Consider the following 72,089-nt stretch of genomic DNA (forward strand, 5'->3'; position numbering starts at 1 on the left):
TACCTGGGGACCCGTGTCTATGGCCCTCTGAGTCTCGTGTCCTTTGGTACACCAGTATGGACATCCGCTATTTGCAATTCATATCAACCATGTGGTCTAGAGGGAGCGTCTTTGATTAGTAATCAAACGTCTTCCATCTCAGTTCGAATCCCGCCAATGTTTAACCTTTGAATATAAATCAGCAGTAATAGCCGCCGAAGATTCCCGCGTAGGATGTCGCCCTCATTCTGCCAACGGCCTGGTCAAAGAGGGCGCAGTCGCGGACTGAGGTTAAGGGCACTCTCTTGCCCTTGGGATGGAAAGCTGCCCCTAAAAGGTGGAAGAAATGGCAATGGTCAACAGCATCAGGACGCAGAAGGCAATGGAAACCACTGAATTAAAGACACACAATGTGTATCCACAGTACATATGGCCTGTAATCGAGAAAGTGTCGTGATGATCTCTCTATTGGCAAAAGATTCTGGACTAGACCCCAATTCATGTCTCCGAGAAGGAACTGCCAATGGGGACGTGACCATGAGAAAGATATTGAATAACCTACGAAAGGATAATGTTTTACGAGTCGGGGGGGTGGATTGTCAGACGTTTGAACACGCTAGGCAAGCTAGAAAATCTGAAGAGGGAAACGCTAAAGCTCAATCTATCTTATGGGCGTCAGTGAAGAGCAGTTAAAAGCAGACAAGAATTTTCGGTCAGACGAGTATAGCGCAATGTAAACAGCAGCAGAAATACAGCTGGAGTGGGATTCGTTATGAACAGGAAGGTAGGACAGACGTTGAGCTCTGTGAACGGTTCGGTGATTGGGTTGGTCTCATCAGAATCGACAGAAAACCAAAACCATCAACAACAGATCAGTTATACGAGTCGACATCGCAAGCCGAAGATGAAAAAAAAAGTATGAAGCTATTGAACAGTTAATTCAGTACGTAAATTTTTTCAGGGGCTGTGAGCAACGTCAATATACTCGGAGACATGCATGATACACACTGTGCTGTCTTACAGTACAATTATTCACTACCGGTTTCGATCACGGATCATCTTCACAGTGGAAAAATATCTATTGTGACTGCTTCCATGTCATACATGTAACTTAATCAGAAAAGTATTCGCCATTGCTGACTTGGAAATTAATAAAATAATACTTAACGCCAAAACACAGCCTTAAGCAGGCAGAAAACATCATTGAAAAATGAAAACATGTAACAGCAATAAGCGCACAGCAGTATTATTCATTGCCTGAGCAATGGGGCTGTGCACTCACTGCTCTTACAGGTTTTCATGTTTCCAAAGTTGTTTTCTGCTTGCTTAACCCTGTATTATGGCGGTAAGTATTATTTTCGTATGCTTTCAAGTCAGCAATAAAGTGAATAAATGTATTAAAAGACAGCACAGTGTATATTATATATTTCTCTCACTACTTAAAAGGAAATAAAAATCTAATAGTCATGGCGGATTTGAATGCGGTTGCAGGGGAGGGAGTAGAAGTAACGCTTACATGCAATCATGGGCTTGGTAGTAGGAAAGAGAGAGGAGAAAGACTGACTGAATTCTGCATTAAATTTCAGGTGTTAATACTCAGTTCAAGACTCACAAGAGGTGAAGGTATACTTGGAAAAGGCCGGGAGATATGGCAAGATTTCAGTCACATTACATCATAGTCAGGCAGAGATTCTGACTTCAGATATTGGATTGTAAGGCGTACCCAGGAGCGATATAGACTCAGATCACAAATTGGTAATGATTCAGAGTAAGCTGAAGTTTACGAGACTAGTCAGGAAGAATCAGTGGCAAAGAAGTGGGATAAGATAGTATTATGGAATGAAGAGAGACGTTTGAATTCTCTGAAATTATAGATACTGCGATAATTAACAGCTCAGTAGACAGTTCAGTTGAAGAGGAATGGACATTTCTAAAAAGGGTAACCACAGAAGCTGAAGAAAAATCATAGGTACAACAAAGCTATCTGCAAGGAAACCGTGGGTAACAAAAGAAATACTTCAGTTGATCGACCAAAGAAGGAAGTACAGACATGTTCATTGAAATTTAGGAACGCAGATACACAAGCGACACAGGAGTGAAATAAATAGGAAGTGCAGGGAAACTAAGGCGAAATGGCTACATGAAAAATGTGAAGAAATCGAAAAAGAAGTGATTATCGGAAGGACTGACTCGGCATATACAAGGTGTTCGGAAATTCCCATTACAGACTTCTAGGACTTGTAAAGGGAATGAGTACATAGTATTTTAAATTGGAATCGATGTCCGAAAACGTACCGTTTCCGTGCTACTATCATCTGAGACATGTTGGTAGATTGACTACTTTTACAAGTAATTGATTATTTGTGACCCAATACATCTCTTGTTTTACATTTCCCTTCATGAACAGCCACAGAAGTTGCTCGTGTACTCGTGTACTCTTCAACCTGATGCTGAAGTCCGAAAACGTACCGTTTCCGTGCTACTATCATCTTAGACATGTTGGTAGATTGACTACTTTTACAAGTAATTGATTATTTGTGACCCAATACATCTCTTGTTTTACATTTCCCTTCATGAACAGCCACAGAAGTTGCTCGTGTACTCGTGTACTCTTCAACCTGATGCAGTACAGCCTCTTCCAGTTCAGGTGCACGGCGTCTCCTTGGAGCACCTGCCGACGGTCAAGGTGCCGTTTCTCAAAGCCGTTGCGTAATTGTGACGAAAGGGGTGTGCGATGGAGTCAGGCGTAGTGGAGAAGGATCTCGATAAAAGCGACGAGCAGCTCTTACATAACTGTGACCTTCGCCTTTCACAAGGATCACGTCGGAGTATTCTCAAACGTGTACTCAACCACGTTGACAGATGAATGAAACTCGAACCAGGGCTGAGAGGTAGAATGGACGTCAAATGACATCAACCGATCCGACGTAACCACCTCATCATGACTAACCTTTTGCATGCCTACCTAGCAAACATGTTTCCAGACTACCGTTTCCGGTACTCTTTCCCCTCTCCAAGTCCTATAAATCAGTAATGGGAATTTCCAAACACTTTTTAGAAATGTCCGAAGAGCTTTCGGTGAAATTAAAAGCAAGGGCGGCAACATTAAGAGTGCAACGGCAATTCCAATATCGAATGCACAGGAGAGAGCTATTAGGTGGAAAGGGTACAATGAGAGCCTCTGTGAGGAGGAGGACCTATCTGATAACATGATAGAAGAACAAACAGGAGTCGATACGAAAGAGATAGGGGATCCATTATTAGAATCATAGATTAGAAGAGCTTATGACGACTTAAAATCAAATAAAGCAAATTGGGGGAAGTGGCAATAAAACGATTTATTCGCGCTGGTGTATAGAAAGTATGGGACTTTCGGAAAAAAAACATCATACACACAGTTCCCAAGTTTGCAAGACTCGACAAGTTCGAGAATTATCGTAGACTCAGCTTAACAGCTCATGCATCCAAGTTGCTGACAAGAATAATATACAGAAGAATGAAAAAGAAAATTGAGGAACTGTTAGATGACGATCAGTTTGGTTTAAGAAAAAGTAAAGGCACCATAGAGGCAATTCTGACGTTGCGGTTGATAATGGAAGCAAGACTAAACAAAAATGAAGACACTTTCATAGGCTTTGTCGACCTGGAAAAAGCGTTCGACAATGTCAAATGGTGCAAAATGTTCGAAATTCTGAGGAAATAGGGATAAGCTATAGGGAGAGACGAGTAATATACAACATGTACAAGAGACAAGAAGTAATAATAAGGGTAAAAGACCAAGAACTAAACGCACAGATTAAAAAGACTGTAAAAGAGGGATGTAGTCTTTCGTTCCTACTGTTCAATCTATACTTCGAAGAAGCAATGACGGAAGTAAAAGAAAGGTTCAACAGCGGGATTAAAATTCAAGGTGAAAGGATATCAACGATAAGATTCGCTGATGACATTGGTATCCTGAGTGAAAGTGAAGTAGAATTTCAGGGTATGTTGAATGGAATGAACAGTCTAATGAGTACAAAATATGGATTGAGAATAAATAAAAGAAAGACGAAGTAATGAGAAGCAACAGAAACGAGAACAGCTAGAAACTTAACATCAGGATTGATGGTCACGAAGTAGATGAAGTTAAGGAATTTCACTACCTAGGCACCAAAATAACAGATGGCGGACGGTGCAAGAGGGACATCAAAAGCAGGCTGGCACTGCCAGAGAGGGAATTCCTGGTCAAGAGAAGCCTACTAGCATCAAGCATCTGTCTTAATTTGTAGAAGAAATTTCTGAAGATATACGTTTTAAGCACATTGCAATACACGGAGTTAACCGATGTTAAATGAACGGTTCGCTCACGATGATTTGTTGATCACCGAATAACATTGTTGCACCACCGAGACATTTTAAGCCCGGTCTATTTTTAACTGTGACCACGAGACCTTGATTGCCTTGCTTTTTGACCTAGCTTGGTGCAATCGGCCAACAGTGACGTATATAGTGGACGAAATATCAGGTAGATATTTCGTTTTCGTGGGTCCTACATCACAGACCTTACAAACATGACACAATAAAACCAAATACATCATAAAAGCTATGGTACTGAATGCGCTCATTGTAACTTTAAGCACGATTCTTCAAACAGTATTAAGAAAGTTATTAATTTGGAATAATACATCGAACTATAGAAATCAGTAACATTTAAATCATTGGAGCGGTCACATCGTGAAGTATCAAATGAAAGTTAACAACATCTGTAAACATCAAACTAGATTACATTCCAAATCCCGCATATGTATATAAAGGTTATAGACGATTTTATAAAATACAGATATGCAAATGTGCCACAGTCATAACCCACATAGGCTACACGTAGTATGAAGACGGCATGATTTGCCGAGTTCCTCATCTAATCCCAAGTACTGACTACATATGGTCAACTATTAGATATCCTTTAAATAATTATGTATGTTAGCAGCCATTAATAAAAGTTAAGTTAAATTGTTGTGGAAGTGAAAATAATGTAAAGTATGGAAATGTGATTAACATAAAGTAAAACATTTACATATAAAAACTTGTATCTACAAGCCACACGGACGCACTTTCTTCAACCTAGTCATACTTATTTTAAAATTATATCAGAGCTATTCATAGGGTAAAATCAGAGGAAAGCATGTTTAGGAATTTTGCTAGTCTCAAAAGCTTCATAATAATTGCAGGTTCATTCTAATAATATTTACGTATGTAGAAATAGATTTAATGTTGTTTGGTGGTCATTGTTTAAATATTTAACGTGGATTCAGTAGAGAGGGAAAGTATTTAAGGGCGGGCAGCGGCGCAAACACGTTCTTTCGCTTTTGGTCTTTTCTCTATAGTCTGTCGTCGTTGGAGATATTCGTCTCTTGACGGTGGTTTCTTGTGACTGAGTTTGAAGGCCCATACGAATTTTAACCTCACTGTTGATACCTGAGGCAACTGAGAACTTTAATTATTAGTCCACTGCGGTTAATATTGAGACTCGTATGTTATGGACTTGTTCGCTGGTTCTCGCAATGGCTATTTATGGAAATAAACTTTATTTTGATATCGCGGTCAACAGTGAGAAATTGTTCTGTCAGACTATGAGTGTGTGCTAATGAATTTCGTGATTAATGGGCTGTTAAACGAACTTTGTACGCACGTGTTCCGTTTTACATGCTCTGCTTCACTACACTAATTATTATTAATTTGGTTTTCATTTGAATACAGAATTGTGTAAGCCACCATTCACAAATGCGTGGATTATTTGCAATAAACATTTATTGGATTTAAAAGATAATCATTTTGTTTCGACAACATTATTAATCATATGGGATTAATCCCTGCAGTTTATTAGTTTAGTTGGTAAGAAACCTGTCGTTGTCAGGGTATTAATGTATACTACTGGCCATTAAAATTGCTACACCACGAAGATGACGTGCTGCAGACGCGAAATTTAACCGACAGGATGAAGACGCTGTGATATGCAAATGATTAGCTTTTCAGAGCATTCACTGAAGGTTGGCGCCGGTGGCGACACCTACAACGTGCTGACACGAGGAAAGTTTCCTACCGATTTCTCATACACAAACAGCAGCTGATCGGCGTTGCCTGGTGAAGCGTTGTTGTGATACCTCGTGTAAGGAGGAGAAATGCGTACCATCACGTTTCCGACTTTGATAAAGGTCGGATTGTAGCCTATCGCGATCGCGGTTTATCGTATCGCGACATTGCTGCTCGCGTTGGTCGAGATCCAATGACTGTTAGCAGAATATGGAATCGGTGGGTTCAGGAGGGTAATACGGAACGCCGTGCTGGGTCCCAACGGCCTCGTATCACTAGCAATCGAGATGACAGGCATCTTATCCGCATGGCTGTAACGGATCGTGCAAACACGTCTCGATTCCTGGGTCAAAAGATGGCGACTTTTGCAAGACAACAACCATCTGCACGAACAGTTCGACGACGTTTGCAGTAGCATGGACTATAAGCTCGGAGACCATGGCTGCGGTTACCCTTGACGCTGCATCACAGACAGGAGCGCCTGCGATGGTGTACTCAACGACGAACCTGGGTGCACAAATGGCGAAACGTCATTTTTTTGGGATGAATCCAGGTTCTCTTTACAGCATCATGATGGTCGCGTCCGTGTTTGGCGACATCGCGGTGAACGCACATTGGAAACGTGTATTCGTCATAGCCACACTGGCGTATCACCCAGCGTGATGGTATGGGGTGCCATTGGTTACACGTCTCCGTCACCTCTTGTTCGCATTGACGGCACTTGGAACAGTGGACGTTGCATTTCAGATGTGTTACGAGCCGTGGCTCTACCCTTCATTCGATCCCTGCGAAACCCTACATTTCAGCAGGATAATGCACGACCGCATGTTGCAGGTCCTGTACGGGCCTTTCTGGATACAAAAAATGTTCGACTGCTGCCCTGGCCAGCACATTTTCCAGATCTCTCACCAATTGAAAACGTCTGGTCAATGTTAGCCGAGCAACTGGCCCGTCACAACACGCCAGTCACTTCTCTTGATGAACTGTGGTATCGTGTTGAAGCTGCATGGGCAGCTGTACCTGTACACGCCATCCAAGCTCTGTTTGGCTCAATGCGCACGCGTATCAACGCCGTTATTACGGCCAGAGGTGTTGTTCTGGGTACTGATTTCTCAGGATCTATGCACCCAAATTGGGTGAAAATGTAATCACATGTCAGTTCTAGTATAATATATTTGTTCAATGAATACCCATTTATCATCTGCATTTCTTCTTGGTGTAGCAATTTTAATGGCCAGTAGTGTATATTGTTCATAAGTGATACTTCCGTTACAGTTGTACCGTTATTTTTATTACTGAAGTTTTACCTCGGGTTCAGGGTCTCAGCCCCATCTTCAAGTGTAACTGTAAATAAAAAATTAAACCGTAGTCTGCAAAGTAATTCCCATGAAAAAGCTGCCAGTGGTGCAAAAACAAATAAGGCCAAAAAATATAGATAACAGAAACACACTTAAAATCAGTTCAAAGTGTACACGTCCAAGGGAAGTTAAAAGGCAGACATCTGCCATGCTCGGCCCATCAGAGGGAATACGAAAAAACGACTACGCTAAAACCGCCATTCAAACGAGCCTGATGTAAGCCAACTATTATGTTTCCAGCATCGGCGAGGGCCTTGAGTGTCAATAAGCCCAAATAGAGCCGGATGAAGAGACTGTAAGAAAGGCTGGGAGCTATAAATAAGACTACAACTGAGCCATTATTAGCTATACTTATGTTACGGATGGCCAACCTCTGCCAGGTTTGCACAGTGCTAACGATTGGTTGCTGAACCGCTAAAGTGAAGCTAAAGACAGACACGAACGCAAATTTCTCAAACTGAGAAATAAAACACCTAAATTCAGTGCTTCCGCAATACTAGTGACCAATAATTGTAAACATAGTTCTTTTAAAAAGTTATAAATAAAACTTCTATAAGTTTCTCACATCACGAAAATGCTATTGTGACACCTCTGCCCATCCTCCTTCACCGACTCGCACCGCTAGCAGCTCAAGAGAAAGCTGGCTGGACCACATGCGGCGAGTGCCCGAGAAGTGGGCACTGGAACCGTTCTGCAGCCACACAGTGGATAGCCGGGCAGACGTTGAACTGCTACCCCCGAAGAAACGTTATTACCGGCCAGTGTTCAACAGAAGATCCCAAAGAGGATGGCAATAGAGTACAACATCAATTCTGAGGAAAACAGCACACCACTTCTGAGCTGTGGTTGCCTGACTGACGTATCTGAAGATTCCGGTGAAGATATCAAGAGAAGATACTGACAGGGTATAACACCATAAATTGACGACACTACCCGACTAGCGTATCAAACAGATTTTCAAATAATAGTGTCAATAGGCAATTACAACACAGTACAATCTACCTTCTTAGCTGTGGAATCAGTAGAAACGACAAGCGCTGTTGAAATATATTGATGTTGAAACGCGTACGTTTCATAGGCAGCGATGGCGAGCCATGACAATCTCTGACCAGAGAGCATGTAGTCAGTTCAGTTGCGAAAGAGTAATAGCGCGCGAGAGTACAGTGCTGTTGCATGTAGGGAGTCGGCAGTTACAGTTGCGAGTTAGCTGTTGTGTGTGAGGAGTCGGCGGGCGTCGACATGGCTTTATGGTCGAGATTCAGGACATGGTATATTGTTAAATAAGGTAATGAAGCAGCTTTGCGCACATCTGATAATGTAATGTAAATTAACTGTAACTAATTTGTTCAAGAATCGCCCCAATAATAATTTTGTTTTCAAACCAAGCATTTTAACAAAACAAACATTTTATTGAAAGAAAATTTCCCATGCATTTCCCTAAAGAAAAAATTTACTTAAGTTCAAAGAATTTTTGCGATGCATTTCCTCCAAGCTATTGCGAAAAAATAAGAGCAGATGCAATTTTACTGAGGTAAAAACAGGGCCTAAGATCGACATTTCGGTTATTTACGTTTTCATTGTCAATGAGATTTCATTTCTTATTAAGTTGACTTTCATTTTTTTGTGGGGAGCTTACACATGGCCCAGATTGCTAGTTCTAACATTTAAATATTGACTTTCAAAATTCTCCGGGGAGGTTACAATGTACAGTTGTGATCTCTCAAGATCAATATCGTAAATCAATCCACAATATATAAGAAAACTTCTGAGTACACTACAGAGAATCTTTAGAGATGGATTCTCTAAACTAATGTATGTTCGTTGGGCCTATACTTTGGTAACAACTACTTCCTTCAGTAATGTAACACCACAGTTTTATTTAGGCCGTTAGTGTTGAAAAGAGTAGGCAACCTGTACGCGTACGTTATATGCAACAAAATTAATCTGACACCGACACATTGGATAAATAGGTTTTTTTTCTTTTCAGAAGATGTCCAGCTCAACCTCAATTCAATACCCAAATAAAAACTCACAAAGTTGTAATTCCAAGTCGACAAATCACAAATTCACAAATTACTGCCCTACTTATAACTTCCGCCCAAATAAATGCCAATATAGATACTAGTGGGACACTCAGTGCATAGACGCACAAAATATTACGTACCCGAGTATTGCAATCTGTAAGTCATGTTTGCTTACGATAAAACAATCTTATGTCTGTGCCCTGTATTTGAAGAGGATTAATATAAAAAGGTATTTCTTTAGATAATAAAAGAAATCGTTATTTCCATCAGATTGTTAAATCAACGTTAAAGAAAATTAACGACACAAAAACGTCTATTTGCGATCAGCTGATCTGATACACAAATAACTACTGTTTGTGTATTGTTTCGATGTGATAAAATATATCTTTTCTACCAGAAGCAGTTAACCTCTCTGACAGCTTAAGCTTTATATCGTAACTGTCAAAATTCAATCTTACGCTTTTCTTTTCACTTTAGAGAAAAACGTTACTAAATATTTCTCGTCAGAAGTATTTGTATTATTATTTCTGCATTTAAAATTGTCAGAGACATTGACACAAGAATATTAGTAGTATTAAGTAACTACACAATAAGTTCGGACACCAGGGGAACTTTGATTTTAATTTAACGATGAACGTTAATTTATTGTCCTTGAGGAACGTTGTACAATATTTCAGTCTTTTATGTTTCATCAATTTCAGTTGTTCTTTAATCTTTTGCTGGAAAAGATTTTAAAAAACCCCTATTTTCGGTATCGAATAATAAATCAAAAATAAATAAAAACAAATCACTAAGCTCCACCGCCACTTTTGTCGCTGTATGAAATAATGTACAAGACTCAACCTCTTCAGGCGTTGGACATTCGCGGTTACTAGCCCTTTTTAAAATATATTTTTCCAGCAATGTAGAATAAGAACTTTTTTTTAGTATGTCCGGTAATTATTCACTTTACTTACTATCCAATAGTAGTGTCATCACCGTAAGTGCTCACAGTTATTGAACTCGCAATTGCTTATTTCAGTATGAAATGGGAAGAACAACTATTACAATAGTATAAATTCTTTAGGTGAAATGACTAGGATTTAGTCACACAATTGTTTACACTCTTCACAGGGGTTAGTAGCCACAACCACCAACAAATATACCATACATATACCGACACCTTTCATCAAAGGAAATCAATATACGACAGAGGCTTCACTTACGCTTGTCGTCACTTTCTCATCAAGTGAAAGGTTCGCGTATTTTACAATATAGAACTGCTACCCCGAAGACAACGAAAATTCAACCAAAATTACCTGCGTCACTTTTCAACCCAAACAAAATTTATTCTGAAATTAACTTCAGATACTACACTGAACCTCTGTACAACTTTCTAGGACAGGTCAGTTCTTACTTTATAAACCATATGGAGGCATCTAGCTTCAAAACTTCCCATTTCAGTCAACATAAGAACAATCTCCGACAGAGAATTATTCCCTTTTCTACAACGAACTTTATATGCTTGTTCACTCACCTTAAGTGAAAACAGACTTATCTTCTTCAGAACTAAACGAAAACATGAGCCTTACGTAAGTGATGACAAATTTCAAACTTTCCAATCAGGATAGAATCCAATATTATCTTGCTAATTTTCCTTTCTTTACGTATCGATGTAAATGCGTAAGTCAGATCATAAATTCTCCTACTGCAAGATATAATATTAATTAAGCGTCAAACGACGAACTAGTGTCCTAACCATGAACAAACGACGAACTCTGTGTCTACTTGAGACCTACCTCGGACATACTACTAAAATTCTTATTCTTTTACATCATTGTTGTTTTAAATGATTAACTCTTCTTTGGCCTTCTGTATTCTTTTTTCTTTAGACGTCAGGTCGCTGTCGTGCCGCGATCGGCAGCCAAGCCCACCACTTTGTCGTGCGCTCTATAACATTAACAGAATTCCTTTTAACAAATAAAATTTATATATTTATTATCCAACCACTTCGCGTATTTTGAGGCTACGTACATGTTGTGCTGATAAAATATGAGCGAATTTTTTACTCAGGGGCAGCACAACGTCCTCGCCTCGCTTAAGAGTGGACACATTGCGAAGAGCCTGGCAGACAACGAGAAGTGTGCCGAAAACTGATGAACCCCTCCAGCCATTAGGATGGAACGTCAAGACTGCATTCGCGAAGGCATCTGAATTCTTTTGGTCTGGCAACAGTTGTTTTACCTGCTTTAGAAAGCAAGAACGTGTCGGCTATTCTAGCACCCCACTGTCACTGGAAGGAGCGTACACAGCTCTTAGAATTCGCACAGGCAAGTGTATGAAGTCAGCCGTCTTTTAGAAGATTTTTTTCTGGCCAGTAAGAACGTTCCTTATGAATCACGGACGCCAGCAGACTCTGAGACGAAGCACAAACGTGTGTCTGTCCAGGCGTCACGCAGAGAGAGCGGTTACAAAGAACCGTTGTGTGGCTGCTCTCACGACAACTTCGGAATGCAGGAAAACATCGGAAGAATGTGCCAGCCACGCTGGTGAAATCGTGAGAAAGGCGCCAGTTCCCGAGTGACACACCAGCCCAAGCAAGAAGGGATTAATTTAATTCAGTTTGTGGCCAGATCTTATGGGACTAAACTGCTTAGGTCATCGGTCCCTAACCTTACACACTACTTAATGTAACTTAAACTAACTTACGCTGTGGACAACACACACACCCACGCCCGAGGGAGGACTCGAACCTCCGACAAGGGGAGCCGCGCGGACCGTGACAAGACGCCAAGACGGCTATCCCGCGCGGCGGCAAGAAGGGAAATTCCCACGCTGCACGGAGATGCGTAGTCACAAAACGGCGATCAATCATTAGGCGGCATTCCAAATTGAATCCGCCAATGACAACTCCGAGAGAGGAGAAAATTTCGAGCAACCGCTGAGCGAAGAAAGGGATTAGGAGGGAAACGACAGTCTGTGAGGCAGCTCAGAAGCAAGAGGACATGGGAGCTCTTAGATCCATCGCCAATATCCGCCTTCCGACACAGTGTTAACGCTGATTTGGCTACGGGACCACAAGACGGGTAGTTACCGAGGAGACCGTACCTAGACCTCGCCGTACAGACGCGGTGCGTCGAGGAGAGCGGCCGTACCGACGCAGCGCCTGCCGCCGACGTCACCACACGGCAAATGATCACGAGTAATGGTGAGATGATTCGTCCCTCCCTCTATCCAATTAACTGCTGAGCTGCTGCCACGTCTTTCACTTCTGCCCTGTGATTTGTAATTTTGCTTTGGTTTGTATAAACGGTATTGAAATAAACACATTTCTTCCATGTTTTAATCATCTGAGAAAGCTGTTCCATTCACACATCAACCCCTTAATCTTATAACCTTTTGCGTTTCATTTCATTTAGTTACTGATATCACTTAATTGATGGCTCCCAGCGTGGCGCGATCTCATTGGAAATTTTCGTACTATATGATATTAAAAAGGAGAATTTCTCGTGTTAACTACATCATATTAGTTAAATGATTTAATTACAAGATATATGTATGGCCACCTCGGTTGCAACCGAGATGGCTATACATACATCCTCTAATTAAATAACGTACGGTTGCTGGATCTCAGCCAGTAAAAATGTTTAAAATTTATAAATGATTTAAATATAAAACTTCCTGGCAGATTAAAACTGTGTGCCGGACCGAGACTCGAACTCTGGACCTTTGCCTTTCGCGGACAAGTGCTCTACCATCTGAGCTACCCAAGCACGACTCACGCCCCATCCTCACACCTTTACTTCAGCCAGTATCTCGTCTCCTACCTTCCAAACTTTATTGTTTTAATCTGCCAGAAAGTTTCATATCAGCGCACACTCCGCTACAGAGTGAAAATCTCATTCAGATTTAAATATAATTTTGTATCTAAGCTAAATAACTCTAAGGTGGGAGATAATTATATAGTTAACGTTCAAATTTGTCTTGAGGCTACTAAAATAGAGATATCTCAACAGATCAGAATCGCTCGTGAATGAAGAGTAATTTTAAAAAAGAGATAAAGTTAGCCAAAACAAGCATTTGCAACAAAAAGAAAGAAGTACTATTTCTAGCGTAAATAGCCTATTAATGTTAATGGTACTTGTGTTTCTTCTTTGTTATGATGTAGCATATATTTCTAAAAGTTTGACGTTCGCAGTTTCTTCATATATGTTGTACTCTTATTTGAGAGTTATACACGTTTTCCATCTTGTCCCTCCCCCCCTTCCCCCTCCTCCCAACCATCGCCACCAGCATCACTGTCCATCCCCCCTCTCTTTCCTTCGCTCTAACTCTATTCCTCCCCCCTTTCATCCTCTTCCCCCCCTACCCTACCCTTCCTTTTCCTATTGGTCCTATTTGCACTATTCATAGTTCTATGTAACTTTTTATCATGTTATATTTTTTAAATGGTAGATTTTATTTGTTGCCATTTCCTTAATTTTAAATGTGTACACAGCTAAATGTGATCTGGGTTTCAGCGTCTCATTTTAATTTTAACCTTTGAAGCAAGTTTAGCATGATAAAGTTTCATTCACCATCGGGCCCCGTCCTTGCGCATGCTACTGATGGCCTCTCTTGGCAGAAGCTTTGCTTAGCACAAGCGTTGCGTCCGTAGCACTCGTGCACTAGCTGTACTTTGGTGAGGAAATACTATGCGACAATGACCATGTTGTGCGTGTGTTAATTTATTATGGAGCTGAAATTTTATAACTGACTGGCGCCTTTCGGCTGTTTTTTAACGTAACTCTCCAAAATGGAATCCAGTAAGTCGGAATAAGTTTTTGTGTTCGTAACAGTTAAGTTGCTAAGGTTATCTGTATTTCCTTCTGAATAAGACGTTTCTACAAACGGTGACACTATGGTAAAGGGATTTCAATAAAACTTCTACTTTGCAACTGACTGGCCGTTTACTGTCTCTATAAGAATGAATTATGCGAATAACTCTTTCGCCACAGAAAAGTTGTCATTATTACGCGAATAAGAGGTAGTAGTTACCTGAGATCGCCCGCCCGGTTAGCCGTTCGGTCTAACGCACGGCTTTCCAGATTGGGAAGGAGCGCCTGGTCTCCGGCGGTCTTGTGTCGAGGACTGGTGAGCCGGCCAGTCTGTGAATGGTTTTTAGGCGGTTTTCCATCTGCCTTGGCGAATGCGGGCTGGTTCCCCTTATTGCGCCTCAGCTACACTATGTCAGCGATTGCTGCGCAAACAAGTTCTCCGCGTACGCGTACACCACAATTACTCTACCACGCAAACATAGGGGTTACACCGTGTGTTGTGGGACGTTCCCTGGGGGGGGGGGGGGGGGGGGGGGTCCACTGGGGGCCGAACCGCATAATAACCGTGAAAGAGTGGTTCGGTGTGGGCGGCGGAGGGGTGAAGTGGACTGCGGTAGTCGTCGTGGGGCTGTGGACCACTGTGGCTGCGGCAGGGACGGAGACTCTCCGTCGTTTCTAGGCCCCCGGTTAACATACAGTACAATACAGTACCTGAGATCTGTTCGATAATACTCTCGACCGTTAGGTTCCAAATAAATTGTTTAGTTCATATTTATGTTGTGGTCCAAATCAAGAACTTGATTTTTTGCAGAGTTACGTAGCAAAGTAGCAAGTTTTATGTCAAATCGTGCAGTTATAACTACCGCTAGTTGAATGACGGATGTAGCATAAAGCAGAAATAAATAAAATAGGCTGCCTTCTTCATATTTTGAGCGGCATCATCGTAACCAAACGCTTTTGCCATATATATTGCACCTTCTTTCAAGAGTATGGCATCACCGAAGCATTTAGGATCTTTTGCTAATTTACGCATAACACATGACACAATTAAATACTTTCCTTTAATACTTGATTGTTCAGGTAGCTCTTTCATATCTTTTTTTACTTGTGCATTAAAGGGCGTAGTTGGTCATGAGAGTAACGCTCGTGTGTTGATTCACGGAGTGAAGAGAAATGTCGAGCAAAATTACTACCTTTGTTTCAACTTACACATTTCTTACGTATTAAACACTGACGTCTTTCATCGGAATTGTGTACAATAGATTACTTAATTTCCCACGCCTCGCTGAAAACATGGTTTTCAGTGTTCTTTCCTTTCAAAGTTCCTAAGAAACATAACAGAAAAATAATCACAGTGATAAGCAGAAACGACACCAGAAGCAAGAGAGTTCCACTGTGTTTAAGTTACAAATCTACATAATTTTTAAAAGGTCATTACTATTATCATTATTGCATAAGACTGTAATATTACATGAGCTGCCGCTAAGTGTTACACACGTGTGGTGTCTGTTCTTTTGGACCTCTATGAAAGAACAGACACCATTTTTTGTTTCAGCGGCCGTATATATATATGACAGACACTGAAATAAATCCAATGGCAACAACTGAAAATTTGTGCTGGACCGGCACTCGAACCTGGATTTGCCGGGACGACGTCACCTTAACTGCTTGGACTACCTGAGCTTACTTTCTATGCAACCCAAACACTCAACTCGTCGCACACTACGGATATAGTATCCACTGTCCATTTTCCTCACTGCTTGTAGCTTCACCTAATCCTAGAAATCAAAAGGCCCTGTGTCTGGTTTATAACCCGGTATCTGCCTGAAGTTTGAATAAAAATAATCAGTAATATTAACCGAAGACTTCTGGCATAATAATTCACGGCCTTGTCACAGAGGGCGAAGATGCGGACAGAGTTTCAGGGTACTGTCCTGTCCTTGAGGTGGAGAACTGCCCCTAAAATGCGGAAGAATCAGCAATCATCACCGGATGGGGGACGCACAAGCCAATGAAAACCATTATATTAAAGACACTTAATATGTATCCACATGATATGTGGCATGTAACTCAGGTCTCTTCAGTGGCAAAAGATTCAGGATTAGTACCCCATTTGCATCTCTGGGAGGGGGCTGCCAAGTGGAGGTGAACACGAGAAAATAATGGAATGACTAACTACAGAATAACATTCTACGTGTCGGAGCTTGCAATATTAGAAAGCTGAACGTAGCAGGAAAGCTAAAAGATTTGAAAATGAAAATGCAAAGGCTAAATGTAGATATAGTGGGGACAGTGAAGTAAAATGGATAGAAGAATTTCTGGCCAGACGAATACAGGGTAACATCAACAGCAGCAGAAAATTCTGTAACGGGAGTAGGATTCGAGGTGAATAGGAAAGTAAGGCAGAGAGTCAGCTACTGTGAACTGTTCAAATGGTTCAAATGGTTCTGAGCACTATGCGACGTAACTTCTGAGGTCATCAGTCACCTAGAACTAAAGCTAACTAACCTAAGGACATCACACACATCCATGCCCGAGGCAGGATTCGAACCTGCGACCGTAGCGGTCGCCCGGCTCCATACTGTAACGCCTAGAGCCGCACGGCCACTCCGGCCGGCCGTGAACTGTTCAATGATAGTGTTATTCTCATAAGATTCGTCAGCTACCCAATGCCAGTAATGATAGTTCAGATATACATGCCAACGTCGGAAACAGAAGATGAAGAGATAAAGAAAATATAACATGACATGTAACGGGTAATTGAGTGTGTACAGGGAGACGGAAATCCAACAGTCGTGCGGGACTGGAATGCGGTTGTACGGTAATGGCTAGCGGAAAGTCTTAAGGGAGAATATGGGTTTGGCAACAGGAATAAGAGAGGAGACAGACTAATTGAGTTCTGCAATAAATTTCGGATGATAATAGCGACTATTTTGTTCAAGAACCACAAGAGGAGGAGGTATTCTTGGAAAAGACCCGGAGGTATGGGAAGATCCCAGTTGGATTACATCATGGTCAGACAGATTCCGAAATCAGATATTGGATTCTATTAGATTTTGTGGCGTATAGGATTGGACATCTCTCAAAAGATCAGTCACAGATGTTGCAGAGATCAATATAGGTGCAAGAACAGAAACAGCGAAGAAACCTTGATCAACTGAAAAAATACTTCCATTGATAGGCGAAAGAAGGAAGTAGATAAATGTTCAGGGAAAGACAGTAAAACGGCAACAAAAATCCCTCAGGAATGAAGTAAAGAGAAAGAGCAGCGCAACCAAGGCGAAATGGCTGCAGGGAAGATGTGAAGAAATCGAAAAAGAAATGATCACTGGGCGAAATGACTCTACATATAGAAAAGTCAAAGAAACCTTCAGTTAATTTGAAGGAAGGGTGGTAACATTAAGTGTGCAATGAGTATTCCACTGTTAAACGCAGAGGAGAGAGCAGGTAGGTGAAAAGAGTACATTGAAATATACAGAGGGAGGACTTGCCTGATCAGGTAATAAAAAAAGGAATTGGAGTCTACAAAGGAGACATAGAGAGTCCATTTTTAAGAATCACAAATTGAAACATGACTTGAAGACTTTATCTACATCTGCACCCAGATAACTTCTCTGCAAGTGCCTGGAAAAGTGTTCTTCGAACCACCTTTGGAATATTTCATACCGTTCCACTCTCTAAGAGTGCATAGGAAATGAAATGAAATGATCGTGTGGCATTGTTGGCCAAGAGCCCGCATCCGGGGATGTTCGGCCGTCGGGTTGCAAGTCTTATTTCAAGTGCCGTCGCATTGGGCGACTTGCGCGTCGGTTGCTCGTCGCTGATGTTGAGATCATGATGAGGACAACACAACAGCCTGTCCACGAGAGGAGAAAATCTCCAACCCGGCCGAGAAACGAATTGCATGGTAGGCAAACAGCTAAGCAGACGGACTGTGCATAGGAAAAAATGAATTCTTAATTCTTTCTGTACGAGCACAGATGATTTCCCTTATTTTATTATGACGGTTATTCCCCCCCCCCCCCCCCCCCTATGTAGGATGGCGACAATATAATTTTTTCACATTTGCAGGAGGAGTTGGTGATTGCAGTTCGATAAAAAAAAGATCTTGCTGCAACGAGAAATGCCTTTGTTTTAATTATTGCTGTCTCAATTCGCTTATCATATCCCTGACACTCTTTTCCCTACTTTGCGGTAATACAAAACGAGCTGCCTTTCTCTGAACTTTTTCGGTATCCTCTGTCAAACCTATCTGGTAAGGATCCTACACAGTACAGCAATACTCTAGCAGAGATCGAACAAGCGTAGAGCAGGCAGTCACTAAAGTAGACCTGTTGCATCTTCGAAGTGTTCCGGAAATAAAACGTAGTTTTTGGTTTGCCTTCCTCACAATATTATCTCTATAATCATTCCAACTTACGTTGCTCGTAATAGTAATTCCTAGAATTCCTAGGTATTCAGTCGTTTTTACAGCCTTTAGGTTTGTTTGATTTATCATGTAATCGATATTTACAGATTTCTTTTTGTACTCAAGTGGACGACCCTCACATGTTTCCTTATTGACAGCCAACTGATGCTTTTCGCACCATTCAGATATCTTGTCTAAGTCATTTTGCAATTAGCTTTGATCTTCTGATGGCTTTACTAGCGGTAAATGAAAGGTCATCTGCAAACAATCTAAGGGGGCTGCTCATTTTCTCTCCTGGATCGTTCATGTAGATTAAGAACAACAGAGAGTCTGTAACACTTCCTTGGCGAACGTTGGACATCACTTCTGTTTTACTCGGTGATTTTCCGTCTATCGTGACGTATCGTAACTTCTCTGAGAGGAACTCACGAATTCAGTAGCATAACTAAAGCGATACTCCGTAGTCACTTAAGATCAAATAAGACAGAATTTCTGAAATCAGTGGGGGAAGTGGCAACGAAACGACAGTTCAAGATCTTGTGTAGAATCTATGAGGCTGGCAACGCACCATCAGCTTTTCGGATAAATATCATCCACACAATTCCGAAGAAAGCAAGGGCAGACAGGTGCGAGATCTATCGCACAGTCAGCTTTACAGCTCATGCGTCCAAATTTCTGACAAGATAAATGTAAAGAAGAATGGAAAAGTGAACTGAGGATCTGTTCGATGACGATCAGTTTGGCCTTAGGAAAGGTAATGACACCATAGAGTCAGTAAAGACGTTGCACTTGATAATGGAATTAAGATTGTAGGAAAATCAAGAGGCGCTTATAGCATATGTTGTCCTAAAAAGAGTGTTCGACATTTTAACATTGTGTTAGAAGTTAGAAATTCTGAGAAAAGTAGGAGAAAGCTATAAGGAAAGTTGGGTGGTAAACTATATGTGCAGGAATCAAGAGGGAACAATAACAATCGAAGCCCTTGAGTGATGTGATCGATTAAAAAGTGTATGTAAGACAGGGATACAGTCTTTCACTCCTACTGTTCAATCTATAGCTCAAGGTTCAAAATGGATCAAATGGCTCTGAGCACTATGGGACTGAACATCTATTGTCATCAGTCCCCTAGAACTTAGAACTACTTAAACCTAACTAATCTAAGGACATCACACAACACCCAGTCATCACGAGGCAGAGAAAATCCCTGACCCCGCCGGGAATCGAACCCGGGGTATAGCTCAAGGAAGAACTGACGAAAATAGAAGAGAGTTCAAGTGTTTTTAAAAACCACTTTCTAAATGCAGCAGCAAAAATAGGATTAAAGGGTTAAGTTGAAGAATCAGGAGAATATATTTAAAATGTCATTCCACAAAACTTAATGCAACTAGAAGTAGCACAAACATCCTCCACTGAAATTAATAGAATTCTAAAAATTTTAAAAAACTAAAGGTCGTGTGGTGTTGATGGAAGCCGGCCGTTGTGGCCGAGCGGTTCTAGGCGCCTCAGTCCGGAATCGCGCTGCTGTTACGGTCGCAGGTTCGAATCCTGCCTCGGCATGGATGTGTGTGATGTCCTTAGGTTAATTAGGTTTAAGTAGTTGTAAGTCTAGGGGACTGATGACCTCCGATGTTAAGTCCCATATTGCTCAGAGCCATTTGTCGATGGAATCTCAAACAGAATTCTAAAAAGTTGTTCCAGATTAATGAGTGATGCCCTTACCGATATATGTAATGCGTCTCTGGCACAGGGAATTTTTCCAGCTGGGTTAAAATAGGCAGCTGTTAAATCTTTTCATAGCAAAGATGAGAAGATAAAGTTAAATAATTATCGTCGGATGTCCTTACAGACATATTTTTCCAAAATATTCCAAAAATTGATTTGCTGAATAGTACTCTCACAATTTAGTAAGAAAAATACTCAGCAAATCACAGTTTGGAGTCCAGAAGGGTTACTCGACTGAGAATGCTATTTATACATTGTCATTAAATAGTACAAGCCTTAAGTAATAAAATATCACCAGTTGATATTTTTTGTGATTTTTCCACGGCGTTTGATTGAGTAGGTTATGTTACTCTCTCAAAAAATTCGAGATTTGCGGAACTGATGGTTTTATGAACAGCTGGTTTGAATCATACTTAAGAAATAGAGTATAAACGTTGTGCTGAATACTTCAGACAACGTTGAAAGGGAAGAAAATTTTAGAGAGTGGGGAGAAATCACGAAGAGACTCCCACAGGGTTCAATTTTAGGGTCCACTCCTATTCCTTGCAGAATGACCTTTCACTTAACATTTAGCAAGCTGAATTTGAACTTTTTACAGGAGACACTAGTGTTATAATAAATTCCATTACAGAGAAAGAAACAAACGAGATTTTAATGACATGTTCCAAAGATTTATAAAGTGGTTTGCAGAAAACGGACCTTCCATAAATTTGGAAAAAAGCGCTCTATATTCAGTCCTGTACAAGAAATAGACTCATATTAACAATTAATGTAACACATGAGCAAGAGTCATTACACAGGGTAGAATGCTCCAAATTATTGGGTATACATGTTGATGAAATCTCGAAGAAATATATTACTGAGCTTCTCAAACAATTAGATTTCGCAAATTTTGATCTTCATGTAATAGCTAATAAACGAGCTAATATCCTGACATATGTTTCTGATAGCAGCTGCTTCCGCCTCTGACAGCCGAAACTAATCCATCTCTGTTCAATTCAGTAGCGAATGGAGATGTTTATTGTTGATTTGGAACCACGGAACAATCCTGCGTCCTTTACTTGGCGTTACTAGAAGTGAAGACAGTATATTTGTGGTACAAGATGCATTGACTTCCGCTTCAGCTGTTTTTGTGAATAACCCACTCGTGGTCTAGTAGCCAACGTCATGCAGTGCAAACCCAAGGCCGTGACATCAAACCCGTCCTTTCCCTTTCTTTTTATAAGCCGTTCTGCATCTTTCGGCTAAGAGCGTCAGACTAACGGAAGGTCAGGGACAGTTTCGTTCATTTTCTAGCAAGCCAGTAATAGAAAAATCTTGCAGAAACATGTTTGTGAAATGGATCGTGGGTGTCTGTAATGGTAAGACCAATTTCAGCGCCATCAGCCAGTGGCCGTTTGATACAGGCCGACATCTGCCAAAGTCATTGCGGTGCACTGGGCATAGAGCCTATGACCTCCAGCACGTATAACATTATGTAACATTGCGTATGATACAATACTATGCTTCAGAATGCTCTGTGGCGGTTTTGAGTGGCATGCTGCTATAACTATGGTTTCATTTTGTTCAAGTTTGTGGTACAGCTCGTGCCGTGACAACTTGATTATTTCTCATTTTTGACGTTACGAGGAGCGTCGTTTATGCATTATACATTGGAGTAAAGTCTGAAATTTGTGACATTGTGTTCTGTTTGCGTTTAATAAAAGGGTGAAAGCAGTGGAAGCAATTCGAAACATCTATGTCTTTTATGGAATGAGTGCTATCGAGAAAGTCAAATTGTATTGTTTCAAGTACGTTCGTTTTGAGATAAATTAATCACCACATTCAGGAAGACGAAGAGGCATTGATGAAGGACGTTTCTACTATTTACTACTATGGTCAATGACAGAGTATCCGATAACTGGCAAATGGGACGAACAAATAATCTTCATGCAACCCTTGCCTCCAGCAGTCATATGTGAGGTTAAAAAACTGAAAGGAGGATTAGGTACAATGTCTCCTGGAGAACAAGATTACACACAAAGCATAATCTCTAACTGGGAAGGATGGGGAAGGAAGTCGTCTGAGCACTTTCAAAGGACTCATCCTGGCATTTGGTGTAATAGATTTAAGGAGATCACCATAAACCTAAGTCAGTGAGCCTGATCGCGATGGAAGTACCGTATGGTAACTTCATAAGGAGAAAATAGTGAGTAAGCCATAACAAATATTATCTCTAAGGTCTGTATTTGTCTACAAAATACATTGTTATTGATATACACTCCTGGAAATTGAAATAAGAACACCGTGAATTCATTGTCCCAGGAAGGGGAAACTTTATTGACACATTCCTGGGGTCAGATACATCACATGATCACACTGACAGAACCACAGGCACATAGACACAGGCAACAGAGCATGCACAATGTCGGCACTAGTACAGTGTATATCCACCTTTCGCAGCAATGCAGGCTGCTATTCTCCCATGGAGACGATCGTAGAGATGCTGGATGTAGTCCTGTGGAACGGCTTGCCATGCCATTTCCACCTGGCGCCTCAGTTGGACCAGCGTTCGTGCAGGACGTGCAGACCGCGTGAGACGACGCTTCATCCAGTCCCAAACATGCTCAATGGGGGACAGATCCGGAGATCTTGCTGGCCAGGGTAGTTGACTTACACCTTCTAGAGCACGTTGGGTGGCACGGGATACATGCGGACGTGCATTGTCCTGTTGGAACAACAAGTTCCCTTGCCGGTCTAGGAATGGTAGAACGATGGGTTCGATGACGGTTTGGATGTACCGTGCACTATTCAGTGTCCCCTCGACGATCACCAGTGGTGTACGGCCAGTGTAGGAGATCGCTCCCCACACCATGATGCCGGGTGTTGGCCCTGAGTGCCTCGGTCGTATGCAGTCCTGATTGTGGCGCTCACCTGCACGGCGCCAAACACGCATACGACCATCATTGGCACCAAGGCAGAAGCGACTCTCATCGCTGAAGACGACACGTCTCCATTCGTCCCTCCATTCACGCCTGTCGCGACACCACTGGAGGCGGGCTGCACGATGTTGGGGCGTGAGCGGAAGACGGCCTAACGGTGTGCGGGACCGTAGCCCAGCTTCATGGAGACGGTTGCGAATGGTCCTCGCCGACACCCCAGGAGCAACAGTGTCCCTAATTTGCTGGGAAGTGGCGGTGCGGTCCCCTACGGCACTGCGTAGGATCCTACGGTCTTGGCGCGCATCCGTGCGTCGCTGCGGTCCGGTCCCAGGTCGACGGGCACGTGCACCTTCCGCCGACCACTGGCGACAACATCGATGTACTGTGGAGACCTCACGCCCCACGTGTTGAGCAATACGGCGGTACGTCCACCCGGCCTCCCGCATGCCCACTATACGCCCTCGCTCAAAGTCCGTCAACTGCACATACGGTTCACGTCCACGCTGTCGCGGCATGCTACCAGTGTTAAAGACTGCGATGGAGCTCCGTATGCCACGGCAAACTGGCTGACACTGACGGCGGCGGTGCACAAATGCTGCGCAGCTAGCGCCATTCGACGGCCAACACCGCGGTTCCTGGTGTGTCCGCTGTGCCGTGCGTGTGATCATTGCTTGTACAGCCCTCTCGCAGTGTCCGGAGCAAGTATGGTGGGTCTGACACACCGGTGTCAATGTGTTCTTTTTTCCATTTCCAGGAGTGTACATCTGGTGGCACAAATAAAATGATTTGTGTTGCGAACTGCATCAAGGGGACGTGTGCATGAGACGGCTTGCAGTTGCAGAGTAATAAATGCGACCTGGAAGACAGCACCAAGCAACTTGGTTGGAAAACGCACCTACCGCACATCTTCGAATCTGCCAACCACATGTGTTTATCTTTCTCACCCGTTATCGATCAACTACCAACAAAGTTATTTTTTGTTTTGGTTTGTTTGTTTTTGTTTGTCTTGTTTTGGTGACTGTACTTTAAACGTGGGTTAATTCAGAATCAGCAAGTCGCTACATGCGTGGTATCAAAAAATTACCTGCGCATCATCATACGGTTTTCTATAACAAGGTGAAATATATAGTTGATAATTTCTGTGATATCTGTGCCTATTTTGTTCAATAACCTAACGGGAAACGCTATTAATATGCACTACACTAACAGAACTGGTTTCTCGTCATAATACCATACTCTGAATGGCTACCTTAATGAAATATGAAGTGTTTTGTCATACTCAAGTAGCTCTACCGAACTACAACGTAAATATACCAATGTGGCTGTGATAGTAGATTCTGACTGAAACGCAGTTACAAAGTGTTCAGTGCTACGATTTCATTAACAGATTTCTGAATTTTCGGTAGCAGTTCCATAGTATTTTATGTTTCTCAGCTCTTGATCCTACTGGTTACTGAACGTATCGAGACGTCTTCTGATGACAAAATTTCTATAGAAGTCGTTCTGACTTCGTTATAGCTGTTTGTATCTCTGTGACAGACGAGTTAAAATGTTACTCTCGTGGCAGTTTGGAGCTGGGAGCTCCTGCCTCTTACTCCTTACAGTGCTTAGATATTTTCAAGGAACAAGCGACCAGCTGCAGCGTTCACCGCCTCCACATTGCCATTGTGATGTCTAATACAGATAATTTGCAATGTAGACAACGAGACTGTTTGTAGTTGCTGCTTGAAAGTAATCTGCACTATCTTTTAACGTATATTTGATAAGTCGATTACACACCAAAGTGGAGTTCATTCAGAATCTTTGATAGGTATATCAGCAATGTATCATGGAAACGTTGCAAGATAATTTTCTTTCATTCCTGGAAGTAACAAAACTATCACATCGCCACCAGACATGTTCCACTAGTTGTCATGACCCTATCATCGTCGTAGCAGAACGGTTGTGTTTCTACATATAACATCTTTCTTGAGTGGGCTAACAATTTAGTAGTGCATCTTGTGCATGAACGATGCAATGGCTTCATCACTTTTCCTGTGGCGTCATGAGGAGTATTCTAGTATTTATGGAGAGGGAGAAGAATGGAAATTTGCATAGACCACCGCAATACATACGAAAGAAAATAAGCGTAATCCATTGACTAACAGATACATTTCATTAACATCGACATATAGCAGGACGTGTGAACAAGTACTTTTTTCCAACGTTATGAAATACCACGAAATATATTACTTATTGATATCGATTCAGCATGGATTTGGAAAGCATCATTCTTGTGAGACACAGATGGCACATTATTCACACGACATACTGCATACAAGGGCTCTCACGTTCATTTCATATTTATAGAGTTCCAAAACCGCTTTTGATATCATTCCTTGCAAGCGACTTCCAGCCACATTGCTTTCCTATGGACTATCATCTCAGCTGCGCGACTGGATTCGTGATTTCCTGTGTGAAAGATCACAGTTCGCAGTAACTGAATAGACGTCACCTAATGAAATGGGTGTGATGAGTGTGATTCCGCAAGTAAAGTGATGTAAGCCTTCTGTTATTTCAAATATACATTAACTATTTAGCAGATAATCAGTGTTGTGACTTGGCAAGACAGCCAAGCCACTATGATTGGTAGCCGAAAGGCACGCGTTTAAACTCACGCAGGCTGGCGTGAGGTCTGGAACAGTTAAGGGAATTTATAGTATCAAAAATAATACGTAGCTGCTGGAATACTTAACTTTAATCCATAATTGGTGAACATCGGTCTGACGGTACACACATCACAAGATAAATAGCAAATGATAATGGCGCCTTGCTAGGTCGTAGCAAATGACGTAGCTGAAGGCTATGCTAACTATCGTCTCGGCAAATGAGAGCGTAATTTGTCAGTGAACCATCTCTAGCAAAGTCGGCTGTACAACTGGGGCGAGTGCTAGGAAGTGTCTCTAGACCTGCCGTGTGGCGGCGCTCGGTCTGCAATCATTGACAGTGGTGACAAGCGGGTCCGTCGTATACTGGCGGACCGCGGCCGATTTAAAGGCTACCACCTAGCAAGTGTGGTGTCTGGCGGTGATACCACAATCAGGACATTTCTATAGATTTGTTTCAGATAATGCTGCTGTCTAATAAATTTCTCAGAAGAACAAAGCGAATTGCAAAATGATATTGAAAATACATCTTCACGGAGGAAAACGTGACAGTTGACCCCAAACAATAAAATGTGTGAGATTCGCCATATGAATACCAACACGATAGATCACGCACATTTAAAGGTTGTCGATTCAAATAAATATCTAGGAACTACGATCACAAAGAACTTAAATTAGAGCCGTCACGTGGAAAATATTGTGTGGGATAAAACTCAAAGACGTCGTCTTGTTGGTACAATACGTAGAAGATGGAATAAAACAGTCAAAGCGACCGCCTACAACACACTTTTCCGTCCTCTTCGTGAGTATTCATGCGCAGAATTGGATCCCTACGAGATGGAACTGACGGAAAACACCGAAAAGGTTCAAATAAGGGCAGCTCGTTTTGTATTATCACGAAACAGGGGACATTGTGTCACTGATATGGTAAATGATTTAGGATAGAAATTATTGAAACATAGGTGTTCTACATTGCGGCGTTTTACATTCACTAAATTCCAGTTGTCAACCTCTTCCGCTGAATGTCACGATATTTCATTTACCCTGACATACCTAGGAGACATGACCCCCTTGACCCCCTGTCAAGCACATAGTGTGAATTGCAGAGTATTCATGTAGGTGCGAATGCAGCTGTCAAGGGAAGGATAGCAGGAAGAAGGAAGAATTTAGAAATTGATGGGAGTCCAGAAAATAATGAATATTATGCCCTGCCTGATACCGACTATGTCAGCTACTAGCGTACAATGGGCTTTTACAGACAATTTAGTTAAATGATATAATTTTCTGCTGTTTAATGTTTCTTTTTTTATCGGAACACCAGTACAGGACATAGAAAATAAAGTCTTCGTGTAAACACAGAATTCAGTACGTATATCTCTCAAACTTATTGGCAATACATTAGTTTTCGTTGGCAACATATTGACCCACTGTTCAAAGTCGTCCACATGCACACAGCTTGTACTTAGATACTCTGCAATGTCCCTATACACAGCTTTCACACAAGGCAGACATCTGTTCAGTCTTTCCAACAAATGGATAGCACCATCTGTAGACTGAGCAAGTTTGTAACAGTGTAGTGCTGTAGGATGTGTCACCCAATTTCACACAGAGTGCAGACTCATTGTAACTGTTGTAAGGGATAAAGTTAGAGCAGCACAGTAAATGTCTGAGGACGACTCGGACGATGCTTGGTAGTCAACTGCTGCTTGATGTAAGCTCTTGCACCTCACAGTTCTTCCCGTTCCACCTCTATAAACCACAATTTCACTTTGAGCTGCATTCTTGACCTCTATCGCAACACGGCAGTCTCTATCTGTGGTTGCACCTCTACTAACGTCTAAACGCTTCGAACCACTAGTGGTTAAATTATATACTGAAGTGAACAGTAGTGGTGCACAGGGCATCCATGGGACAAAGAAATTCCCAGCAAAATTAGAAATTCTTGCCAACATTCGAAATTCCCGTCAGAATTCGAAATTCCCGACAATAAGGTAGGTGGGTCAGGAGAAGGGGGAGGGTTGGGGAGGGGGAGAGTTGGGGAGGGGGAGTGGGTGCTGACCCATATGCAGGCTGAGGAAAACACATAACATCATCCATGGTGGGGGTGAATATTGGGGTGGGGTAATTAATTTGGGGGGTAATTAATTTGCATATCGATTTGATGCAGTAAATGAAGCAGGCAAAAAGGAATACAAACGTCTCAAAAATAAGATCGACAGGAAGTGTAAAATGGCTAAGCAGGGATGCCTAGAGAACAATTGTAAGGATGTAGAGGCGTATATCACTAGGGGTAAGGTAGATACTGCCTACAGGAAAATTAAAGAGACCTTTGGAGAAAAGAGAACCACTTGTATGAATATCAAGAGCTCAGATAGAAACCCAGTTCTAAGCAAAGAAGGGAAAGCAGAAAGGTGGAAGTAGTATATAGAGGGTCTATACAAGGGCGATGTTCTTGAGGACAATATTATGGAAATGGAAGATGATGTAGATGAAAATGAAATGGAAGATATGATACTGCGTGAAAAGTTTGACAGGGCACTGAAAGACCTAAGTCGAAACAAGGCCCCGGGAGTAGACAACATTCCATTAGAACTACTAATAGCCTTCGGAGAGCCAGCCCTGAGAAAACTCTACCATCTGGTGAGCAGGATATATGAGACAGGCGAAATACCCTCAGACTTCAAGAAGAATATAATAATTCCAATCCCAAAGAAAGCAGGCGTTGACAGATGTGAAAATTACCCAACTATCAGTTTAAAAATTTTCGGCTGCAAAATACTAACACGAATTCTTTACAGACGAATGGAAAAAAATGGTAGAAGCCGATCTCGGGGTAGATCAGTTTGGATTCCGTAGAAATGTTGAAACATATGAGGCAATACTGACCCTATGACTTATCTTAGAAGATAGATTAAGGAAAGGAAAACCTACGTTTCTAGCATTTGTAGACTTTTGACAATGTTGACTGGAATACTCTCTTTCAAATTCTGAAGGTGGCAGGGGTAAAATACAGAGAGCGAAAGGCTATTTACAATTTGTATAGAAACCAGATGGCACTTATAAGAATCGAAGAGCATGAAAGGAAAGCAGTGATTGATAAGGGAGTGATACTGGGTTTTAGACTATCCCTGATGTTATTCAATCTGTATATTGAGCAAGCAGTAAAGGAAACAAAAGAAAAATACGGAGTAGGAATTAACATCCATGGAGAAGAAATACAAACTTTGAGGTTCGCCGATGACATTGTAATTCTGTCAGAGACAGCAAAGGACCTGGAAGAGAAGGTGAACGAAATGTACAGCGTCTTGAAAGGAGGATATAAGATGAACATCAACAAAAGCAAAACGAGGATAGTGCAATGTAGTCGATTTAAATCGGGTGATGCTGAGGGAATTAGATTAGGAAATGAGACGCTTAAAGTAAAAGGAGTTTTGCTATTTGGGGAGCAAAATAACTGATGATGTCGAAGTAGAGAGGATATAAAATGTAGACTGGCAATGGCAAGGAAAGCGTTTCTGAAGAAGAGAAATTTGTTAACATCGAGTATAGATTTAAGCGTCAGGAAGTCGTTTTTGAAAGTATTTGTATGGAGTGCCACCATATATGGACGTGAAACGTGGACGATAAATAGTTTAGACAAGAAGAGAATAGAAGCTTTCTAAATGTGGTGCTACAGAAGAATACTGAAGATTAGATGGGTAGATCACATAACTAATGAGGAGATATTGAATAGAATTGGGGAGAAGATAAATTTGTGGCACATCTTGACTAGAAGAAGGGATCGCTTGGTAGGACATATTCTGAGGCATCAAGGGATCACCAATTTAGTACTGGAGGGCAGCGTAGAGGGTAAAAATCGGAGAGGGGCACCAAGAGATGAATACACTAAACAGATTCAGAAGGATGTAGGCTGCAGTAGATAATGGGAGATGAAGAAGCTTGCATAGGACAGAGTAGCATGAAGAGCTGCATCAAACCAGTCTCTGGACTGAAGACCACAACAACAACAACATCGATTTGATGTCAAAAGTTGGCAGCATCCCTGTCTCCCTATTTCTCATGTAGATGAACATAACACTTTTCAGTTAATGATCGGTTCTTTTGGACCAGATGACCCAGTCGATTACAAGTAAACACAGCCCACACCATTAAGTAGCCACCACCAGTTTCCACAGTGGCTTGTTGACAACTTGGGTCCATGACTTCGTGGGGTCTGCTCCACTCTCGAACCCTACTATCAGCTCTTACCACCTCAGATCGAGACTCGTCTGACCAGGCCACAGTTTTCCAGTAGTCTAGGGCCCAACCTTCATGATTTTGAGCCTAGGAGAGATGCTGCAAGGCGATGGCACGCTGTTAGCAAAGGCATTCCAGTCGCTTGTCTGCTTACATAGCCCCTTAACGTCAAATTTCTTCGCACTGTCCTTATGGATACGTTCGTCGTACGTTCCACATTGATTCCTGAGTTTACTTCAAGCACTGCTGCTTGTCTGTTAGCACCGACAACTCTAAGCATATGCCGCTGCTTTTGATTATGAAGCGAAGGCCGTAGGCCACTGCGCTGTCCATGGTGAGAGGTAATACCTGAGATTTGGTGTTCTCATCACACTCCAGGCACCGTGGATCTCGGAATATTGAATTCCCTAAGGACTTCCGAAATTCAATGTCCCATGCGTCTAGCTGCAAGTACCATTTCGCATTCGAAGTTTGTTACTCCCCATCGTGTGGTCATAATCACTTCCGAAACCTGAGTACAAATGACAGCTGCGCCAGTGGACTGCCCTTTTATATCTTTTGTACGCAATAACCGCCATACGTATACATGCATATACTATCCCATGGCTTTCGTCACCTCAGCACACAAGGGGATTTGATACGAACAGGAAATCATTCCAGAAACGACACGGGCCGCATACATGGAAATGGGGAAAGAGGGAAACTGGAAAATGAGACATGTTGAAAATGAAGTCGAGGTGGAAGGAGATGGTAGGGGAGACAGAGTATTACTTTTGAATGATGCACGAACTCAGAGGAAACAAATGTCCAGGTATTAATGAAGTGCCAGAGGGCTTCTCACAGTCATCGGATAAAAGGCAAAGAATGTTACTATCAAACTTCTGAAGAAAGCCAGAGGAGATTTATGTGAAAATTACTGCACAGTAAGTCTAGTAACACAGGCTCAAAAATGAGAGAGAAATTTATCGAAATGAAAGGTAAAATTGAAAGAAAATTATGATAAGACCAGTAAATGTGGGCGTCCGCGGCCACTGTCACAGTCAATAAAATTCTTCTGGGTTTGAGGCCCCGTTGTCAACTATTCGTTTCGGTGATTGTTGCCTTCCTCAAGGTGTACTGCTACTTGAGGAAGGGGTCTTGCAATAGTCGCCGAAACGTCGGAACTTTATAGTTGGTAGTGCGGCATTAAGCCCAGGAGAATTTTATTGACTATGATAAGACCTGTGTAGTACAAAAAGAAGAAGAGGCACTTGTGAAGCAATTTTAACTTCGCAACATATAGGCCTAATAGAGGACCGAGATAGCAAAACTAAGGACAGACACATTACAGTCACTAGACTTTTAATGATGAGGAAAGGAATACTTTTATTTTTAGACAATTAGGTATAAGCTAGAGGACGGTAATCCATTCTCTTTATTTTATGAGACAAGAGACCCAAATCAGGAGAGGCGCGAAGTAGAGCTACATACTGTAATCGGTGGTACTTTATTTCTATACTGAAGAAGCAATAAGGGAATTAAAGCACTATGTGAATGTGGGAGTAGTTTGTTGTGGACAAAGAAATCAATAACATACAGTTTGCTGATGACGTAGCAGTAATCGCCTAAAGTAAATAGAAACTGAGTTGGATATTCAGTGAATGGAGCGAGTGCTAGTTAATGTACATAAACAAAAAATAAAACTAAGGTGATGATGCGTGCAGCAGGAGGATATGCTCGATGGGTAAGTGATAAACTTGGACGGGAGAGTGCTGAAGACATGGACACTATTTTGCTACGTAGGAAGCAGAATAGATAAATAATGAAGATTCAAGAAAGACATTGTTGCTAGGGTGCATAGCGCAAAACTACTTTCTATGAAAAGAAATAGCTGCTAATACCCAAAATACATAAACCCTATGACCAGAAGAAATATTCTTCAATGAGACTGGGTCTGGAGCTACCACGAACTGTTTAACTGTTCATTTTTTTCTGTTGTCTATATAAGACTGCAATTTATTGTACTTTAGATGCCCAACTGGTAAATTATATACCTTGGCTCTTGTTTCAACTTTGCCTATATTAATCACTTAAATTCAGATGAAGGAAAACACTAGTGTGCATCACCTGCATGCTTCGAGTACATCGTCTTTGTATGTCTGTACTTCACATGTCTATGCTTCAGCATAAGATATTTACAACAGCAACTCCATAGTACCATGCTCACATTAAACCTGATGTGTACATTGAGTGCGATGAGTGCTATAGTACATGAAATGTACATAATTTTAAAAATGGTGATGAGCACTCATGCAAACAGTGCTAGTAATCTGAATATTTGTGACAACTATGACACCCACACTCATGATCACAATGATAGTGACCACTTGTTAAATATATGCATGTGCAGGGACTTGTATGCCGCATCCTAAATTATAACAACTTTCCTGGATCTCTGCCTCCGCTAAATTCGACAACTCTCTTCAAATCCTGGAACGACATGCACTCTGCCTCACCCACATTAGTCTGTCTTCCCCAACTCGCATCGTCTACCAACTTATCCTCTTCCCATAACTTTCTCTCTTCCTAGAGTACCTTCAGCTCCAATATAAAAGGGCATGAAACGGTGGAAAGTAATGCCTCCGACTTTTTTTATTGTGTTCCCATTATCGTTTGAGGTATTAATTGTCACGCGTATTACTCAGCCGACTTTCCTGCTTCGCTGTCTCAAGTTGAAATCTGCCGCTGGACAGATCTGAATTTTAGAGTGTAATATGGCGCTGTGTGTGTGTGTGTGTGTGTGTGTGTGTGTGTGACGTAACTTGGAGCTTTATGCTAACACATCGAAAAGTGACGTCATGATCATGCGACCAGTTTACAAGCTTTTAATAGGTAATGTGTTAAGTCTGCTTGAAACATTGACTCCTTTACGTATTTATATGTTTGCCACCAAGAGAGTGAGGTATCTGGAGATGTATATCTATTCTTTGAAGTCCCATGGTTCCTATCATGGATACAATGATTCTTACTAGATTTGCTCTTTATTCTTAACACTACCAAAGAAGGCGGCTGGGAAAGTCGTGCATTTGCCAGCAATAGTAACCGCAAATTGCCATCCGTTGGAGTGCTGGTCGAAAATGTTGCAATCAAGACCATTTAATGTATTAAAAGAAACAAAGAAATCTATTTAAAAAGCTTCATTCACTTCTGGATCAGCTTAAAATAAGATAGTTATATTGTTTTTAAATGTGGCGGATTACATGTTGTCTATCTAGTCTTATGCAAAGAAGTAGCACTTTAGCAGACGAGGTGCCTGCTAGTTTACAGCAAAATAGAATCTTACAACTGGAAGCAAAATAGATCATGTATTTGACTCTGTGAAAACTGAAAATACCAACAAACAGTATTTACAACGTGCTCCACTGTACTCTGTGCCCTTCACTTCCATGTAGCGTCAACTTACAGAATGGTTGCTGTGTGCTGTTTAATAGTATTCTGCAGTTTGTCTAACGGAGTAAGAAGCGCCAAAGCATATTTAATGTTTTATGTATATGGAAAAGAAAACATGAAATGGAGTACGACACAATCAAGGAACGAAAGACTGCAGTATATGGCTCATGCAACTGCTATACAGAAAGAATACATACTGCGATTCGAAAAAGAAGAGGCTATTGTAAATGCACAAGCAAGGTTTACATATTGCCTTAAACACAGAGTATGGCGAAGTCTCCTAAAACTGGAGAATACGTGATATTATCCTTTATTGCAAATAGCTGTTGTAATTGTGGTGTCACCGCAAGGCACCACACTTGCTAGGTTGTAGGCTTCAAATCGGCCGCGGTCCGTCAGTACACACCGGACCCGTGAGTCGCCACTGTCGACGCTAGCAGACCGAGCGCCGCCACTCGGCTGGTCTTACGAGACAAGCTAGCGCACTGTTCAGTTCTACAGCCGACTTTAATAGGAATGTTCACTTGTTATAGCTTCAGAAATCTCATTTCCAGAGACGCTAGTAAGCATAGCCTTCAGCTAAGTCAGTAGCTTCGACCTAGCCAGGCGCCACATACAGTTTATGCATTGTCAATTGATCTATATGTGTGAAGCAATCAGAATTGTATAGAAGTATTCGCAGTTCAGTCTATAACTGCACTTGTAAATATTATTGTATAAAGTCAAGATCGACGTTCACCGCTGATGCTGAATTAAAGCTAAGTATTTAATTGTATTCCTGTCTACTAACTTTCTAATCACCTAAGATGTTCCAGATACATCCCGTCAAGTATAGTGCATTGATCCTCACGTCAGCTTACCTAATGGCCACACCTTGTAATCAGAGTAAGAGTCAAACTGAGTGACTCAGCCGGTGACCCCTTTTCCCATGAGGCCCATAGTTCCGCCTCACACATAACAGTAATTAGCTGTACACTGAAGTAGTGGTCGAAAATGGTAGAATCGAGACAGCATTAAATGACACGAAAAATTGGTTTAAAGCTACATCTACATCTTGATCTGCATAAAAGAAAAATATTCTTACAGTGCAACTAAATGTAATGGACTAGACGTTGTACACATTGCCATTTGCAGAATTTAAAAGCTTTGGAATAACTTTTAACGGTCATTTATTGGCAAAGATTATTAACTTAAAGGACTACATGGCTATATGACGTTAGAAGTGGAAGCAGTCCACAGCTGCCTGCTGAAATACTCCAGTGGGGACCCTCTCTGTATATGGTGAAATGCCGATCACTTAATTGGAATTGTACACTTTTTCCTAGCGTCCATGCCTTGCACTAGCAGGTCCAAACACATGTAACGTGTTTAGTACAATACCAATGGCTTTCGTCCAATACCACATATGCTGCATCTCTCAATAGTGCAAATGCTGTGACATAATTCCAGTTCCCAACATTATGCATATGCACTAAGACTGTACAATGGTATTTCACGGTATGGAAACAGCCAGACAACCAGCAGTGATCTTACTGCATTCGCAGACAGTGCATATGTGTTCTCACAGGGTTCGCAGTATTGTACAGAATTGGGCCTGGGCATAATTGGCCATTAGCATTCATGCTAACCACATCACACGCACTAGGGCCTGACAGTGTAGAGCATGGAGGCTAGGAAAGAGAGTGCACTTTCAAGGTGAGGTGTGTACATCAAATATTGGCGTTTTTCTGTCTATGGAGAGGAGGCCCCATTGGAGTACAGCAGCAGGCTGTCAAGGACCACTTCCATTTCCACCCTCGTACAGCCATGTAGACCTTCGCGTACAATTCTTGCAAACAAATTACCGATAAAAGTTGTTATCCCACCAGTTATAAACTCTGCAAATGGTTGCTAGGTATTGCAACACCTAGGCCGCCACACATAAACGCAACTTAACCATTCTTTTTAAGCAGATCCAGATGTGAATGGAGCTTTGTAAGCAGATATTTTTTTTTGACGCATTATTTAATGCCGTCCAGATTCCGACATTTTCGACCAGTACTCGAACGTATGCATACTTAAAACTGTTACTTTTCAGTAACTGCTAATATCTTATATTCCCCAGTTGTACTTTCTCCATATCCTACGTTCAAAGCAATATGTAAACCTTGCTTGCACATTTGCAGTTGCTTCTTGGAATTCCAGTTTCTGTATATATCCTTCCTTTATGGCAGTTGCCTAAGCCAAATACTCTAGTTTTTCATTTCTTGATTTTGATGCCTTACATCTCCAATTTTCTTTTTCATATACATAAAACGTTAACCATGCTTAGGGTCTTATTTCCCCAGAAGATAAACTGTTGAACACTGTTAAAAAACCACAGACATTGGCCCTTCACTTTACAGGGAGAGCCCCGCATTTTAAATGTGGCAGCAGCCTGCCATGGACTGCATCCGCTTCTAACAACATATAGCGTTATAGACCATTAAGTTACCAATTTCTACAAACGAATTACCGCTAAAAGCCGTTTCTCCATCAATTTTAAACTCTGCAAACAGTTTTGATGTTGCTTGGTGTACAACATCTAGTCCACCACATTCAGATGCAATTTACCCTTTCTTTTTAAGCAGTTCCAGATGTGAATGAAGCTTTATTAACAGACTTTTTGTGTATCCCTTAATGCAGTAAATTGTCTCGAGTCTGATATTTTCGACCAGTACTCCAACGTATGGCTGTTTGCAGTTACATGGCTGGCAAATGCTCCACCTTCCCAGAGGTTTGCGTGATTTCACTAAATCGCTTCAGGCAGGGCATGGCCGACTTCCTTCCCCATCCTTCCCTTATTTTATTTATTTATTTAGCGTATGGCTCATAACATCACAGTAAAAATTACAGAAACAACACGATTAAAAAAAAAATCACATATGTATAAACAGAGCAATAAATAACAGTTTGTATATAAGGACACCGCCAATTGTAAAGTTACACTCACAGAAGACCAGTCACAAGCAGACGTCCAGCTTAGATAGTAAATAGTCGATTGCCTCTTGGGTCGCCATTAGGAAATCTTGTGGGTCACCCTCGTATGCCCTTAGCGGGCATTCCTGCACGATGTGTTTGACCGTCTGTCTCTCAGCGCCACAGTCGCAAGCGGCCGAAGGAAGTTTACCCCATCTGTGTAAGGAGTCGGCACATCTCCCACAGTTGGTTCTGATGCGATTAAGAGTTGACCAAACTTTGCGAGGGCAATCAAATCCTTTTGGTTTACTAAAGATGCATGGCATACTGTGGCAGTTTACTACTGTTCTGCTCTCCCATTCCTCTTTCCATCGGTCATTTATTTTGAAGTTGGTTTGGTGCAGAGCCTGTGCGGTCTTTAGTGGAGGATTCCTAGACCGGAGTCGGTTTCCTTGGATGTCGTGAGTATCTTCATGGATTTGTAATTGAGGGTTGGTCATGATTTTTTGAAATTCTCTAACCAGAGCGTGTTCACGGCGCAGGTTAGGAGGGGCTATGTTACTGAGAACGGGCAGCCACACTGTAGGAGTTGGCCTGATTGTGCCTGATATAATACGCATTGTTGCATTAAGTTGGCTATCTACCATGTGTGTGTGTTTGCTGTTGAGCCACACTGGGGCACAGTATTCTGCCACTGGATACACCAAGCCAAGTGCGGATGTTCTTAAGGTAGATGCTGTGGAGCCCCAAGTGGTGCCACAGAGCTTCTGCAATATGTTGTTGCGTGTTTTAAGTTTCGCTGCAGTTTTCGTCAGGTGTTCTTTGAATGTTAGTGTCCTATCTAGGGTAACCCCAAGGTACTTTGGGTGTTTGTTGTGATTTAGTAATTTCCCATCTAGATAGACTTGTAGTTCTCTGTTGGCCATTTTGTTGTTCAAATGGAAGGCAGATACTTCCGTCTTTGTAGCACTAGGTTGTAGCCTCCATTTTTTAAAGTACTCGCTGAGAATCCCTAGGTCACTCGTAAGGATATCTTCGGCAGTTTCTATATTTCTGTGGGCTGTTGCTAGAGCCCAGTCATCAGCATAACCAAATTTGCGCGATCTGGTTGCAGGCATGTCAGCGATGTAAAGGCTGAAAAGAAGGGGTGCAAGGACAGAGCCTTGTGGGAGTCCATTATTGAGTTTCATCTGTTTACTTCTCTCATTCCCCATTATTACTTGGAAGGTTCTATTTGACAACATATCATCAATGAGGTTGGTTATCTTCTTGCAGGGGACGGCACAGATTAATTTGTACATGAGCCCCTGTTTCCAAACTGTATCATAGGCTGCTGTTAGGTCTACGAATGCTGCAGCTACTTTATTTTTCTTCTGGAACCCCGCCTCTATATATGTTGTCAGTGATAGGACTTGATCTGTACAGCAGCGATATGGACGGAATCCTGCTTGTTCGATAGGGATTTTTTTGAGTATAGTCTGGCCTATTCTGTTGAGGAGCAGTCTTTCTAGTAATTTATATACCATACTGAGAAGGGCAATGGGGCGGTAACTCTCTGGTCTATCGCCTGGTTTACCAGGTTTCAGGACTGCGATGATCTTTGCTCGTTTAAGTGAGGGAGGAATGTTACCCACTTGGAGAATGTCCGTAAAGAACTTCCCTAATCCGATGAGACCGGTGACCTAGCTGTTTGGTCTCTTCCCCCAAAATCAACCTAACCCAACCCAGAGGTTTTCTTTGCTAGTGTTAAGAATAAGGACAAAATCCAGTCATTCTCATTGTCTCCACAACAGGAACTATTGGAATGCAAAAATAGCTCTATATCTCTAAAGACCTGACTGTCCTGCTGGTACAGACACAGATACCTAAAGGAGACAGTGTGTCGAGCGGAGTAAATACACTACCTATTAAGAGCTTATAAGCCATTTGCATGACCATGATGTCACTTTTCGGTGCATTAATTTAGTTATCAGATGCTACAATATATAACATCATACAGTATGTGTAAATGTGCTACAGTTCCACCACACTACGCTAATTTCTATATGCAGTGATAAAAATACTCATACTAACATCATGTTCAATCCAGTCTATAATTATAATTACCTCCATAACATATTTTGAATTTTTGTGTTATGCTATGTGCAACATACGGGATTTGTTCATCAGTCTAGGACATTTATCAGTTTGGATTAATAGATGTGGGGTATAATTATCACTAGAAAACCTGATGGAATCCTATTTTTATGTGTTGGTGGTAAACCAGCCCAGTGTTGACATGTACATATGTCTAAGCAAGTATCAGGCTGAAACACTAGCTAACTCTGAAGATTCTTCACATTTTATGTAGACTGTGATGCAGCGCCATCACAATAATATACTATGAAGTACTATTTTCCAGTTTGTATGCATATTGAAGGTTTCCAGTCCCAGCAGTAGGTTTACTTGTCACATAAATTTCTTGATACTTATAATTTACGTGATTTGCATATCGCTAAATTGGAATGGGAGCACATTGTGTCAAGATACGTGCCAGCCACAGTGTCTCGTGACGAGCACTCAGTATAAAACTGACTGGTTGCACGACATCCTGGTGCTGTACAGTTTCTCACAACATTAATTCGTAGGTATGTGTTAAGATGTGATGCTGAGACATACATTGATGCAGGAAGCATTAATCTAGTATTCAGGGGAAAAATTAATTATAAAATAACGTTTTTCATATTGAGGGCTGTCTACAGTGAGTCGCTCAAAAATGGTTCAAATGGCTCTGAGCACTATGGGACTTAACATTTGAGGTCATCAGTCCCCTACAACTTAGAACTACTTAAACCTAACTAGCCTAAAGATATCACACACATCCATGCCCGAGGCAGGATTCGAACCTGCGACCGTAGCAGTTGCGCGGTTCCGGACTAAAGCGCCTAGAACCGCTCGGCCACCTCGGCCGGCAGTGAGTCGCTCAGCTGGCAGTTTTGGAGGGTAATGTGATCATGATATCGACAACGTGTGTCTTATGCCTTTCATAGGGGTATCATGTGACAGGGCGAAACTGACAGGGCGAAACACATCACAGATACATGGAACTTTTTTCACTGTAGGTATTACTTTACTCTGCAAGGATGTAAAACACAGCTAGTGGTCATGCTTTGTAGCGCCTACAGGCAATACCAACATCTAAATGGCTGTTTGGCAAATCATACTGAAGTGCGTGGCAGAGGTTCATTGAACCATCTTCACACTAGTTCTCCATTATTCCACTTCCAAACAGCGCTCAAAGAACAAAGAACAAAAGAACACCTATATATTTCCATCTGAGCATAGATTTCCCTTATTTTATTATGATGATCGTTTCTCCCTATGTAGGTCAGCGTCAAAAAACATTTTCAGATTTGGAATAGAAAGTTGGAGATTGAAATGTGAAGATCCTGCAGTATCGAAAAGCGCCTTTGGTTTAATGATTTCCATCCCAAAACCTATATCATGCACATGAAATTCTCTCCCCTATTTCTCGATAATACAAAACGTACTGCCCTTCTTTGAACCTTCTCGGTGTACTCCATTAATCCTACCTGGTATAGATCCAACATCACGCAGCAGTGCTCCAATAGAGAATGGACAAGCACAGTGTAGGCAGTCTCTTTAGTAGATCTGTTACGTCTTCTAAGTGTGCCGCCCATAAAAAAAAACTTGGGTTTGTCTTCCCCACAATATATCTGCATTTGGTCCGTTGAACCAATTTTACCGATTTCTGATTTGGTGTCATATTAAACTGTCAATTTTACAGCCTATTTTACCAATTTCCAGGTTTGGCAGCTCTTGAGTGGCATTGTTACAGACCATGCAGTAAAGTCATTATTTTATACTTTCGAAGTATCTTACAGCAGTGTATGTACAATGTATGTACTGTACATTGTATGTCCAGTGTATGTACGCCGTATGTATATTTATCATATTGTGAACTTGTGACGTAAGTGAAGCGTGTGAGTGGCGTAATTGTGGCTTTTGCAGTGTAATTGCGGCGTAATTATGGTGTATGTGGCGTAATGGTGACGTAATTGTGGGAAAATTTCTGCATAAGTGGCGTAATTGTGTGTAATTGCGCTGAATGTGTCGTATGTACAGCGTCACAACGTCAGTTTACCAATTATACAGACAGTTTATCAATTTCCAGATTTGGTGTCCTACCAATCTCACAACAATGTTTACCTATTTCTAGATTTGGCATTCTACCAGTTTACTGGTTGCTCAGACCTTTTTACCAATTTCTGGATTTGGCAGCCTACAAAACTGCCCAATTTGTAGTTGATTTTTTCAATTTCCAGATTTGGTGCCCTACCAGTTTTCCATTTGTACAACCAATCCTACCAATTTTCTACCAATATGAAAATGTGATGTAGTTGACAGTTAGAAGAATCTGCCGCTGCTATGTCGATTGCTAGTATTTTATAAACTGCTGGTTATAATATCCCTTCCCCAAGTTAATTGCAATATTGTACCAATTCTCTCTTGAATTAATGTGTACTGTACTGGGTGACTGTGCAGATAAAGAAAAGAAAGAAAAAATAATAATAAGAATATTATGAACGTTTGTGAAGTTAATTGCAGGACTTTGCCTAACAAAAATCTTGAAGATTCTCTGAAAATAATAATAATTATTATTATTATTTTTGTATGTCCAGCAATAGAGATTCGCTGGAGGAAGAATTCTTCTTCTGAATCTCGGCGATGTCGATCCCGGGACTCCACAGCGGCGGTGATCGACGATTTTGTATTGATGGTTCTGCATAATCTCAAAGAGAAACGGGAGGGGAATGAAAATGGGAGCAAATCCTTAACCGTCGGGGCTACTGAATGTTACTTCTGAGAAAAGACGGCAATGTCGCTCGTCGCTGATTTTGATCCGTGTTATTAGAAATTCGATAGGCTCTTAAAATTATTTTCACCACAGGATATAAATCTTGCTCCTAAAACTTAAACATATATAATGTCCAATGTGAACTGTCAGGTTTTTAGAAGAATCAATTACTTTTTCCTGTTTTGTTGCCTTTGACGATGATTATATTTGCCATTTATTCATTAAGAGGAGCAGGAGTGGCGGCAAGGGGGGAGGGCTATGGAGTATCATATTACACTGTATAAAATGACTTCAGAAATCAGGGAGTATATTACTTCAATAGATTCAATCATTTTTATAATTATGTAGCAATATATGTTTCATTGTATTTGAAACACATTTTAACAAAAGAATAAGAGCGGCAATAGCTTACTATGTAAACAAATAAATATCATTTAACTTAAAATGGGCGTCTTGTTATTTATTAATATACATTGGGTGCATATTAATGTACCACTTACAACCATCAAGAGAGCTAAATATGTTCTTGCAAATATCCATAAAAAAAGCGATATGGATATTGAAAATATCATTGACACATTCAGTAAAAAGAAACAGAGACGAATGAGCATGATAAATTGGGCAAAAGACGGAAATATCCAATGAATTTTGTTACAGAATTTTTTTTACATTCATGTCAAGTTCAAGTTTTTACTTTCATGTCATCTTATGTATCCAGAAAATTAATGAAAACTTATTTGTTGTAAGCTGACCTTTTTATGGATTATGTAATTTATAAAATCTTCCATGTTAAAATAAGTTTTTTATGCCCTGAACTCGAAAGCAGTTACTAAAAACTACTTTAAGCAACACCAAATTTTACCAATTTGTCGGTGGAGGACACCAACTCTCCTCCTGTTAAGCGATATTCCATTCCCCCAACCTTCCCCCATTAGCCCCCTCCCCCTTTACCGACTTCTAGAATCGCCCCTGAAGATGAGCTCTTTCGAATTACAGTGGTTTTTAATCCTTCCACCTTTTCTATGTATACACCAAGCATTAAAGTCAAATTCTGATTGCAATGGCGGACTATCCTTTTCATTCAACAATGCATATACTTCTCTCTACTCCCATCTCACCAGGAAGACAGCACAAAACAAAAAAAATTTGAAATTACATCCAAGTCGGGTAACAAAGCCAGAGATACAATATACAACCATCTCTTTTTACCATCACTGCTGCCACTCGCAGCCACTATATCTTTGAGTGTCAATACTACCATCGTAGTTAATAACATATAAACCAATGTACAGCTTTTTTTAGTCTGTCAAGATCGAACATAAAAAGATAATTATGCGTTACATTTCAAAACATATGCGCCAGATCGAGCGTAAAAAAACGATTATGCATTACATTTCAAAACATACGCGAAGCAAACATTTGGCTATTACCACCTTTTAACAAAAATAAAAAAACGTTTCCACCGCGTTGACACTTTCACCACTTTCACGCACGAGTCGTAAGACAGAGAATACAATGAAATATCGAATTCCCTCGCTGTGATACTACAAAGTGTGTGTGCTACTATTTATTGATAGGGTTGAAAGTTGTTTTACAGGGCATATTTATTTATACATACATATCACCAATTTACAACCAACGATTACATTAACAGCCACTCCGAGTCATCCTGTATTCCTACCGATTGCTTGACAGTAAAAATAAACTGTCGTGTCTTGTAGAAGGCTGCTGTTGTGGTTCAGGTGATACTAGCCGTGGAATAACTCTGTGTCCTGGTCCAACGGTTCTAGCTGCAATGGATCAGAGCCTCTTTTGGATGCAGATGGTTGCTGACGGTGCTTTGCCACTGTATAATGGAATGAAAACAGGTCTGATAGGTTCGGAAGACATCCTGTGGATAGTGGGTGCTGTTGCTGAGGCAATAGTGTGTCACAGAACACATATATGTCCTGGCTCAGCACCAGAGCAGGGTCTGTAATAATGACAACAAAACCTAAATATTAACACTTCTTATGTAGTGCATACAGGGAATATCATAACATTATTAATTTATTGTAATAGGTCAGCATGTCTGTAAAATATGAAATGGTTCGTTAAGTCTTGCATGGAAGCAGTAGAACATCAGCTGCTCCCCTCAAGCCATGTTGCAGTTCTTTGACACAAACATACAGTTTGACGAGTTTTGCTAATAATAACCATATTGTTGTAATAAAAAAGAATCAACAAATACTTATTGGTAGACTTCTTCTTCTTCTTCTTCTTCTTCTTCTTCTTCTTCTACTGCTACTTCCCGGCTGATCACTACTTTTGATGATGGCAAATAATTTAGAGTACTTCCTCTGTGCATGGAGGTGGGAGCGAATGCTGGCCATGTGGGGTGGGGCACACAGGTTGCTCTTCAAAAGGAAGTGACGTGATGACGTCTTGACTTTGGTGCAATGGTGTCGATGTCATGATGTCAAAATTCCAGGAATGCTGATGCTTGTCATGGAAACATAACAAGCACAACTGCCTGAGTTCCACATGCTGACGTCTACAATTCCAGGAATTGTGAAGCTGGCGTCATTGATTTCTGGAATGCTGGTGCTGATGTGAACATTGCTGAAAAACCTCTAAGTTCTTGATATCTAGAACTGGCAGTAACCCACTACCGCCAAACATCCTCATACACTCGCAATCAGCTCCTTTTAAACTTAAACACTTTAGGTTACAATTCATTTCTCGCCTTACCATACATATTACATTGCCGTGAAATTTGACTTTTGTACGTTGAGGTTAACAAGAGAAGAGATAGTATTTTAATTTCATTTTCCTATTTGTATTGGTAAAATCATATCCATGCATAGCGGATTGGGAATGTGGAAGTAACAACAGTAAAAATAGTAAATTCTCAGTTTATATCTTGTTTTTCTTCTGTCACTACATACTAGCTACTTGGAGCACTAGCATCGTTTCAGCTGCCAAAACGTTGCATTTTTTGAACCCTATAGAGTTTCATGGCTGCCTGTCGTAGACTGTGCTATAACTTCGTCAATTTCTAAAATTGTTCACTCTTCGTCAGCTTAGTTTCTTTCTACACAAGGATACACTTTCTAGACAAGATGTCTTTACTACGTTGCAAAACTCATCAGTTAAGCCGAATTTGCCGGAATGTGGAGCAATGTGATATGTATCGTTTCCAACCTTTGTTCTAGAAAATTCGAATATCTTCGTTAACATTCTAAAATATTCGTAAAAACTCGAGAACATCATAGAACACTCTCGAAATTTTTTCCCGTTAAAACTCGAAAGAGACAAGACTATCACGATGTGATGACGATCACTTCACTCATGTCTCCATACCCACAAACGCTGCCATTCATCTACAAATACCTTAGCTTGTATCCTGAAACCGTATTTCCAAACCACATTTCTGATAACGTTATCAATGTTTACAGCTAGCTCCAAAGGCATATTTCTATATTTGCGTACAGTTACTTAGTTATTTTCATGTTCCATAGACCCTATGAACGATTCTTTTATCGAAATGATGTGGAACGAGTTAGTTTGCAGAATATGTACACATTTAGTGTTGATATTCGTGAACACATTATTTTTAATTCTATTCATACAATGACACTTAAAACGAGTTATTTTTCTTGTTTTTTAACAGACTACCAGTTTTAAATAGAAATTCGTCTATGGACTAGAATGAGCTATCCAGGTGAAACGATTTTAGGCTAGATTTAAAATCTGCTTTGCTATCTGACAGATGTTTTATGTTATTGGGCAAGTGATCAGAAATTGTTGTTGCTGCATAATGGACTTCTTTCTAAACTACTCACAGATTCAATAATGGGCTACAAAAGGTCATTTTTTGCCCTAGAGTAGTTGGTGTGGACATCACTGTTCTTCTCAAATTGTGCTGGATTATTTGTGACGAATTTCATTAGCGAATATGTGTATATATCTTGTGATGGTACAGTTAAAAATGCCTAATTCCTTGAAGAGGTACATACGTGACGTCTGTGGGTGAACACCACATATTATTCTTAACGCTAACTTTTGTGTAATCAACACTTTCTTTCTAAGTGATGAGTTACACGCAAAAATTATTCCATGCAACATTACTAAGTAGAAATATTAAAAATATGTCACGAGATGGTTCGTTTGTTCCCAAGACCAGAAATTATACAAGAAGAAAAAATAGCTGAATTTAACTGTTTAAGAAGCTTAATACTACACTTCCTCCAGTTCAAGTTTTCATCAAAAATCTGGAGCATTCTACCGTGCTTACTGACACTTATTCATGTGTTATATTAACTGTTGATATGACTCTACGTGTTGTACAGAAATGAGTATAGTGTGTGTGTGTGGTTGTGTGTGTGTGTGTGTGTGTGTGTGTGTGGTTAGGTTAGGTTAGTGTTGTTTAACGTCCCGTCGACAACGAGGTCACTAGAGACGGAGCGCAAGCTCGGGTTAGGGAAGGATGGGGAAGGAAATCGGCCGTGCCCTTTCAAAGGAACCATCCCGGCATGTGCCTGAAACGATTTAGGGAAATCACGGAAAACCCAAATCAGGATGGCTGGAGACGGGATTGAACCGTCGTCCTCCCGAATGCGAGTCCAGTGTGCTAACCACTGCGCCACCTCGCTCGGTGTGTGTGTGTGTGTGTGTGTGTGTGTGTGTGTGTGTGTGTGTGCGTGTTTTCAAAATTTAGGAAGAGTCCATTTCTGTGAAAACCTTAATAATCTTCTAGGAAATATAATTTACAATCTCTTATGTTTATTTCTCTTTAATGCGACTTATTACAACACTAGTACTGTCTGCAAAAAGTATACATTCTTCTTATTGAATGTTAAATGGAAGATGATTCACATATGTAAGAAGTAGCTGCCTCGGTATTGAACTCTGTGGGACTTCCATTGCGATTCCTCCCCATCACTACAGTTTTTTACCTTTCCAATTACGTTTGTAATATTCAGGAGTTTTTTTGCATTCTGTTTGTTAAATACGATTCCAACCAGCTGTGAGTAAAGCCATCAATTCCACAAACAAGTTTTCCTAGGAGCGTAAAGTTGTCTACACAGTCAGACACCTTCTAAAAGATAAAAAAAATGCCAACTGGCGATATTTTATTATTTGAGTCTTATAATATTGCTGGGTGAATGTCTAAAGTATTCTCAGTCAAGCAACCCTACTGGACTCCAAACTGTGATATGCTAACTAAATTGTCTCTACTTAAATGTGAGACTATTCTTGAGTACATTACTTTTTCGAAAATGACAGTAAGGAAACTGGGCAATAATTATTTAAGTCTTTCTTGTCACAGTTCTTACAAAGTGGTTTAACAGTTGCATATTTTAATCCATCTGGAAGAATTCTTTGTGCCAGTTGATGCATTACACATATCACTGAGGACACTACTTATTAAATTGGAGCAACTTTTCAGAATTCCGTTTTAAATTCCATCAACACCAGAAGAGCTTCTTTTTTCATAATTTTTAAATTCTGTTAATTTTAGTGAAGGATGTTGGTGCTGTTTCTAGGTACCTAAAATTTTGTGGAATAATATTTTTAATATAATTTTTTATTTCTTCAAATGAACTATTTAATCCCATATTTACTGTTACATTGCAAAGTGATTGCTAAAAGTACCCGCAGTTTTTAAAAGATAAGTCACAAAATTGCCATTTAGTTTAATTGTTTACGGTACACTGACTGGCTTCATACTTCTGGTCATTTTAATTACTTTCCGTAAAATACTACAGTATTTTTGTAATATCAGATCTTGAATTACCGAGGCCATGACATAATTTCCTTTTTCGTCTTACTTGAGATTTTACTTCCCTTAGTTATCCAACCCATACATATTTTTTTCAATGGATTTTCTACATCATCATCAGCAGCTGCAGCTCTATTCCGAGTATGCAAAACTTTTTCTAGCACAGAGTGAGCAGATAAGCTCAGCTTTTGGATGTATTTCCGATGAGTGAAAGGCGAGTCCTGGCATAAATGATGCAGCCAGACAAATGGCACTGAATGGTTGGAGGAGGGCAGAGTTGTAATTGACGAAGCTTTCTTGTTTTGCGCTTGACTCCTTCTTGATGTGAAGGTGTGACAGCAAGAAAAAGTACCACAAGCGAGATTTTGTTTGAGGTGGATCCCAGCTTGGAAGGAAGTGAACCCACACATTATGATCTAAGAACTATATTCTGCAGTTCAAATGAGGTGAGACATGCAGTTTCTTGTACCGTGACTGCACAAATTGCTACTTTCAAATATTGACAGTATGGAATAAACTGAGTTTGACATTAATACTTTCTTTCTATATACGCTACATGCCATACAATCCGCTTAAAATTTCTTGTAAAACACTGTGTCATGTTCTCATTAATAAGCTTCACTGCTTTGTATAAACCTGCCTCAGAGCTGTAAGCTGCCATAATGTTTACTTCCATTAACTGCGCATAACGATCAGTTAGTGTATTGACAATTGGGTACACAGTCTGGGCACTGTCTATAAATATGTTATCAATTAGGATCCCGCTATCTCGCTGCACAAGAGTTGGAAAATTAGCTACTGAAATTAGATTGGAATACTTAAATAATGATTCCACTTCATTTTTCCTGGTGCTTTTTAAACTACTTTGAAATCTGCAGAAAAACTGTATTTTCTCGTCTGACAGGTAGCTCAATAACGCACATATAGTTCTCATAAACAGCTGAACGTTACCTTTTTAGAAAGAGCGTCACATTAAAAATATTTTCGGACTAAATTTCGCTATGAAATCATGCAATGCAAGGCAATTTAACTCTGGATGTGTTTCACATGCGTACGTTGTAGTCGATGGGTAGGATGGAAGAGGAATATTGGAGTAATAATGACTAGCTCCAACAGTGGTGACAACGTCGTGAACAGAGGTGATTGGGAACCAGTTTATGAACAGAATGATGAGATACACGCAGCGCATAGCCAATATGGAGAATACTCCACGTGAAACAAAAGCAAAGAGAGGGGAAGGGGAAGCATCTGTTGTTGCAGACAAGGGAGCGACGCGAATGCCCAAAATGATCACGTGGATTGTTTGGTTTCTGTGAGATGCTTAACGAAGCCACAGGGTCGGTCACAAAAGGAAGCCAGTGCTGTTGGTCACGACGAGCTGCAAACGCGGGAGCCCACAATGAAATCCGACAGTCGGACTGGAGCAAGAATGAATTATGCAGCAGTCCGCCCGCTATCTGCTCGTGCCAAGCGACAACCTGTCTCTCAAGATTAACTTGCTTGCACTAACCTTGCATTGAAATCCAAATTCAGGAGCTTCCCTCTGTTACTGTAAAACCAAAGTATTTGTCCAGTCTTAACTACATTCAGTCATGAACTGAAGCATTTTTGTTTTATTCCGAGAGGATATTCGGGGTGGAGCTTACTATTTTACCGGAAGTGTAAGAATGTCTGGTAATGCTACGAGAGGATTTCAGAAAGTAAAAAACACGTTACGAAGGGAGGCAAAGTAACTTTTAATGAATGCTGCACTACTCTTCAAAGTGCCACAATTACATGACACCATTTTTCAACACAGTCACCACGTCTCTGGAACCAACGGTCGGAACGTTCAACCAAACGTTCAATTTCGCAACGACAGAAATCTGCTCCTGAGCCACGAAGACATCCGAGAAACCGTCGAGAGCTTCCTCTTCGTCGGAAAATCTGTGACTATTGCGAATCAGTTCCTCAGTTGGCTGTACATTGTGGTCGAAGGCGATGGGCTTCCTTCCCGATCAGCGTCACCCACTTCTGTGTGGTCTTCCTCATATTATTGACACTATTTCACTATTTCACTCTCCCCCCCATGAACCATGGACCTTGCCGTTGGTGGGGAGGCTTGTGTGCTTCAGCGATACAGACAGCCGTACCGTAGGTGCAACCACAACGGAGGGGTATCTGTTGAGAGGCCAGACAAACGTGTGGTTTCTGAAGAGGGGCAACAGCCTTTTCAGTAGTTGCAGGGGCAACAGTCTCGATGATTGACTGATCTGGACTTGTAACACTAACCAAAACGGCCTTGCTGTGCTGGTAATGCGAACGGCTGAAAGCAAGGGGAAACTACTGCCGTAATTTTTCCCGAGGGCATGCAGCTTTACTGTATGGTTAAATGATGATGGCGTCCTCTTGGGTAAAATATTCCGGAGGTAAAATAGTCCCCCATTCGGATCTCCGGGCGGGGACTACTCAGGAGGACATCGTTATCAGGAGAAAGAAAACTGGCGTTCTACGGATCGGAGCGTGGAATGTCAGATCCCTTAATCGGGCAGGTTGGTTTGAAAATTTAAAAAGGGAAATGGATAGGTTAAAGTAATATATAGTAGGAATTAGCGATGTTCGGTGGCAGGAGGAACAAGACTTTTGGTCAGGTGAATACAGGGTTATAAATACAAAATCAAATAGCGGTAATGCAGGAGTAGGTTTAATAATGAACAAAAAAATAGGAGTGCTGGTAAGTTACTACTAACAGCATAATGAACGCATTATTGTGGCCAAGATAGACACGAAGCCTATGCCTACTACAGTAGTACAAGTTCATATACCAACTAGCTCTGCAGATGATGAAGAAATCGATGAAATGAATGATGAGATAAAAGAAATTATTCAGGTAGTGATGGGAGACGAAAATTTAATAGTCATAGGTGACTGGAATTCGAGCGTAGGAAAAGGGAGAGAAGGAAACATAGTAGGTGAATTTGGATTGGGAGTAAGAAATGAAAGAGGAAGCCGTCTGGTAGAATTTTGCACAGAGCATAACTTAATCATAGCTAACACTTGGTTCAAGAATCATAAATGAAGGTTGTACACATGGAAGAATCCTGGAGATACTAGAAGGTATCAAATAGATTATATAAAGGTAAGACAGAGATTTAGGAACCAGATTTTAAATTGCAAGACATTTCCAGGGGCAGATGTGGATTCTGACCACAATCTATTGGTTATGAACTGTAGATTAAAACTGAAGAAACTGCTAAAAGGTGGGAACTTAAGGAGATGGGACCTGGATAAACTGACTAAACCAGAGGTTGCACAGAGTTTCAGGGAGAGCATAAGGGAACAATTGACAGGAATGGGGGAAAGAAATACAGTAGAAGAAGAATGGTTAGCTCTGAGGGATGAAGTAGTGAAGGCAGCAGACGATCAAGTAGGTAAAAAGACGAGGGCTAGTAGAAATCCTTGGGTAACAGAAGAGATATTGAATTTAATTGATGAAAGGAGAAAATATAAAAATGCAGTGAATGAAGTAGGCAAAAAGCAATACAAACGTCTAAAAATGAGATCGACAGGAAGTGCAAAATGGCTAAGCAGGGATGGCTAGAGGACAAATGTAAGGATGTAGAGGCTTATCTCACTAGGGGTAAGATAGATACTGCCTACAGGAAAATTAAAGAGACCTTTGGAGAAGGGAGAACCACTTTTATGAATATCAAGAGCTCAGATGGAAACCCAGTTCTAAGCAAAGAAGGGAAAGCAAAAAGGCGGAAGGAGTATATAGAGGGTCTATACGAGGGAGATGTACTTGAGGATAATATTATGGAAATGGAAGAGGATGTAGTTGAAGATGAAATGGGAAATATGATACTGCGTGAAGAGTTTGACAGAGCACTAAAAGACCTAAGTCGAAACAAAGCCCCAGGAGTAGACAACATTCCATTATAACGACTGGCAGCCTTGGGAGAGCCAGTCCTAACAAAACTCTACCATCTGGTGAGCAAGATGTATGAGACAGGTGAAATTTCCTCAGACTTCAAGAAGAATATAATAATTCCAATCCCAAACAAAGTAGGCGTTGACAGATGTGAAAATTACCGAACTATCAGTTTAATAAGTCACGGCTACAAAATACTAACACGAATTCTTTACAGACGAATGGAAAAACTGATAGAAGCCGACCTCGGGGAAGATCAGTTTGGATTCCGTAGAGATGTAACACGTGAGGCAATACTGCCCCTATGACTTATCTTAGAAGATAGATTAAGGAAAGGCAAACCTACGTTTCTAGCATTTGTAGACTTAGGGAAAGCTTTTGACAATGTTGACTGGAATACTCTCTTTCAAATTCTGCAGGTGGCAGGGGTAAAATACAGGGAGCGAAAGGCTATTTACAATTTGTACAGAAACCAGATGGCAGTGATAAGAGTCGAGGGACATGAAAGGGAAGCAGTGGTTGGGAAGGGATTGGGACAGGGTTGTAGCCTATCCCCGATGTTACTCAATCTGTATATTGAGCAAGCAGTAAAGGAAACAAAAGAAAAATTCGGAGTAGGTATTAAAATCCATGGAGAAGAAATAAAAACTTGAGGTTCGCCGATGATATTGTAATTCTGTCAGAGACAGCAAAGGACTAGGAAGAGCAGTTGAACGGAATGGACAGTGTGTTGAAAGGAGGATATAAGATGAACATCAACAAAAGCAAAACGAGGATAATGGAATGTAGTTGAATTAAGTCGGGTAGTGCTGAGGGAATTACATTAGGAAATGAGACAATTAAAGTAGTAAAGGAGTTTTGCTATTTGGGGAGCAAAATAACTGATGATGGTCGAAGTAGAGAGGATATAAAATGTAGACTGGCAATGGCAAGGAAAGCGTTTCTGAAGAAGAGAAATTTGTTAACATCGAGTATAGATTTAAGTGTCAGGAAGTCATTTCTGAAAGTATTTGTATGGAGTGTAGCTATGTATGGGAGTGAAACATGGACGGTAAATAGTTTGGACAAGAAGAGAATAGAAGCTTTCGAAATTTGGTGCTACAGAAGAATGCTGAAGATTAGATGTGTAGATTACATAACTAATGAGGAGATATTGAATAGAATTAGGGAGAAGAGGAGTTTGTGGCACAACTTGACTAGAAGAAGGGATCGGTTGGTAGGACATGTTCTGAGGCATTAAGGGATCACCAATTTAGTATTGGAGGGCAGCGTGCAGGGTAAAAATCGTAGAGGGAGACCAAGAGATGAATACACTAAGCAGACTCAGAAGGATGTAGGTTGCAGTAGGTACTGGGAGATGAAGAAGCTTGCACAGGATAGAGTAGCATGGAGAGTCTCAGGACTGAAGACCACAGCAACAACAATATTTCATTATGACTGGAGTTGACGTTGCATTTGGTCCACAAACTGTCAAAATTTCACGGCGCACCTGTGTGAAATTTAGGCATTTCACCTACAAAGATCACGCTGACCCGAATGCTTAAACTTTGGATTATGCTACGCTATTTCGCTCCCTGCTTGATACTGCTGCAGAACTACATTTGCAAAAAAACCCAGAACAAGTACTGTCTTTTAACAATGAGCAACTCATTTTGTGCAATGGGCTTAGCAGGGGACATGAGAAATTTTCTTTTTGAAGTATCCTCGTACAATAGTGACCCACTAATAACACTTCGTATAATTTTTGAGGATTTCTTATTAATATAATTTCTCGATGGTGAAAATCAGTTTTAATACGACGGTTTTTAAAACAAACATTGGTTTGGGAAGTATTGCGGTTTTCCATTTTCAATTTTTTTGAGTCTCAGTAATAATTATTGCGTGCTATGATATATCAGTTCAAATTTATTTGCAGCATTCATGTGTTACTCCGTAAAAGCAATTCAGTTTTATAACATAAAAGCTGTTTCTTATTTAAACATTAAATTCTGCCATTTTCATCACATTATTACAATTCCCCAGAAATGGCTCTTCATCGTACGATCGAGAAAACCAACTACAAGCAACGAAGCCAGAGGGAACACTATTTGACAGAATCAACAATTGCGAGAGTCTAATAAACAAGCAAGATTGACACGAAATGGCAGAGTCAACTATTGTTCCCATAACATATGATTATGTGGACAGCTGTGTCCAAAACTTGAGTCGAGAGAAATCGAGCAGTTACAGAAAAGAAGTAACGTAATTACAGTAATACGCCTCATGTTTCGTTTTTGATGGACCCATACAGCTCACAAATTCAGCAGCACAATAACCAGTAAATACTTGACTGTCATAAGGGAAATCGTTGTACGCAGAGGATAGTGTACATAGGACAGTGATTCCCAACCTTTCTTAGATCACTACCCCTGAGTGCTATCAGACATCAGCTAGTAACACCGCCCTCCCCCCCCCCCCTCCTTCGTCCCCTCCACCCACATTATCACCAACTGTAGCACCTAACGAAACTGTTGAGCGAAATTCTTTTCTTGGAACACTTTATTTTTTAAATGATGAATGATATTTAGTTTGTGTATGTGTGTGTGTGTGTGTGTGTGTGTGTGTGTGTGTGTGTGTGTGTGTTTTCTTAATACGAAACAAACTTCCCCTGCATTACTCCTCTCCATTGCGGCACTGCAACCACACTTTAAATCAACCAAGTTAAAATGTGTGCACTAAATTTATTGTTCGAAAACCACTTGATTGCTGTACTACTTACTTATGAACTGGCAGAAACTGGAAGACTTTAGGCTGTTAATACTTTGTGTCTGACCGCAGCCATTAACAGTAATAATAATAATAATAATAATAATAATAATAATACTGTGTGCAGCACTATAGTAGCCCTTGTGTAGTTTCTGCTGTGTCGTGCTGTCAGTTAAGTCTTTTACCTGTTTCGAAGCGAGTAATGAAGCAATTTATGGACTACCGCAGGTACTGTCTGCATTTTCTTGAGATATTTAGCATTTGTTCCGCATATGTCTCACTTTTATCGTCAGCGATATTAGGGACAAAGCACAATATACGTGTAGTGGGTGATCTATGATATAAATCTGTAACTTCCACCGCATTAATGCTACTAATTGAGAAAAAGTAATTACTGATATATAATCAGTATTAGAGTCTCACAAAATTGTGATAATAGTAATGATCTTTTGAAAATAATTTCGATTCGTGACTGAAACAGAATCGAATCGTTTAGTTTTTACCCCTCAGAAAATTTCATTTTACCCCTCAGGGGCTAACTACCCACAGGTTTGAAACCACTGACTTAGAAAAATAGTCCGCAGCTCGTGGTCGTGAGGTAGCGTTCTCGCTTCCCACGCCCGGGTTCCCGGGTTCGATTCCCGACGGGGTCAGGGATTTTCTCTACCTCGTGATGACTGGGTGTTCTGTGATGTCCTTAGGTTAGTTAGGTTTAAGTAGTTCTAAGTTCTAGGGGACTGATGACCATAGATGTTAAGTCCCATAGTGCTCAGAGCCATTTCAACCATTTTTTTTAGAAACATATATTTTGTGGTGTAATTCCCCAAACAGCGTCTACAAGACGATCGCAAGGAAGCATTGAATACTGCTCTTGTTGTACACTTTCGGTAACATACCCCAGATTTGCACAGGTAGCACCAAGTATCGATGGCTGGACAGCTTCACTGACGTAGCGGTTAACTTTGATCATGGTGAGGCGTCTGGAGAGGGAACTGAAAACTAGACCGTTACCTGCGACAGTGGATGTGCGTGTAGAGCTCGTGGATCCGTCTGCAGCTTCTGTAGGGGATCTGACTCAAACCAAGTAGTCCCACGAGTTCGGTAAACCTAGACGGCTACATCTTCCTGAGACGCAACAAATGTAACCGACGAGGGGTGGAGTAGGGGTGTACGTACGCTCTGATTTATCATCTACAATGCTACACACATCCAACAATAATGAAGATAAACATGTGGAATAGAAGTTCATAGAGATCAAATTCCTTAACAGAAAGTCTCTCTTATTCGCGCTCTACAAACCTCGTAATGCAGGCAGGTTTGCCAGCTTCGATATTGTTCTTTCAAGTCTCGAGTCGACTTACGAGCATATAATTATAGCTGGTGACACTAACATAAATTTTCTATACAACAGTCCATCCAGTGCAATATTTAAGGGGATGCTTTCTTCTTGCTTCAGCTTGCTCCTACCTATCATGCGAGTAGTAGTCGCACTCTCATAGATGTATTTGCAACGAAATCCCTTAACAGAGTAATTCGTACTTCTCAAATATCTGCACCTGAAATGTCCGCCCATGGCATAATTTTCATGATGTACTCGATAGAACGCTCCAGAAAGAAACCACAGTTGAATACATACATATTACTGAGGCGCGAAAAGCAGTTTGGGTAACGTCTTCGATCCCTTTCTCAGACATAAACGAAAAACTTCATGGATTTACTAAAAAACTTACTCAACTGTATGACAAATATACCTCCTTAAAGACCGGAAAAGTATGACGGAAACATGCACTTTGGCTGACTGAAGAGAACTAAAATAGTTCATGAATCTCAGAGATGTTGCACTTCTGGCATACAAACAGGGCCCCACTCCTGAAAATCTGATTGCTTTCAAGCAGAAGCGGAACAGCGTCAGTGAAGTTGTGAGAAATGCAAACTCAGGCATGCCCATACATGAATCGACAACAGGCAAAGTAAAAGCTGCAGCCGATCCCACTGTCCCAGTCGATGAGCTGAACTGATACTTCACATTACTCGTTCCAACAACGATATTTCAACCACAAACTGATATTCATTGATTACTTCGTGGGATTAAACGACTGCCACCACAAAAAACTCTAGCTAAGGCGTATTACTTGCAACGCCGTCAAAACAGCCACCATGCTTATCAGATCAGCATCTACTGGACACGATGGCATAATATTCCAAGTGATGAAGCTTATTACTGACACAGTACTGCCCACAATAACAGACATCTTCAGTTACTCCTAACCACAAGTGTTTTCCCTCACGCCTGGAAACAGGGACTAGTTTTAAAAAGGACGCTGCCACAGCACCCATTGATTACCGACCTATTTGCATTCTTCCTGCACTATCCAAGGCTACAGAAAATACAGCCCACGACCAGCTAACAATCTAGTCCAATTGCAAATATCACACGTACGCTGATGATCTCCAGTTGTATCTAGGTGCAAAACCTATAAACCTGAAGGCAGCTATGATGAATCTCAATACCGACCTATGTACATTATCAAAATGGGCACAGGATACAGGCTTAAAGTTCAGCATGTCCAAAACCCAAGCGGTACTGGTTGGTCATTATAGGCTCGTTAGCCAAAAATATTAAACTTAAATGGAGTAAATATCAATTTCTCTCCTTCAGCAAAGAGTGTTGGAGTAATAATTAGAGGGATCGGAACTGTAATAGTGGCAACTATTTATTTACAGCTCGTAGAAAATAGATAAGTGTTTCAAAGTTTTACTGACCTTCAAAGTAGTCACCATAATTGTGTATAACCCGTTGCCTGTGGTGTGAAAGTCGTAGTCACCGTAATTGTGTATAACCCGTTGCCTGTGATGTGAAAGCCGTAGGATACTCTTAGCAGCGCCAGTTGTGGTGACAGTTCGAGCGACGCGGTCTATTGCCCGACGAATTTGTAGCAGTTCTGAAAGCGAATTCCGTGAAGTGTTTTCTTCAGTTTAGAAATCGAGTTGAAATTACGAGAGCTTAAGTAAGGGGAGTGCAGTAGGTGGTATAGCACTTAGTAGCCCCATCAGTCAAACAAATCAGTAACAGCTTGCACTGTACGTGCTTGAGCATTCTCCCGCAAAACGATGGTCGTAGGTTGTGTTCCAAAAATGAACAGCATAGAGACAAAAGTGATGACACTCTCTGCAGGACCTGACCATTATTTTGCAGGAGAATGCTCAAGCACGTACAGTGCAAGTTGTTACTGATTTGTTTGACTGATGGGGCTGCTAAGTGCTATACCACCTACTGCACTCCCCTAACTTAAGCCCTCGTGAGTTCAACTCGCTTTCTAAACTGAAGGAAACACTTCACAGCATTCGCTTCAGAACTGCTACAAATTCGTCGGGCAATAGACCACGCCGCTCGAACTGTCAACACAACTGGCACTGCTAAGAGCATCCTACGACTTCCACATCGCGGGCAACGGGCTATACACAATTCTGGTGACTACTCTGAAGGCCAATAAAACTTTCAAACACCTATCTATTTTGTACGAGCTGTAAATATATAGTTGCCACTATTAAAGTTCCAACCCTCGTAGATGAAGATCTAAATTGGAGTGAGTACACAACTGTATTGTGAAAGAAGGCATCAGAAGGCAAAAATATAAAAAGATCCTTCCTCTTGACGTGAAAAAATAACTTGTACAAACACTTATATTTCCAGTTGTTGATTACAGCAATATTATCCTTCAAAGCCTTTCTCAGGAAAGCCCACGGCGCCTGGAACTGATTATGAATGCCTGTGTTCGTTATATCTGTGATGTTCGACTCTTTGATCACATTTCGTCGTCATATGCACAGCTATGCTGGCTGCATGCAGGGAAGTGCAGGGTTTCCCATATCCTCTGTCTTCTCTACAGTTTTATCAACGCACACTGTCCCTCTTATCTCTCCTCGACCTTACCGCTCTTGTCTGGACAACATAGCAAGAACACCCATTGACATCAGAGCAAAATCCTTTCTGTCTCGCTCCATCGTTCAGCCACTTTCTCGAAGTCCTTCTCAGTAACAGGGACCCGACTCTTAGAACAACCTCTCGTATCATTTTCGAGAACTAAATAACATCTCGAGCTTCAGAAGACAGGTTATGACGTACCTAGTAAAGCGACAATAAGATGTTCATTGTCCCTGTATGCACTCGTTACCCTTGCACATCCCCCTTTTCCAACCCGATCTTCCTCATTTCCAAGTATTCCAGTCTCCTTACATTTAATTTCCCAAAACTCTTTATGTTAGAAAATATATATTTTGTAGATCTATAAATTCTTATTTTATCTGCCACTGTCATTACCGTTATTAAAGCCACAATCGTTGCATTATTATTATTAGTACTATTATTAGGTCGTTATTATTATTACTATTATTGTTATTATTATTATTATTATTATTATTATTATTATTATTATCACTGTTAGCGGTTGCAGCTGCAGTAGTACAAGTAATGCTGGTATTAACTTTGTTAGTTCACAGTCAATATAATTTACTCACATCGTCACTGCAGACATCCTAATCATTTTAATACTTGATGTCATACTAAAATTTTTATTTTCGTAGGTAACTAGGACTAATGCATACTGTACGTGGGAGCCCTAGTCCGATGTGAGAGAGGGCCTCACGACCCTAATCAGATCAGGTTAAATAAAATAAATAAAAAATCCTAAGAGGAAAGACATCGAGCAATTTCTGATATACTGATGTGTGGAGAAGGTGAAGTGTTATAGAAAGACCATCTGATGCACTCTGCCGAACGGCGTCTGTGACCTGACCCTGTGCCATCGTACAGAGCGACAAAGAGACTACTCTTCAATTCTCTGAAGACTCCAATGTCTCGGTCACTGCAACGCCCAATATGAATACCCTCTAGTGATGTGCACTTCCTGAGGCACGTCAGAGAGCCCACACACTTGTTTCCCTTCGAGAATGTTCAACCACACTCTCCAATCACGTGCACGTTTTCTTCGACCGCAAGTTGCACTTTGACATGTTGCTCTTGGACCTCGTGATTTCAGTAATGTTTGTACTGCTACGAGCTTGGCGATCGCTGGCCTCCAGTAAACATCATGAGGGTAAAGTAAGACTAATACTTGCCAGTACTCTGTACACATCCGCTATCTCTAGAGTCTAGAGCCGTCTGCCCCGCCGGCGTTCCTGAGTACACAACCTCTGCTTATCTTGAGTTACAGATTCTTTGCGACGGGATCTTTTCAATCACCAGTTTTTTTCCTCCGATTGCGAAAACATTCTGTTGACACCCACCTACACAGGGAGAAATTATCATCACGATAAACTAAGAGAAATCAGGGCTCGCACAGAAAAATATAAGTGCTCGTTTTTCCCGCGCGCCGTTCGAGAGTGGAACGGTAGGGAGACAGCTTCAAGTTGGTTCATTGAACCCTCTGCCACGCACTTTATTGTGAATAGCAGAATAATCAAGTAGATGTAGATGTAGATGTAGATGAGATGTAGATGTCTAAGATACTCACAAAATATCCTTGTGGGTGTTTACCTACGCGAGTCAATGGAGTTCTGTGTAGATCTAGGACTAAAATTCAGAAAACAACATTAGCTCACTGAGTACCATAAGTTTCATTTTTTTTTCTTTATCGTTATTACATCCTCCCTCGTCCCATGTGGAAAAACGCATGAAAAACAGTAAACACGATAGCTGATACACTGGCCTTTAAAAATGAAACCCCGTGCACTTTAACTAAAACTGGGAAAGAATCTGCCCTGGGACGGTAGATAGCAGATGAAAATAAGGGTGGGAGGGAGAGATGAGTGTGTGGTCATCAGGACTCTGAAGCGGTAAGAGGTGGTGACGAAACAGGGGTGGCTGTGGGGGACAAGGACAGAGGGGTAACTGGTATTGGGATCTATAAATTGGAGAGCAAAAGTGATTGGGGCGATAGGGAGGGGGGAAAGGAGGAAGTGCGGTATCTGGAGTGGAGGAGGAGGGTGTCCTTGGGGATGGGGGGGGGGGGGAGATGAATAAGGTACGGTGCATTCAGAGCTGGTAGGAAAATTGTATGTCAGGGCGGAGTTCGCGGCCCGATAGAGGGAGACAGTTGAAATATGTCTGGAAGAGGACTTGGATGACGTGCAGGTGAAGTGTTGGGGTGTATAGGTAGAGACGTGGCAGCTCACTAGGACTGGAAAGGAAAGGGGTCGCAGTGGGATTTTGAAGTCGAGTTTATAGATGGTGTAAGTTATTTTAATGTGTTTGGGGTGAGTGAGGAGATGTGGAAGTTTTAAGCGTTGGTAAAGGTTCGTTGTGGGGCAAGGTAAGCAGATGTGGAGCACAGCTTTCGACGATCTGGAGAGATGGGAACATAGGAGGGGCGGATATCCACGCAATATTTGCACAGCAAAGGATGGGATGGATCAGGGATTTGTACATGTGGAGGACAGTGGAGGGCTGTAGTCTGCATGTTCAGCCAGTTAGTACTTTTAGTCTATTGTGGACTTTCTGTTAGTTCGTTAGTAGATGAGGTTTCCATATTAGCTGCCATTCCTAGGTATTTTAGTGTGTTAGTTAGTTGGAGGGGACAGTCGGAAATAGTGAGGTAGAAGTCATGGAGACAGAGGGTGCAGGTGGTGTTTCCTATAAGTATTGCCTCAGTTTTGGAAGGGTTAATGTTCAGGAGCCATTGGTTACATCAGGAGGATTTGGAGGTATCATTGGGATTTATGGAGAGTAGGATAAAGTGCAAGGAAAACAGTGTCATCAGCATACCGAAGGAGGTGGGTGGGAGGAGTAGTTTTGGCGTATTGGCAATGTAAAAAAGGTAAAGGAGAGGGGAGAGAACGGAACCTTGGACCACTCCTGCAGTGGGGTGGAAGGTACAGGAATTGGTGTTGTTAACAGAGACATGGGAAGGTCAAATGGAGAGAAAGGCTGCAATAAGGTGGGCATAGTTGATTGGAAGGGCATAAGTCTGGAGTTTAAAAAGGAGATCAGAATGCCTTATGCAGTCGTATGCTTTCTCTAGAGTAGTGGAGACAGAGATGGTGGAGTTACGGTTGTTGAGCTGTTGGGAGAGGAGATGGATGAGATTCATGAATTGATCATCAGCAGAGAAGGAAGGTCAGAAGCCACATTGGGCAACAGGAAGCAGATGGTGTTGGTGCAGATGACAGTGGATGCATCGGGAGAGGATGGATTCGAAGATCTCGCTAAACACTGTGGTGAGCCATATGGTCTCTACGAGGAGGTGTCAGTGGGGGTGGGGGGGGGGGAGTTGTTCTGTTTGAGGAAATGTAGGATTTTGGAGATTTTCCACAGGTCGGGATAGTAGCCTGTGGAGAGGATGGTGGTATACATGGTTGCAAGGGTAATGAGAAAGGAGATAGAGCAGTCTTTGATTTTGGTGATAGATAATACAGTTGTCACCATGGGATGTGTTGCGTTTCTATAAGTATTTGTTTTATATCCTGTGCTGTGAGTGGAGTGATCAGTTTTGTTTCTGGAATGTCGTTCAAGTACCAGAAGGTGGAATCAGGTATGGGACTGTGGTATCTGTGTGTTCAGGGGCAGTAGAGAATTCTGAGTAGTTAAAGAGAGGCTCGTCAGGGATGGAGAGATAGGATACAAAGCGACTGGAAGGTTGTTCTGAAGGATCAGATAGTGAGGGATGGGAGGTGTGGCAGTAAGTCAGTGGAATGCTTTCCAGTACTTGGAAGAGTTAACTGGGAGTGTAGCATTGAGTCTTGTGCACATCTGGAGCCGGTCACGGCATTTTTTGACTTTGAGTAAATTTCTGGTGTGTTGCTGTATTTGCCAGTGGCGTGTGAGTGTATCTCACTCATGAGTCTGGAGGAAGGAGCAATATAAGCAAAGGGGGATTCATGGAGAAGGAGTATGACTTGAGGTGAGAGTGTGGGACGATGAGGATATATGGCTTTAGTAGGAATATGGGCGGAGACAGCATGTGACAACGTCTGTTCAGGAAATTGAGGCATGGTGATATCATTGGGTTTCTTGAAGGTTACAGGGTGGCTTCCAGTTTGGGTACCTATGGTCTGGTACGCATTCTACTTGGCACAGGAGTAGTTGTGGAGAACTTTTGGATGAAAATTGGGATGATATGCATGGGGATGGGGGAGTGTGTAGGATATGGTGAGTAGGACAGGTGGATAGTCATTTCTAATTGTATTGAGGACTTATGCAGTGAGATTTACAAGGAGCTTATCACTTTCATACAACTTAAATAGTTTAAGCAAAGCATGCCTGAAAATTTGTCTGGAGGCTCAAATATTATCTGTCCCATATTTAATTGGTGTTCTAGTCTGTGTGACGTTTTCCTACATTTCCCTTCGCACCTATTAAACATTTACTCTATACCAAAAAATCTGTTCTTCTCAGCTTGATATCTGAGATGTCCTGCATTGAAGGTCATTTAGGAAGTCGACTGCAGCTTGCACCGGCCTGGTGCTACAGTCAGGTGGCCAATACATATGAATGATTCCTAGGAGTTATGTCATTCACCACTAGATGGTAATGCCGTAGTTTTCACTGCGGCGGAGGACTTTATTTAATATACGACGGTGATTGGGATTTCTCGCCAAACCAACTATCGATAAGCAGTATACGTCAGAGTTATTCAGGCTAGGCGCGCGGAGTAGCCGCGCTGCCTGGGGCGTCTTGCTACGGTTCGCGCGGCTCGCCCCATCGGAGGTTCGAGTCCTCCCTCGGGCACGGCTGTGCGTGTGTTGTCCTTAACGTAAGTTAGGTTAAGTTAGATTAATTAGTGTGTAAGCCTAGGGACCGATGACCTCAGCAGTTTGGTCCCATATTCCCTATAATAAATTTCCAAATTTTTACTCAGGCTACATACTACAGACGAAACCGCGGAAAGCACGTCACGTGGGGCCACCCGCTGACGTGTGTATGCCCGTAAATCGTCAACATACAGAATGAGGCAGCTAACTGTGACGTGCGCGCAGACAGGATATGCCACCTCACGAGAGACAGCGCCGTTGGCGCACGTGACGAGCTCGTTAACATGGTTCTGCGCCGTCAGCGCTCTCCAGCTGTTGCCGGCTTTATTTGGCTCACAAACAATACAGTTCGTCCATGAAAATGAACGCGCATAGAATTCCTACATTAGCTTACTTCCTGCCTTGACCATATGCTGCTCTTGCTCTTCTTTCTGTAGTATACCTAAATAGAAACTTCAGTGCCAGTGAACGTGTAACAAGACAAAAACGAAAGATACATGTCCATTCAGTAAGGATACCAACTTAAAAAAGTTCATCAAAGCGAATAACTCACTCCTTACAGAGCGAACTTATTTACGTAATAACAAATATTACAGAAATTATTTTTATTGATTTTGCAGGATACTCCCAAAATCTTCTTAGAAAACGTAAAAGTGAAAAAAAAATTCTATATAACAGGACACGAAACTTCTACTGCTCCTCCCTTCCCCCCCCCCTCCCCCTTCCCCTTCCTGTTTCCTTGTATCTGTAACGTGCCGCCTCAACTATCTTCTCTTCCAGTAACCTCACATTTTATGTTAGTCTTCTAAAGGTTTTAATCACCGAAATGTTATTGACATTTAATTATAATAATTCCTAAGAAGAACGACACGTTTTCGTGAAACTTGAATGGACCGTTGTCTTAAAACGGCCTACTCTCGTAACACCCTAGTTATAAGGCGAAAATAAATAAATAGGAAAATTCTTTAACCACAAATGCGACGCTTCCCCTTACTTTATTACAACAAATCGAAACAATAACGATTCGTTCTTTGTTTGACGTGACGGAATCGCTCTTCAACGACAAATAACAGGAAGTCACGTCACAAAACTCGTAGAGCGCCTCATGAACGTTAGCTAATTCGTCCCGTGTGCTGGCGACTTTATAAGGAGGTTAGAATATACTCCTTGGTCGGTAAATAACTGTGATACTTCCAGTAAAGTAAGTTCTGGAGTCAAAATAGAATGTAAATCATTTTGAGACAGGACATATCACGAAGGCTACAGTGGGAGTAAAAATGCTCAAGTTTAATTTAATGTAAATGGTTGGTTCAAAGAAGATTTCCAGCTTAGCGAAATATGCGCTCTGTTACCTTAGTTAGATTTTTCAGTTCCGTCTAAACCAGGCACAGAAGTCACTACAAGACTTCGCTAAGTTGACTGATCGTTGGCCATGTTAAAACGTAGAACAATGGGATGGAATATGTCGCAGTCCCCAACAATCTCAATAGGAGTTCGTATTACAAACAATGTTAGACTGAAGGTTTTGAAAGAGAGGACAAAAATACGCATCTAAAAGCAGGCGGATGGCTTGTAATCGTCACATCACCAAATTTTCACTTCCCAGAGGAAATTGTCAACTGAAACATAAAATTTGCTAATACAGGTAGTAAATGTTAATTAAGGTCTGAATTGAATTGAACAGTAAATCATTTAAGTCCAATGTAATATCATTATTAAGAGTTACACTAAAACAAACTAATGCAAGGAATTCTTGAATATATCGAGAAGAAGAACGAATAGAAATCAAGTGACGTACAGGAAGGACTCTTATTAGCCTCCCCTGTGTTTTCAAAAGCTCGAAAATATTGCTTCTCCTTTAGTATATTGGGCCCAATGATGTATATGCTTTTTCAGTATAATTTAATGTATTACAGGCACGGCTCGTACTAGTGAGTCTTTGCCTAGTGCCTGAAGCCATTAGTTACGCGCCGTTGAACAGAAGAGTCTGGATCTTGCATGTTGTAGCATTGCTCCCTCGATTGTTGTATATACTCGAGACGACTTCGCTATGTCTGAACTTGGTTTGTGGGACCCGTACCAGATAGGACTAACAGGGGATATTGAACATACACAGAGAAGGGCAGCACGAATGGTTACAGGAGTGTGTGTCGCAGGGATATTGAAGGAATTGAGCTGTCAGACTATTGAAGACAGAAGTAAACTATCCCGAGAAAGTCTATTAACAAAGTTTCAAGAACCGGCTTTAAATGATTATTGTAGGAATATACATACATCAAAAAAGTTTTGCATCACCCCAGTTCCCAGAACTCCTGAAGATTGACTTGACTGTGGATATTGTATCACAGACACTGTCCCTTTGACTATTCAGAGATGTCACTAAACCCGCCCAAGCAGCGCCTATTAGACGGAAGGGGTCCGACAGCCGATCAGTTCCAGTCATACCACCAGGAAGGAGATACACGGCTCGTGTTGTCTGTAGTTCAACCATGCCTAGACTGTCAATGCCGCGATACGATCGCGTCCGCATTGTTACTTTGTGCCAGGAAGGGCTCTCAACAATGGTAGTGTCCATGCGTCTCGGAGTGTAACAAACGGTGATGTTCGGACATGGAGAAGATACAGAGAGACAGGAACTGTCGATGACACATCTACATCTACATTCTACATTTATACTCCGCAAGCCACCCAACGGTGTGTGGCGGAGGGCACTTTAAGTGCCACTGCCATTACCTCCCTTCCCTGCTCCAGTCGCGTATAGTATAAGTAGGAGGAAGCAATATATTCGATACCTCATCCAGAAACATACCCTCTCGAAACCTGGACAGCAAGCTACAATGCGATGCAGAGCGCCTCTCTTGCAGAGTCTGCCACTTGAGTTTGATAAACATCTCCGTAACGCTATCACGCTTACCAAATAACCCTTTGACGAAACGCGCCGCTCTTCTTTGGATCTTCTCTTCTCCTCTGTCAACCCGACCTGGTACGGATCCCACACCGATGTGCAATACTCAAGTGTAGGTCGAACGAGTGTTTTGTAAGCTACCTCATTTGTTGATGGACTACATTTTCTAAGGACTCTCCCAATGAAACTCAACCTGGCACACGCCTTACCAACAATTAATTTTATATGATCATTCCACTGCAAATCGTTCCATACGCATACTCCCAGGTATTTTACAGAAGTAACTACTACCAATGTTTGTTCCACTATCATATAATCATACAATAAAGGATCCTTCTTTCTACGTGTGGTGTCACCGCCAGACACCACACTTGCTAGGTGGTAGCTTTTAAATCGGCCGCGGTCCGCTAGTATACGACGGACCCGCGTGTCGACACTGTCCGTAATTGCAGACCGAGCGCCACCACACGGCAGGTCTAGAGAGACGTACTAGCACTCGCCCCAGTTGTACAGCCGACGTTGCTAGCCATGGTTCACTGAGAATTACGCTCTCATTTGCCGAGACGATAGTTAGCATAGCCTTCAGCTACATTTGCTACGACCTAGCAAGGCGCCGTATTCAATTGATATTGAGATTCTATTAATGTATCATCAAGAGCGATGTTCTACAAATGTGGATTAAAGTTAAGCATTCCAGAAGCTACGTACTTTTCTCTATAGCATTCATTACGTATCCTGTTTCAGACCTCACGCCGGCCTGCGTGAGTTTAAGCGCGTGCCTTTCGGCTTCCTCTCATTGTGTCTAGGCTGTCTTGTCTAGACACAACACTATGTATTCGCAATACATTACATTTGTCTATGTTAAGCGTCAGTTGCCACTCCATGCATCAAGTGCCTATCCGCTGCAGATCTTCCTGCATTTCGCTGCAATTTTCTAATGCTGCAACTTCTCTGTATACTACAGCATCATCCGCGAAAAGCCGCAAGCCTCGCTAGGCTGCCCAAGGGCTACTACTGCAGTGGATGACGGTTCAAATGGTTCAAATGGCTCTGAGCACTATTGGACTTAACAGATGAGGTCATCAGTCCCCTAGAACTTAGAACTACTTAAGCCTAACTAACCTAAGGACATCACACACATCCATGCCCGAGGCAGGATTCGAACCTGCGACCGGAGCTGTCACGCGGTTCCAGACTGTAGCGCCTAGAACCGCTCGGCCACCGCGGCCGGCTTGGATGACGGCTTCCTATGGATTATGGCTCGGAGGAACCCTGACGGCAATGCCTCCATGTTTAATAATGCTTTTCGTGCAGCCACAGGACGTCGTGTTGCGACTCAAACTATGCACAATAGACTGCATGATGCACAACTTCACTCCCGACGTCCATGGCGAGGTCCATCTTTGCAACCACGACACCATGCAGCGGAGTAGAGATGGGCCCAGCAACATGCCGAATAGAACGCTCAGGATTGGCATCACGTTCTCTTCGCCGATGAGTGTCGCATATGCATTCAACCAGACAATCGTCGGAGACGTGTTTGATGGCAACCCGGTCAGGCGGAACACCTTAGACACACTGTCCTGCTGTTCTGGGGTGACATTACGTGGGGCCGACGTACGCCGCTGGTGGACATGGAGGGCGCCGTACCGGCTGTACGATACGTGACTGCCATCCTCCGACCGGTAGTGCAAACATATTGGCAGCATACTGGCGAGGCATTCGTCTTCTTGGACGACAATTCGCGTCACCATCGTGCACATCTTGTGATTGACTTCCTTCAGGATAACGACATCGCTCGACTAGAGGTGCCATCATGTTCTCCAGACATGAACCCTATCGAACTTGCCTGCGATAGATTGAAAAGGGCTGTTTACGGACAACGTGACCCACCAACCACTCTGAAGGATCTACGCCGAATCGTCGTTGAGGAGTGTGACAATCTGGACCAACAGTGCCTTGATGAACTTGTGGATAGTATGCCACGACAAATACAGGCATGCATGAATGCAAGAGGACGTGCTATTGGGCATTAGAGGTACCGGTGTGTACAGCAGTCTAGACCACCAACTCTGAAGGTCTCGCTGTATTGCGGTACAACATGCAATGTATGGTTTCATGAGCAATAAAAAGGGCGGAAATGATGTTTATGGTGATCTCTACTCCAATTTTCTGTACAGGTTCCGGAACTCTCGGAAACGAGGTGACGCAAACGTTTTTTTTGGTGTGTGTACTACAACGCCATACTTATCGCTCAGATAGGGATCCTGAGGATAAAATTAGAATAATAACTGCAATCGCAGAGGCATTCAAACAATCATTCTTCCCGCGCTCTATACGTGAATGGAACAGGAGGAAACCCTAATAACTGGTACAATGGCATGTATCCCCTGCCATGCACGTCACTGTGGTTTGCCAAGAATAGATGTAGATGTAGATGGTTATCCGCTCACTCCGCTGTCATTGAACTCTGGAACCTGCTGTTCGTTCCGTCGGTCTCTGTGTAACCGAAAGTTCGAGCGACCAGTAATTGCGTTCTTCCTAGGTAGATTAGGGCAGAAAACCTCAATTGATCATAGTTCAGCCCATTTGTACGAAACTTGTATAAATTATATTCATAAACTTGCCTCGCGAATCAGTCTATGTATTAAAGAAAACCATGTCAAAGTCCCTCCTGAGATAAGGTCGAACATACAGAAAAAACTGCAGCAAGGGACTTGAATTTATATATGTATAGAAGATAGAAGAAGATATAAATAAACTTCCCATACTGATTTGTTTCTCTGAAAGATTTTTTTTGTAGTGGTAAGTTCCTATGGAACCACACTACTTGATCTAACTTAAACTAACTTACGCTAAGGACCACACACACCCATGCCCGAGGGAGGACTCGAATCTCCGACGAGGGGAGCCGCGCGGACCGTGACAAAACACCAAGACGGCTACCCGGCGCGGCAGCAAGAACGGAAATTTCCACCCTGCACGGAGATGCGTGGTCACAAAACGGCCATCAATCATTAGGCGGCATTGCAAACTGTAACCGCCAATGACAACTCCGAGAGAGGTCGTCTCAGACCGTGCGGCTACCTGCGCGGTTCTCTGAACGATTTCAAAGACAGAAGTGCAAAAATGACAGCACAGAGTAGTAAACAGCACTATAATGTATCCTCTGAATTTAAATTCCCGTCAGTATATACATCTAACACTTTTTTAATATTCTGCCATAGTTACCAATAATGTCCACACACGAATGCTATCATCGGTGTTGTAACTTTTGCTGCGTACGACATAACACAGTATGTTCTATACATGAAATGTATTCGCAGCTCAAAAATGGCTCTGAGCACTATGGGACTTAACATCTGAGCTCTTCAGTCCCCTAGAACTTAGAACTACTTAAACCTAACTAACCTAAGGACATCAGACAAATTCATGCCCGATGCAGGATTCGAACCTGCGACTGTAGCGGACTGAAGCGCCTAGAACCGCTCGGCCACACCGGCCGGCCTATTCGCAGTTGCGAATACGAACAACCATCAGCTGTATAAGGGATTGACGACAGTGAAAATTTGTGATGGACCGGACCCGGATTTCCCACTTCGTGGGAGAGATCGCCTTAACCTCTGTGGCTATCCGTGCACGACACAGGGCCTCACCCAAACTTCTACACGTCGTCGTTCCTGCGTCACAACCTGTTCTCGTACTCACTTTATGTAATTCCCTACCCAATCTTTCGTATGTTGTCGTTCCTATGTCACAACCTATGCTCATTCACACATCAGTAATTCCTGTACAGGGGAGGACATTTTAATTGAAAGTCACTGCCTGGTATCAGCGTATAAATATGATATTGCAGTGCCTGTGTTGTTAAGGAGAACTATGCAACGTTCCTTTGGACATGCATGCATGCTGCCAATACAAGGCAACGAATTTCAATTAAAATATCCTCCTCTGTGTGGAAATTACAAGATGTGTGTACGAACGGGGTCTGGCTGTGAGTCGTGCGCAGATAACCAAAGCAGCGATCGCTCGCGTAATGCGGGAAATCCGGTTTCGATTCCCGGTCCGGCACACATTTTCACTGTCGTTATTCCCTCATACAGCTGACGGTTATTGGTATTAGCAACTGCGAATACATTTCATGTACTTCATAACCTCACCTCACCGCCGTTCTTGTTCCGTCGTAAATGCAAGCGTGTCAACAGGAATACTGCATCGTTCTTCTTACAACACGAGCACTGCAATGTGGTATATTACAGTCTGGCTCAAAGGAAAGTGGCATAATGCTGCCAGTAACTCTTCTAAATGCGATGTCTGCAATTTACTCTGTCGTTGCATACATACTTGATTATCATCCCCAGTTATTGTTAATAGAAGGGTTGGAGAAAAATCAAAAAATTGCACTTTCAGTTGTGAACAGCTACAGCGAGAGCAACACGGAGGTGCTCAACGTACTAGAGTATCAGATGTTAAAAGGAGAGTATTGTCCATCAGAAAAGCCCACAGAGAGCGTACTTTTCAAGGAGACTCAAGTAACAAATTACTTCCATCGAATTATCTTCCACTTGTAACCTCCCCCTCACTTATCGACCTTAATGACAGTGAAAAATTAAACCGCGTGTACCTAATGGAAATTTGGGAAAAGCAATCGCCACCGAAGTTAATCTGTCGGTAAAGAGGGAGAAAAGGGTTACATCTAAATGAAAGGAAAAATGCGAATGAAACTGGTGGAAATTAATTTTGAAAAGAGGTAAAGTTAATAAAGAAAGTAAATGTGCGGCCCTTACATTAACAATTAACTAGCGGTAATTAGATATTTGAGATTTGGTGGAAATTACGGTCGCCAGTCCTAAGGACAATTACTATAGTAACTGAAAAAGAAAGGTTATTACACATATAATTAGCACTAGAAGCGTGGCAACTGAAGGTTGACACGTGTAGTGTGAAATTGAAAGTTTGTCAGAAGTAATAAATTTCGCTACACTCTGACTTAATTTAGCAAAAGAATTAATAAAACCGGAAAATCGAAAGTTAATTTAGTGACTGAAGTTAATAGTGAGCTTCCTTTCTGAAGCACATCGAAATTCAGTAAAATACGGTTAGTCTTGGACTACCTCAACAATCATTTCAAAAGCTACTTGAATCTACGCAATTTAGAAATAAGAGATTTAACTTTGAACTTGAATTTAATGATTCTGAACAATTAACAATAGTAAAATTTAGCATGTACCAAGCTGAGCTGCAGTCACAGGTAAGCTAAAATACGGTAACAAAACTCGCACTCTTAATTTGTGCTTGTGTAATCTAAATATTGTAGCCAGCTATGAATACCTTAACTGAACTTTGAAATTAAAGCAGTGAAATCGAATGATGCTGGCGTTTGAATTTCAACGACACTCGGGTTCATTCCGGAGAAGGAAGGGACCCTGCTTGGTAATGCAATTGGGACAATGAGCAACAAATGTTCATGCTAAGTTGCTGTAATTTTGTGATGCAACAATTTTAAAAGTTTGAAAAGCTGAGGTCTGCCATACAGTTCTAAACTTTACGTGCTTCCAGTCTTCCTTGTTGGTTGATTGAAGGTTTGAAGCCGTCGATTGAGGAGGTGGCGACAGTCACTCATTGTCAGCCATCGCTGCTGCAGAAGCTGGATGTTGGCGCGCCTTCTTCTCGACACGGTCTCCAGACGAAACGGGCTCTTGATGTGCGCCAGCTAATGCTTCTCGTCCGCGACACCATGTCAGAAACTATCATCGCAAGTCGAGCGCAATTACATGCTGCCAAACCCCGAAAGCGCGGCAACTCGCGAGAGCTTCACACAACACACCTGCTCCACTGCACCACCCCAGCCAGACTCCCCCTGCTCTGCCCGCGCTCCACATGGCAGAGCTAACACTACCAAAGATCCTAAACACTTTGGTTCTCCACATGACCTATCGATGTAATGGTTCGATAGCATAGTATCCCTAGGCCAGACCCAGCGTATAAATACAAATAATATTCACAAAACAAACCAACATAAATGCATAAATATATATATATACAAACAGTAAAACAATTACAATATATAAAGAGACAGAAATGTCATATCTTGAGGTAACAAAACAAGGAAAGAAATTATAGTACAATAGATGGAAATAGGAGGATATGCATTTCCGTCGTTACACGTGCCCCACATTGTCCGAGGATGTTCGTGTAACGTAAACAGACTCAGAAAATGTCCCAAAAAAGAAACAGCGGAAATGCATATGCTCAAAACATCAACAAAATTTAGCATTCGTCTACTTAACCATAAATCAATTTTTAGACCATAATAAATGAGTAGAGGCACTCCTAATCTTATTCCACTCTGTCATCTTTCACAAAATAAAACAGGTTGACAACATATTAAAATTCATAGAAAACATTGAAAATGGTTTAGCTATTCAAAAAATCAAAATCCGTAATAGTATCAAGAAATGTACTACTATTTACAAAATTAATCAGAGTACATGGTCCAAAAAAAAACAGGTATATCAAAATACGCAAATTAATAATTAATTGCATAGAATACACATTTTATATAATCTTTTCATAATTAATATTCTCGTCATGAGAGTCCACTTAAACGCTAAACAAGAAAATAATATACAGCA

The sequence above is a fragment of the Schistocerca cancellata genome, chromosome 3, assembly GCF_023864275.1.
Source record: "Schistocerca cancellata isolate TAMUIC-IGC-003103 chromosome 3, iqSchCanc2.1, whole genome shotgun sequence".
Classification (NCBI taxonomy): domain Eukaryota; kingdom Metazoa; phylum Arthropoda; class Insecta; order Orthoptera; family Acrididae; genus Schistocerca; species Schistocerca cancellata.